Source organism: Lactuca virosa, chromosome 2, assembly GCF_052849685.1.
Source record: "Lactuca virosa cultivar CGN04683 chromosome 2, Lactuca_virosa_CGN04683_v6, whole genome shotgun sequence".
In the NCBI taxonomy this organism is placed as follows: Eukaryota; Viridiplantae; Streptophyta; class Magnoliopsida; order Asterales; family Asteraceae; genus Lactuca; species Lactuca virosa.
Window position 1 is genome coordinate 313,177,837 of NC_136427.1, and position 72,089 is coordinate 313,249,925.

Consider the following 72,089-nt stretch of genomic DNA (forward strand, 5'->3'; position numbering starts at 1 on the left):
CAAGAGATTTAAGAGTTGGAATGTTTGCTTTGTATTCAATCGAAATTGGCAACAGGGAGCAGCTGGGTTCCATGCCTCCTCAGCAAACTCAGATACCAAGGCCCGATCTTGATAAGTATCTCAAGAAAAAAGTCTGCTTCATGATTCATCCTACTTAGGTTCTCACCCATTTGCATATTTCAATAATCGAAATCAACAACCTATTTCATTGTTTAGCTTTTGCTCAACAAGCGTCCTGCTTTACAGGTCTCCCCCAATAAAACCCTAATCTTGGGATTAATAAAGAATCTAGAAATCAAGAAAAAAGAAATACAAACAAAATCTTTCTTGCTGATTAAGTCTCTTTAGACTTTAAGGCCCATTAAAACCTGGTTTCTTTTTCATGGGTGTCACATCACAATGTTGATGATGTCGAAATGACAGTGATTTCCTTCATTATTTCAACTCCATTCGGACCCAATCTAAGAAGCATTTATTATGAAAACCCCATTCTTTACAGATGAACTATGCTTCTTTTTTAATCTTGCTTTTCAATAATTGCATCATGTGGTTGTTCATAAATCGTCTTTTTCAATAACAAGATTAAGTTTTACAAGTAAACCCTGGTTGTATAATCAGAACCCATTTCCCCAAATTGCTTCTTTTGTAAAGAAATAGTCAGCATGGTGTTGAGTGTGGACAAAGAGACACATCAAGTAGGCCACACATTAATTCTATATGGGTCTTTCTGTTATAATACCTAAAGCTCGACACACATAAGTGAATTTCCATTTTTCCAAAGATGGCGTAAGTGCATTATATACTCATACAAATATATGTACGCTTTTTCTTTCTTATTATTTTTTTCTTTTTGGTAAATAATATGGACAAAAAAACAACTAGGATTTTAAAGCTTTTGCCTCCTGTTGGCATAACTTGTGCCCCATTTAAGCGAAAAGTTAGGAAAAGTGGGGTTCCATGTTTCTGCCTTTACTGAAACCAAGGGAACAAATTATTTGTTCTTTTTCCCCATACTGACCACTTACAAACTTGCATTATGAATGATCTTTTTAACTGAATTGAAGTCATCCACATGTTTTAAGTCTTTAGCATCTGCTTTTGCTGATTAATATATATCAGAGTTCTGAAACTCAACCACATCATCAAGATCTTGCTGTTTTGATCTTCACTAGTTCATGTTCCAATTCAACACAGACTTCTTCATCTTTGATTCTTGTAAGTTTTGAAACTTCATCTTTGATTCTAGTAACTTTGTACAGAGACCTAACATTTAGTTTTTTTACAGGAGTAACCAAATCATTGCAATGAATGAAAAGGGGATCACAGGATCATGTATGATTATAGGTTTGCTTATGTGGAGAATTCAGCGAGAAGAACAAGTGAAAACCGATAAGTTTGAACTTCTAAATAAGCTCAAGAATGCAGAAACAGAGATCAAAGAGTTAAAAAGAAGGCGAGTTGAAGATGCAAAAGCCAATGAGAAAGTTGTCAGCATGTTTGCAGCACATGAGCAGCGCTGGTTAATGGAAAGAAAGAAACTTACACAGCAAATTCGAGCTCTTTTGCATGAATTAAGAGTTATCAATACGAAAAGTAAAGAAAATGTATCCAGATTATGTGGTCAGCTTGAAGAAAAAGAAAAGTTGTTGGAGGAAGAAAAGGATAAGAGGAGAGAGCAAGAGGAAAGCGTAAAAAAGGCTGAGAAAATAAACGAGGAGTTGAGAGAAACATTGAAACGTGAAGCTCAAGAGCATTCGAAAGAGATTTGGAAGCATAAAAGTGCGTTTATTGAGCTTGTATCAACACAAAGACAGCTTGAAGCAGAGATGGGTAGAGCTGTTAGACAGATGGAAGCAGAAAAACAAGAAGTTAATGGAGTTTTAGAGCAAAAGGAACAGTATGTGTTGATGACACAAAAGCTGTCAATGGAACTTATCAAAACCCGCAAAGATTTGGAGCAAAAAGACAAGATTTTGTCGGCTATGCTGAGGAAATTCAAACTGGATACAGCTGAGAAGAAAATGTTACTGAAAGAAGTCAAAATGTCAAAGTCAAAGACAGTGCCTGAGTCAAGACACGAGAGATATTCACTGAGAAGTATGCTTTCTAGACACCACAAATCCAAACCGGAGCAATTAGAGTTGAAGGAAGAGCAATGCACTGCTTCTCCATTTTCTCAACAATCCATCATCACAGAGGGAAGCCAAGAATTCGGTAACACCACCTTTTATCAACATATATTTTGTTTATAGTATCATGTATTTGACTTGTGAATCTTTGTTGAAGATCTTGCAGCAAATATTGGAGAATTGGAAGGATGGGTTCAATGTGAAACTGAGAAATATATAAGTGTTGTTGAGCAAAGGCATGAGGTCGAGGTAAATGCTTTTGCAGAACAATTGAGATTGAAAGATGAGAAATTAGAAGCTTTTCGTTGGCATTCAATGAGCATGGATATCGAGATGAAACGACTTCATTCCCATATTGAAGGGCTTGATCATGATCTAACAAACCTTAAACAACAAAACCATAAACTTGAATCTTTATTGTTCAACCGTGAATCAGAATTGCATGCCTTGAAATCAGAATTACAACTCAACACTCCAAAATCCCAGAAAGAAAAAGATGAAGAACAAGAAGTTCCTTCAAAAGCAATGGTGCTGGCAGTTCAATCTCCAGATAAGGATTTTGAAGATAAGAAAGATGTAGTTTCTGTTGGAGAAGAATGTTCAAGGAAAAAAGATATTGTCAGTGGTGAAAACATATCATCATCATCATCATGGAAGATGGATCTTCATGCTCTCGGGGTGTTCTACAAGATCAAGAGGCTAAAACAACAGCTACTCATGTTTGAGAGATTGACTGGAAAGCAAGAAAGTTGTGAAAATAGGGAATATGATGATAAAAGGAAGCTGTATAGCCTGGTGTCTTTAGTCAATAAACAAGTTAGCAGATATCAGTCTCTCCAAGAGAAGGCTAACGATATCTGCAAGCGAATGGTGGGGTTTTTTTTTTTTTTAAAAAAAAAAATCAAGTTAATTTTGTTTTAAAGTTTGTGATGAGTTTTGGGTGAAAATTTGTTTTACAGTATGAGAATGATGGGGATGCAGGCAGTGGAGTGAAGACGAAGAAATTGGAGCATTTTCTTGAAGAGACATTTCAGCTGCAGAGATACATAGTGGCAACAGGACAGAAATTGATTGAGATACAGTCCAAGATTGCTTCTGGTTTTGTTGGAGGTGTGAATGATGGATTTGACATGAAGAAATTTGGTGATTGTGTACGAAGCCTTTTCAGAGAAGTCCAAAGAGGTCTTGAAGTTAGAATATCAAGAATCATAGGAGACCTTGAAGCTCCTCTTGCTTGGGATGGAATGATACATCATCCTACAACTTAACTTAACTCAACTTATATACCTCTTTCTTTCATTCATTATAATCTGTTGTATAGGAACATAGCCAAATGTGTATAGGAAAATAAACAAACTTTTGTCCCTTTTATTACATAAAGATTCTAATTTTTGACATTATATGTTACTTGTATGGCTGTATGGATTCAGAATATTCCTAAAACTAAAATCATTAATTCCATTTGGAATATTATTTTGACCATGGTATTGTTTGTAAGCAAAGATTTGAGAATTGCAGGCTTCCTGTGCTGCTTTCTGTGCCTCCATTGCTCCGACACACCGCTTCCAGCAGCATGTAGCTCACCCTTGCTGAGTTGGCAATTAGGTGTCTGTGTCTGGATCCATATTTTTGGACTCATCAGTCATCACATTGGCCCTTCTCTTTCTCACATACCTACCATGCATTTCTTTGTTTTAATGGTATCAGGAAGTGAAGGATCACAGTTGTCAAAATGTTGGGACTGATTTAGGTTAAAACCAAGTCATTCAAGTTAGATTAATTTGACCATGGTTCGTTCTTCTTGAGAAAATCTTGTTGGGTTCATCAAATTCCTAATGCATTGTGTGTTCCAGAAAGAAGCAGCATTATTGGCATTATGTTGCTGGTAGGACCACCATTTGATGTCTGGTGATGAATCATTATATCTTCATTCTTTCCTTCGATTCTGATTTAGAGGAGGAAGATATGGGATAACACAGATAAAGCTAGCTAGAAGCACGCCTTCTACTTTGATGATTCAACAAGTAACCAAAAATTGTACAATGTACCAAGAATTGGTTATAGAATTGCAAATCATAAAAAAATAAAGCTACGTTAACTAATGATTCGAATTAAAGTTCTCTACCACCAACACGCCCCTTTCAAAATCCCATTCCTGCATCCTTTTAATCTTCCATTCCATTCAACACCCATGCTATAGATAAGAAAAAAAAAACCTAATCGACCTGAATCTGACAACTTCTCACAAATGTAAATAAGAGTTTAAGCACTCGTTTTTTGGGAGGAGAAACAAAAACGCCATTTTCTATACATCTCAAAAAAAATTCACTCATTCCAGAGGTGTTTTCTTCGTTTTCTATTCTGGTGGTGTTCTCTTGATATCAAATGTTATGCCGATAGTGGAGCTTTACCTCGTAGGCTGTTTGGTGAACAATTTGAATGGTATCAGATGGAGAAAGGTCTCGATGGTGCAGATGTGAAGTTTTGGTCGGGGTTTAAAAAGTTTGAGATGAAGGTTAAGATGGTGGGCCGCTTTGATGAGGGTTAAGATGTTGGGTCTTGTTCAACGTGAGGAGGATAAATGGAGTAAAGATAGGTCAATTTTTTAAAAACATATTATATAGATTCCAACAACAGTAAATTAACAATAATGAATAAATAGAACATATATTTTTTTTTGGAACGGCATTAATATATTAAAAAACAGCGCGAAGTACAACAAAAGACCATAAGACAAACATAAAAACAAGAAGAAGAAAAGAGAAATCGAGCTACTCATATCATCTATACTATAAATTATGCCAGAAGTGAAAGAAACCAACTCGCCAAACCATCACTAGAGCTAGCACCAAATTAATAGAAACCGAAAAACAGTATCAACAAAAGAGATTCCACCCCCTGAAAACGAACCATAACCAAGGGCTTGTCACAACAGTCAACCTGGAATGCAGAGGTAAAATCGTCAAAACCAGCCTTTAGGGAGTTGACTCCAAGCTTTAGTAGAATCACACTTCCTGCATCTAAATCACCATTAATTCTTTAAAACTGCAGGCAATGGAATATCCAGCAGACCCATTGGAGGCATGTAAAACGCCTGCTGTAATTAAATATACATCACAATGCACTGAATTTTGGGAAGCCATGACACTCCGAACCCATAAGTGAGATAAGCCCATTTGTAGAAAATAGCAGGGGAAAACTGAATGTCGATCAAATAGGATAACCTTTACATGCAAAGAAAAGTATATAGGAGAAAAAAAAACACCACACACACCAATAGACACCCCCCCCGCCCCAGCTTACACTAGGAGACTCAATCACACCGCACAACAAAGAAACCCGAAAGGAGTGCTACAACAAGCAGCCAAAGCCTAAAATTCAAACTACCCGAATTAAAAGAAAACACCCACCAAACACACACTAGGCTGCATCTGGCACGCACCAAGACACCAAGATACACACTACGTTATACCCCTCCCCAACCCCCTCCCCCACTCCCCTAGCTTAGATAAGGAAACTTGTGCTAACAGGGTCGAAACACCAATCCCTCCATCCAATAGACTTGTTCCTCAATCTGGAGTTAATCTAGAGGTGGGAGAGAGTTTGTATGTTGTTTGCCAAACCTTTATGAGAGGCTTGACTGTCCGGATGAGCTTTAAGGTTTCTGTGGCTCCAAACTACCCAAATATATACAAGTATAATGGCTGATTGAAATTGGGATAAAGTACTAGACGCCATTTCACTCTTCCAGAATAACAGGTCAGACAGTGATACCAGTTGGTCCGGGAGAAGGCGCCACCAAGCTTTGAGGTCATTCCAGACCTCAACATATATTTTACACCTAAGGAAAAGGTGTTCTTCTGTTTCTGTTTCTTGGTTACACAAAACACATAATTGATTGCTACCAATGCCTCTTTTAAGCAAGTTCACTCTAGTTGGGATTCTGCCGTGAGCAACTCTCCAAGCTAAGATGTTAACTTTTTTAGGGACAAGATTATTCCAATCCCACTCCATAGTAGTTCTAGGTAAGATGTAGCTGTCAATGAGATTCCTTAGGGATGAGACCGAGAATATCCCTGAAGACTCTAAATTCCAGGACCATTTGATATGCCAAGCTGATCTAGACTCTGAGAAAAGACCCTTGAAATCTATTTTTTCCTTTGAGAGGATTGTTGATAGGTTTGCAATGTTTCCCCAGCATCAACTTTTCCTTTTTGCCCTCGAAGGCGTATTTAAACCCCCATCCCTTCCGTATATTGCAATGATTGTGCTCTTCCAAAGATCCTCTCTGTTTTCTTTAAAGCGCCACCACCATTTACCAAGTAATGCAAGGTTGTGGGCTTTAAGACTTCCAATATTCAGTCCTCCATATGTTTGTTTCGAAAGGACTTTCTCCCACGCTATCCATGGAATTTTTGATTTTTCTACCGAACCGCCCCAGAAAAATCACCTTCTCAGTTTCTCAAGGGTGTTAATTCCTTTGACTGGAGCCTTGTAGATTGAGAACAAAAAAGTACCAAGACTCCCTAAGACTGATTTGCATAGGGTTAGTCTTCCTCCAAATGAGAGTGTTGAGGCCTTCCATTTGAAAGTTTGGATTGAAATTTACATATAAGGCGGCTCCAATAAGTTGCCCGAGAGATCGCGGCACCCACCGGGATTCCTAAGTAGATAAATGGTAGATGAGCCATAGAACACTAGACATTTCTTGCTAACAATTCAAGCTCCAAATTATTTATTCCCGGACCAAAAAGGTTGCTTTTTGATAGAACATATAACTTGAGATGGTGGTCATTTTTTTTTATTTAGTATTTATATTTACAACATCAATGTTCTTAATTAGGTGCTCTTCTAATTTTGGTGTTGATTGATTTTTTTATATAGTATTTATTTTCAAATTATTTATACCACTTTAATACAAATTTACTATTCGTATTCTTAGTTAATTATAAACATATGTTAGTTATTTTGGTTATTTCATATTATTTGGTACTAAGGACAAATTGGTAATTTTAGTATCTTGTTCTAGTCTTGCCAAACACTACGTCAAAAAATTATTCAGTTCAGTCCTGTTCCGTCTAATTCATGCACCAAACGCCACCTTAGGGTACACGAGTGTTATCAAGAAGTGCATTTTTCTCAAATTTCGCTCAATTCATCTATTAAATATACCAAATACAATATTTTCATATGTTTGATAATTACTAATGACATGCATTGAAAAGGGGTTATTTATCGCAAGCACATTATCTAGCATGGTTAGAATCACATATAAGATTTTAACGACAAACTGATGTGTACCTTGGCGCTCACAAAACCTGCAACTCTTCCATACCATATAATCATAGCTCCCTAACCAAAACTATGCATATTATTTCAACAGGAAAATCAAGCCTGTATTTGTGTTAATCGCAATCTACACCCCCAATGATTTCGCTAAATGCTTAACAATCACATGTCGGGTCTAGTTATATCCAAAAGCCTTGAACGTTAGCCAACAAACATCTAACTGACATGTCTACTAAAATTGTGTCAACGTGATTTGAAAAACAAAAATAAATTGTTTGTTTGATAAAATATATTGCTAGGATTGATGAATAATGAAAGTGAAAAAAATATAGGATAGTGTAATAAAAAAAATGGAGAGAAGTTTTTATTTGTGATTAACCCATGAATATTCGTCGATTGATGAGTTAGGAAAGAACATGGCTTTTGCTATTTTATGTGTTGTAAATCATAATAGATAGACACAAGAAATCAACAATTAATATTGAAAATTATATGTCGATTACTTGCGAATAATAAATCCAATTATTATTATTAGTTACCAAGTTTCGTCAGAAACTAGATCGATCTTTAACGATTATATATGATTATAAGAAAGGTAGAATGAAGGTTGTTCTGTTATCGAACAAAATTAAAAGATGGAATAGTAATATAAACCAACCTCAAGTTGTTGATCTTCGACTAGTAAAACGACTGGACAGTCCTGTCCTTAATGGTTTTTACTTTGCTCTATGTGACAACCCGAAATATTAGGATTAAAGCAGGGTCTAAATTGTAACCCTATTACAATGAGAACCTTGAAAACCATGAGAGCATAAGTGCATGTAGATGGAAGTATACACTTTGGAAACCACATACAAGGCAACCTATTGAAAGTAAACAAGTTTATCAAAGCAAAACTAGACGAATGGATTTGATTAAGAATCACAGAAAATAGATATAAGAACTTGTATTATGTTGCAACCTTGAACGCTTGAACCTTAGGGTCATCATTTTTAGCTTTCTAAGCACAAGAAACATATTCCTATTTATAGAAATCATCCAAGACGTATAGGTACTGAAGAATATCATCTAAAACCATAAATCCTTTTCATTAAGCCATGTGTGGCCGTGAACTACCCTAGAACCTAAGAAATGGCCGTGAACACCATCCTAGGGAGCTTTTGGCCGTGAACCACCATGGTGGACCTTCATTTGGCCGTAAAATCTAAAGGAAAGCTCATTTGGGGCGTAAACACTTCCCTAGGAAGTATATTGAGAGTAAACACTTCCCTAGGAAGCACCTAGGGCGTAAACACTATAAGGACTCCAAAACTTGGCCATGAACACTTCCCTAGGAAGCATATTGGGTGTAAACTCAATTCTAGAAGGCATTATGACCGTGAACTCAAATATAGGAGGCTTTTAGGCCGTAAACAACTCCATTCCATGGGGTTTACGACCATAAGATGTGAATAAGACAAATACATTTGACTTTATGATGCAACATTTCAACCATTTTCAAGGCTTTCACGGGTAAACACATATTATCTACCAGATAACTAAGCAAACATCATCTCAACCTCCACCTGTAACATCCGGATTTTCAGGGATATTATCGTGTAGTTTGATCTTGTGATTAAAGAAGAGACTCGACGAGTTGAGGGTCCAACTCGCCGAGTCGAGCCAGGATTTTCCCGTGGGCTTAATGAGTGGACTCGACAAGTCAGAGGAGGGACTCGCCGAGTAGGCGCTGATTAGAGAAACCCTAATTTCCGGGGCTTGGGACCTATTTAAAGGCACTTATAGCCTCATTTGCAGCCACCCTTTCCCTGGAAGCAAACCGTAAAGGTCATTTGAGCTAGAAAGTGAGAGAGAAGCTATCTTGGGATTTTTAGTGCGTCATTTGAGAAGAAGAGAAGGAGATCAAGCAAGGATCAAGAGGGGGAAAGTTGGATCCAGTGATAGATCGTCCAGAGCTTCTGAGGAAGGTAAAAGTCTGCACCTTTCTCATTATTTTGGTTAGATCTCATGTGTTTGGAGTTCTAGGGCTTTTACCACCTTTGGTTTGGGACTTTGAGTAAAATGGATTAGCTAGAAGCCTAGTCCTCAGATCTGGACCTTGTGAGGTCCCTAGAGTCCAAAGGTCCCAACTTTATTAATCCAAATGAGGGTTGTTGTGCTTAACACCTTAAGAAGGGCTTGTTTTGGCATTTTGAGGCATTTATGCCATGCATGAACGTAAAGGTCGAGACTTTATGTGTCTCTGGTGTCTTAAAGGGCTAGATCTAGGGTTTGGAATGAGAGATCTGACTTTGGACGTCTAAATGAGGAATCAGACCGAGGGGACTCGTCGAGTCCATGAGTTGACTCGACGAGTCAGTGAGGGTTTGTCCCGATGAGCTTGAGCATGCGATAGCTCGACGAGTTGGGGGTCAACTCAACGAGTTGAGCTAGACCTTCACGAGACTTCTGAGGATGTGAGTGGACTCGACGAGTTGCATGAGTGCACTCGACGAGTCGGGTCAGACATGGACTGTTGACTCGAGTTTGACTTATGTTGACTCTGGGGTTTGGTCAACATGAGTAATGGAGACCATGAAGGGGTAAAATAGTCTTTTACCCAATTCAAGAGTTAGAGAGAGAAGAATAGCCCTCATTTATTAGGGTCGTGTAAAGAGTATTGATTAGAGATATTCATCTTTTGTGCTAGGCGGAGGCTAGTTCGAGTTTCGGGTGTGAGGGTATTTACTTGCTGCTTGTCAGGTGAGTCTTCTCACTATACTTTACCTTGAGTGGTAAGTAGGGTTATGTGATAGAGTATCTTGTATGCTATGTATGTGATGTGTTGCACTGCATTATTTCTATGTGATTTATGTTGTATGTATTCCAGAGTTTACAGAGTTAGGACCGGAAGGTCCACAGAGTTAGGACCAGAGGGTCCACAAAGTTAGGGCCAGTGGGCCCACAGAGTTATAGCCTCGACTGGCTAACATGTGTTATATGTGGTATTTGGGGGAAACTCACTAAGCTTCGTGCTTACCGTGTTATGTGTTATGTGTTTCAGGTTGTTCTCAGGAATCGCGGGAAGGCACCGACTTGATTGTACACACAAGAGAAGGAATTAGGTTTTTTTGAAGATCCTGGGTTTTTACTAAACAAATTATGGAGTATGAATTGTAAACTTAAATGAGATTTTTGTGAAATGCATTACGACATTCATGTGATTTTTAATGAAATTTTTTTTGAAAATTTATGGTGTTACACCACCTCCTTACTAGAAGCGTAAACCCCATTTCTAAATTCACAAACTCATTTCAGTTTCTATGAACTCCTAAATCACTCTCAAACATATTCCAGATTCAAGTCTTAATTCTTCAAAGCATTCCCTAGTTCCTAGTAAGTATTTCAAGTTTTGGTTAGTGATTCTACATATTATCTTGTTTATTTCATCATATTTACACATAAAGTTATGTGTTAATATTCTTAGGATGTTCCAAGGTTCAAAGAGTTTATCAAACTCTTCAAGTGTTAGGACTTGAACTTCTCATCATATTTCCAAATCATCCACCAAATCAAACCAAGGTGAGCTTCATACCCTTATTTTTAAGTTTTCTTAGTTTTGGGGGAGAATACAAGTCAAAGTCTTGTGAATCATGATATATTTTCTTGTTGTGTATGCATGCTATGTTATATGTTCTTAAGGCTATGAAATTCCATATGAATGGTTCAAGAACTCGAGATTTTGGAGCAAGTCTCAAGAGTTTGAACCATATATCATAAATTTTGTGTTAGAAACAAAAACTAGTATGTTTATGAAATATAATTCATAAATTGTTATGTCAAGAATCATAAGGATATGCTTCAAAATTTGCTTAAACAAAGTTGTTGGCTTAAAATTTTGGGAAGATGTAAAACTATGGAAATTATATTATTTTGGACCATTTTTGGCCAAAACTAACATATAAGGTCATTTTTGAAATGTTGGCTAAATTTGGGTTCTATAGAACTTTTCAATTTAAAAGGGGCCAAAAAGTGGAATTATTTAATAAACAAGGGCCATTTTGGACATTTTCTTAAATATGAGCCTAAAATGTGTATTTTAGCTATTTTCAACAATCCTAGTATTTTTGGATCACTCATGACACTTTTTGACAATTATGAGTATTATTTGATAATTTATAAAAGGAAGGGCCACTTTTGACACGTTGATAATATTGAGTCAATTTTGACAAATATGTTTCAAAGTGAATTCTTTCAATAAACAAAACGAAAACGAAACACCTAGTCAACGAGCATAACTAATGTTATGAAACGAAACGAAACACCTAGTCAACGAGCACAACTAATTTTATGAAACGAAACGAAACACCTAGTCAACGAGCACAACTAGTTTTATGAAACGAAACGAAACACCTAGTCAATGGGCACAACTAATTTTATGAAACGAAACGAAACATCTAGTCAACAAGTACAACTATTGTTATTTATTAAATAAATAACGGATTTCAACTATTTGCGTAAATATCTATTAGTATTCCTGTAACAACGTAAATTTTCAAACAATTTTTCATTTTTAAATCATCAAAAACAATATAAACAAACTGTATCCAATGTCATCATAACAAACAAATCCCAGAATCTCAAAACATAATCTCTATGAGTGTGTACGGATCATGCCGGCGCCTTCCCGCGATCCTCGCTAGTACCTGAAACACATAACACAACAACTGTAAGCATAAATGCTTAGTGAGTTCCCCAAAATACCACATACAACACATACGCCACTCGAGGCTACAGTACGACCCTCCGGTCGATGTGTCTCAGCGGGACCCTCCAGTCCCGTAGCTCGTTGGGCCCTCTGGTCCGATCATAGCTCGTCGGACCCTTCGGTCCAGTCTGTGTCGTTGGACCCTTCGGTCCGGTCTATATCGTTGGACCCTTCGGTCCGATCTATATCGTTGGACCCTCCGGTCCGGTCTATACAACACATAGAATACATATAACACAATGCACATAATCTCATATATACACATAGCATACAAGACCCTCTGGTCTACACATAAATACCACTCTAGGTAATGTATAGTGAGAAGACTCACCTCGGGTATCTCGGATGATCTCGCACACGAATATACTGATCTAGCCCCCGCCTAATCACATACACAATATCCTCAAATAAATAATGGCTCTCAAAGGCTAGATTAAATCCCCTTCTACGATCCCTCATAAGGGTAAAAGGCCATTTTACCCCTCCTTGACCCAAAAGTCCAAATGTTGACCAAAACCCTAAAAGTCAACGGTCAAACTTTGACCCGACTCGTCGAGTGCACATGGGCGACTCGACGAGTCCATGCGGGTCCTCTGAATCCTTCTAGCCTCTCTTGGCTCGTCGAGTCATCCCTCCACTCGACGAGTTACACCTGTCACGAATCGCGGGGCAACCCCGACTCGACTCGTCGAGTACACTAATGGACTCGGCGAGTCCCTTCCATGGCAACACTGAAATGACCTTCTGAGGTCAGATCTGCTCCTCTATCCTATAGATCTGACCTTCCCAAACACGATAATCACGTAAAGGTTCGAACTTTAGGACCATGCATCACACTATCACCTCTATATGCCAAAATAACCCTTAATATGATATCCTAAGCCCCAAACTCATAAAGGACTGCATAAAGCTGGAGAATAGGGACTCTCTGGACCCCTTAAGGTCCAGATCTAATAACCATTTCACCTTGGGACCTCACACTCTCCAGATTTAAACTAAATAAGGCATAAAGAAACCCTAGGTTCAACCAAATCAACAAAATACGAGGAATAGCATAGATTGATACCTCCAACAACTTCCTCTGATCAAATGGAAGTAGATTCAAGCTCCCCAACTCGCCTAGCTTGACCTTCCTCCTTCCTTCTTGCTAAAATCCACAAGAAATGGTGAATAATGACCTCCTTTCTCACTCAGAAGGCTCACAGATGCTCTGGTACTCTCAAGGACGAAGGTAGCCGCAATTAAGGGCCATAAGGTCCTTTAAATAGGGCACATGCCTAGGGATTTAGGGTTTCAACCCACAGCGTGGACTCGTCGAGTCCGTTCATTAATCCAGTCAGCATTCGCGGTCCTACTCGACGAGTCCACGACCCAACTCGTCGAGTTCCTCTCTTTTACTCAAAATAAATGATCAAACATAATACCTGGAAATCCGGATGTTACAATTCCAGTCAGACGCATCTTCACCGTACCTATATAATAATGTACATCTAAAGTCCTGTAAGAGTTATAACCAGAGTCTCCTGGAGGGAGAGCAGGAATTTATGTATAGATCTATACGGGGCTGACAGCCCACACCTTCGCTGTTCGCTACAGCTAGACCGACCAGTCTACAAATGTATTCAACGAATCACTTCGTCATATTAGTATGGTTATAACGAATCACTTAGAATATAACAATGTTATTTAAGAAATTTACGCGAGGAAAACCTTACAAACAAATTGGCACATTGTGTTGACCGCCCCCATGCATGGTAATGATTGTCCACATTCGTTGTGTTGATCGTCCACTTTCATTGTGCGGATTGTCCACAATCGCCTGTTGATTTCTCACACCACTCCAGTCTTAGGGTTTTTAAGACCACAAACGATTACACACATACAGAAAATATAGGATTTTCTGGGGAAAACAATTTTTATACGATTTCGAAAGTTAATCAACTAGACACACACGCAACTATACTTGATAAGAAAACAAAGCTTACAACTATATATTTTTAGAAAATATGGGATTTTTTGGAAATTAATCATTATTAAGATACCAGGGAACTATTTTTGAGATCACAACTTACTTTTAAGAAAACATGGGATTTTCTGGAAACTACTGGTTATTATGACTCAAAGGAACTATTCTCAGAAACAACCTGCCTTTATAAATTATAGGACTTTCCAAAAATCCCTCTTTATAAAGATGAATAAAAGGTAATGACATAAATGCATATATCCATGGTTTCAGAATAAGACTCCAAACGATTTTATAGAAAATATCGGATTTTCTGAAAGTACAACGAGAACAATTCTAAACAAGTGTAAAACTATTTTTATACAAAAATGCTTATGAACTCACCAACTTTTTAGTTGATTCTTTTCAAAACGACTTGTATTCTCAGGGATCTAGTAGACAGATAATCACCACGATCGAGGACTGGCGTCGCTGCATTATGTTATTTCTACTTTGTTATTTTATGTTTAACTTTGGAACAGAACCAGTATTGTAAACAATGTAAGCTTATGTGACAACCCGGAATTTCTATTCTGTACAACATTTCAATTCAATAGAAGTCAGAACAGTTTCTGCTAACTTTCAAGCTTTTTGGAATAGGTTCGAGTCTTTTTAAGTTAGTACTTCAGGAGATACTAGGAGAGAGGATGCTCTAGGGTTTATTGTGCAACAATAAAGTCCCAAAACTCCAAGAGTTTGGAGTTTACGGCCTAAACAAAGGTGTTTACGGCCTAAACAAAGGTGTTTACGGCCGTAAACCCTAAATTGGGGGTATATATATGACACTTAGTCATTATTTACCATTTTTCACAAATTCAAGATCCAAACTCAATTCTCTCTCAAGTATCATCCAAAAATTCTTCAAGATCTTCAACTTGTAAGTGTTTCTAGCCCTTTTAAGTTGATATATTACTTAATCTAGTGATTTAACACACTTCCATCCGTGAAATCATTCCAAAAGGTTAGATCTTCAAGTTTCACCAAGAACACACACTAGTGTTCTTGGACTTTTAGCACCTTTTCAAGCCTCTATCTTGTAAGTACTTCTATCCTAGAGTATAATAAGGCTTGTTACACTTCTATACATCAAGAAAACACCAAGGAAACCAAGGATCAAAGGTGTTTACGGTCCAAGAACACCTTGGACCGTAAACCCTAAAAAGGGTGCCAAAGTGTGCCCTAGTCCCTTCTAAGCCTTGGAAACTTGCATAGATCCCTTCCTTAATGAGTTTAATACAGGAAAACATCAAAAGACCATAAACCATTTGGGTTTACGGCCATAAACCCAAAGGCAAATGGTCCAAGGACCGTAAACTCCATTTAGGAGTGAAATGGTGCCCTAATCACTTCCATAGGCTTATACTTCACGTGGAAATGCTTCTAAGGACTTGTAGAGCTTCAAAACAACGCATGGTCAAAGAAGCATGAGTTTACGGCCGTAAACTCATGGGTTTATGACCGTAAACTCATATAAAGGGTTCCCTTGAACCCTAAACTCAATAGCAATTTCCTACAGCATTTAGATGCAATCCTTAGCACTTATAACACTTATATAAGGTGTTTTTCATGCCCTAGGATGTCTTAACTTTGTTAATTAGTTGTTTAAAGACTAATTGGATATATATATATATATATATATATATATATATATATATATATATATATATATATATATGTGTGTGTGTGTGTTATTATATGTTAACTAGGATCATTGTGTGTGTACAAGTCTTCACTTGACACCTAGCAATCCTATATCATCAGTTCATCCAAACCACTCACTACATGTGAGTTCATACCCCTTGACTAACCTTTTAAATGTTTTTAAATGCTTTTATAGGGGGGAATACAAGTTGAATTATTATAGTTATTATATCAATCACATGTGATTAATAACTACCAAACAAGTGGATTTCTTACTTTTCAAACTGTGTTACCAAAATGTTTTACTTCAAACTGTTTTACAAACTCCTTTTCATGTCAAATACTTTTACTTAAACTCTTTTAAACTTATATTCTGTTAAATGTGTATCTATATAGATATAGTTATATAAGTAGGATTGAAAGGACTTAGGACTCATAGCTCACCTTACTTCCTGTTCCTTGTTTGGTTGTGGACTTAGGGTATTAGGGTTATCTGTCCGAAGGTCGTTTGAATCCTAGTTATATATTATGTATAAGTATATAGATACAAAGGTTCCTTCTTTCATTCAGCTCCATACCTTTGGGTAGCAAGGGTATACAAACATGTTCATACATTACTAGTAAGCTACTATAGGAGTAGTTTAGGAAGATACTAAATCTATTACTAGAACAATGAAACATACAAAGAGTCAGTTCATACATGAAACAATACCATACAGAGTAGATAACAAACAATATCATATAGAGAAAGAGATAACAAACAATACCATACAGAGAAAGAGATAACAAACAATACCATACAGAGAAAGAGATAACAAACAATACCATACAGAGAGAACATACAGGCTAGACAGAGATAGAACATACAATACAGCTAGCACATTCATTACATATACATTATTACAGTTATGCGAGCCACCTAACGGGGCATGGCACTACCTGCCATGACCGTTTTTGTATCCAGAATCTCCTTAAATGGGGAGCGTATGAGTTTATGTATAGATCTATACTGGATTGACTATCCTACACCTTGTTGCTCGCTACAGTGGGACTTGCAAGTCTACGGGTGCCAAACGTCATTTCTTACGACGTCTTACATCGTCGTTTTTCTATTGAGTCGGTAGCAGGATACAGGCCGATCACATGGTACTTTAAATAACAATTGGTTTAAAATAGTTAGTACAACAGTAGTTACTTAATACAACACTACAGTACTATATCATTTTCCCATTACATTTACTTTGTGATATTTACACAATAAACAATAATGTAAAAACTATATTTTTGGTTAATGATAGTCGGATTTGGGAAAATACACACTCTTACAAGAGACACACACACAGATACTAGATGCCTTGGTAGAAGGCTACTTTTAGTAGGAAACATAGGGTTTTCTAGGAGAGTTCAAACAATTACAAACATATACAATTACAACTTACAAAACACTTTCATACAACTACAGACAATAATATACTTATGATCTCACCAGCTTTAAAGCTAATAAACTCTTTCAAAATAACTTGTATTCTCAGGTCGCCAGTAGACAGGTACCAGAGCCAGGTTTTTGCGAAGATGGAGCTCGTTCAAGACTCATATTTATTTTGATGTATATTATTTTTGGTGTCTATATAACTTGACAGAACACACTTGTATGAAATTATATTATTAATGCAATGGATGATGTTGTTGCTTGTTTACTACTTTGCATTGTTGTGATACTGAACATGACGTCCTCCACCCCCGAACGTTTCCGCCGTTCCGGTTTTGGGGTGTGACAGATTGGTATCAGAGCATTGTTTATAGTGAATCGAGTGTATCAACCCATAAAAGATATACGAACTATAAACACAAGCGGGATTAAAATACTCTGATAAAGAGTTTATACTTTTAAATAATAAAATATTTAACCAAGTATACATACCTGCATTCATACTAAAATCAGTGTCACCAGGACAGAACAAAAGTATTACGATTGTTGGACAGCACCAGTAGACTTAGAGACATATGGTCAACCCTGGGAAGATGTAGCCTGATCAACTATATTGTCCGAGGAGTGATTAGCATGTGCCTAAGTGTGATTGTGAGGTTGCAACAAGTCTAAAAACTTACCAACACTTCTACAACGAGAACAGTAGAACAGAACATAAACTTAAAATACTATAGGAGTATTTTGTGTTACTATTAATTTCTTACCTGAGAACTAAAGGTCTTTATTAAGTATGTCAATAGTTGCGGAGTGGATACGCTAAGGTTATATGTGTCTAGGATATCATAGACTTAGAATCTGTGATCTTTGCTTTACTTCCTGTTCCTTGTTTGGTTGTGGGCTTAGAGTTAGGATCACTTATTCGAAGGTCTATCCTGTCTAGGTTACCTATGACTGGTATGCACTACACAAATGTTGGAGTAACTGATAAAGATCATCTTATAATTATCTAGTTAGTTCGTCTATTGATTATTTCCTTATCCCTTTTCTCGCGTAGATATAATGGTTGGATTCCATTTTCCCGGAGACCCGTACTATCCCAACAACGGCAATGCTGGATGGCTTGGAGAAGAGCCAGATGATGATCACCCAATCCCTTTGGATGATCACGAAGTTGAAGGCTTTTCTGATGGTTCTGACTCAGAGCCTGAAGTCAACAACCTACCCCCAGCTACTCAAGACCCAAACCTGAACCCTCGTCCAGCATTTCAAGGACCCACACCTCTGTGGGCCACAAACTTGAATAGGTGGAGTCAGGAACAGGGGCAGCCCATGCCCTACCATGGAGACAGAAGCTTCTACAACCTCACTGAAGGAGGTTCAGCTGACAAGGTCCTACCCATAATGGTCCGTAGGATTGCTCGGAACACTGAGCAAGGTCGAGCAGCTATTGATCGAGTAGTGGAGATTGACGCCAACTCTGGCGTTAACACAGTCCGCATTCGCCAACTAGAGTCTGCTCATGAAAGGACTCAGGTCCGCAATGCAGTTCTACAGAGGGAACTTGCTGAAACCCAAGCTGAAGTCAGGGAACTTCGAGCTCAGCAAGCAAGATCTGATAGGCGCGTGAGAGACATAGAACATCTACTGTCGGAGTCAAGGACTCACTCTAGTAGTTCTCGTCGCCGTTAGAGTCTCATCGACTTCTCTTTTGGATGTAACCTAGTTAGTGTAAAAACTCTAGTCTAATTTCCTATCTTTGTAAATCTTAGACCCGTTAGGTCTTGATTTGCTAGTAGTTTGTCAAAATTTTCCATCTTGGTTGATGTAAGACCTACTTCTAGGTCATTTTTCCCGAACTCATTACATCTGTAATCCCAGTATAATTGACAGATATCTAATCTTATGGAAATCAATATCCAATTGCTATCATCTGTTAGTACTAGATCTTCATTCAATCATACTATTCAATCGTGCTATTCACTTGTGCTGTTGGGCTATGGAGAGTTAGTCCATGAGTCATTCTTATCTACTTCCTATTAAATTCTTATCAATGTCTTCATCTTTCTAAACTTATAGTTAAAAGATTCCCCCACGTAAATCAACAAGACGCGATCCTCCCGCACCGACACCACCTGCTCCTCAATTCGATACAGCAGCTCTAAATGCTGCTGTAGCTGCGGCTGTGGCTACAGCCATGGCTCAATATCATTCCTCAGGTTCCATTGGAGGAGGAACCCCTGTCCTATCTACTCATGGTGAAATCCCGGTGCGCTTGAGAGAGTGCTCCTATAAGGACTTCACCAACTGCAAGCCCAAGTCTTTCAGAGGGACTGGCGGAGTCATTGCCCTCTTGCAATGGTTCGAGAAAACCGAATCGGTTTTCGAGATCTGCTCCTGCCCAGAAGGGAGCAAGGTCAAGTTCGCTGCTTGCACCTTCGAAGACAAAGCCCTGACATGGTGGAATAGCCATGTCAAGTCACTATCTCTAATAGTGGCTAATGCTATGGGATGGGAAACTCTGAGAGATCTAATGATTGAAGAGTACTGCCCGAGGGGTGAGATCCAAAAGCTGGAGGAGGAACTGTGGAGCCTAACCATGAAGGGCTCCGACGTAGTCTCTTATACCGCCAGGTTCTGTGAACTGGTGGCCCTCTGTCCCAACATGGTTCATACTGAGGGAAAGAAAATCGAGAGATATATATGGGGGCTGATGCCACCATACCAGGGAAATGTTTTGGCATCACACCCCACTACGTTTGATAGTGCCAAGCGATTGGCACAACGGCTCATAGACCATGGGGTTCGTACCCCGGCCGCAACAACAACCCTGGCCAACTCAGAACCCGCCAGAACCGCTGATTCTAAGCGGAAGTTTTGGGATGACAAGAAAAAGAAGAAGGCTGCCAAAAAGCAGCAGATCGTGGCAGTACATGCTGCAATAGCACCTGCCGCTGCTGCTCCAGTAAGGCAATACGCCGGAAGTTTGCCCAAGTGCAACAAGTACAACTTCCACCACACAGGAGCCTGCCGGGAAATGCAATGCTCGAACTGCAACAGGAAGCGGCACACCGCCCGTTTCTGTAAAGCTCCGGCGAGACCACTCAACCAAGTCCCCGGTGCTGGTGTGGGCCAGGCTTGCTACAATTGTGGCGACGTGGGCCACTACAAGAGGGACTGCCCAAAGGCAGGGAATTCTGGTAGAGTTGGAAGAGTTCTGGCCATAGGCCACGAGGAAGCGGTTGCCGACCCCACAGTGGTCACTGGTACGTTTCTCCTCGATAACTCATATGCATGTATACTATTTGATAGTGGAGCGGAGAGGAGCTTCGTGAACCAAATATTTGCTCATTTACTTAAGCAAAAATCACGAGCACTCAAAGAACCGTTCACTGTAGAAATGGCTAATGGAAAGACAGAGAGCACTAACAGTATATTCATAGGGTGTACCCTAACTTTAGATAGCCATTCATTTTCGATCGACCTCATGCCGGTACCTATTAAAAGTTTCGACGTCATCATCGGCATGGATTGGTTGAGTCTTCATCGTGCCGACATCATGTGTTATGAAAAGGTTGTCCGACTTAATCTGTCGTCTGGCGAAACTCTAGTAGTATATGGCGACAAACCCGACACGAACCTCCATATCATCTCGAGCATTCAAGCTCAGAAATTCTTGCGAAAGGAATGTCGCGCATTCCTTGCTCATGTGGTCGATGTGAGCCAAGAAACGAAAGACATTTAGAACATTCCAGTGGTACGCGACTTTCCCGACATCTTTCCAGAAGAACTCCCAGGATTACCTCCACAACGACAAGTCGAGTTCAGAATCGACTTAGTTCCAGGGGCTACCCCCGTAGCCAAATCGCCCTATCGTCTAGAACCTGCAGAGATGCAAGAACTGTCCTCTCAACTTAACGAACTGCTCAGCAAGGGCTTTATAAGACCAAGCTTCTCACCTTGGGGAGCTCCAGTCTTGTTCGTCAAGAAGAAAGACGGATCGTTTCGTATGTGCATCGACTACAAGGAGCTCAACAAACTGACCGTCAAAAATCATTATCCCTTGCCTCGTATCGACGATTTATTTGACCAACTTCAAGGGGCAAATTTCTTTTCAAAAATCGACTTAAGATCCGGATATCACCAACTACGAGTGCTAGGGGAGGATGTTCCGAAGACAGCCTTCCGAACTCGTTATGGGCACTAAGAATTCGTAGTGATGCCGTTCGGATTAACAAACGCGCCCGCAGTAATCATGGATTTAATGAATAGGGTGTGTCGTCCTTACTTGGATCAGTTCGTCATCGTCTTCATCGATGACATACTTATCTACTCTCGTAGTAAGGAGGAACATAGTCAACATCTGCGACAAGTCTTAGAAACTCTATGTTCGGAGAAGCTCTATGCGAAGTTCTGGAAATGCTAATTTTGGATCCGACGAGTCGAATTCTTAGGGCACGTGGTTAGCGAAGAGGGAATACACGTGGACCCTTCCAAAATTAAAGCCATTGAGAGCTGGTCAGCACCAAAGACGCCTACATAAATTCGTCAATTTCTAGGCCTCGCTGGCTACTACCGCAGGTTCATTCAGAACTTCTCCCGCATAGAGAAACCTCTTACAACACTGACCCAGAAAGGCGTGGCCTTTGACTGGGAAGAGAAGCAGGAGAGAGCGTTCCAAACGCTCAATCGAGCCTTGTGCACCGCACCAATACTATCCCTCCCCGAAGGGATAGAAGACTTCGTCGTCTATTGCGATGCGTCAAATCAAGGACTCGGATGTGTTTTGATGCAGCGAGGTAAGGTCATTGCCTATGCCTCGAGATAGCTGAAGACACACGAGGTCAACTACACTACCCACGATCTGGAACTAGGAGCAGTTGTGTTTGCTCTGAAGATCTGGAGACACTACCTGTATGGTACAAAAAGCACAATCTTTACAGATCACAAAAGCCTACAACATATATAAAACCAGAAGGAGCTCAACATGAGACAACGACGGTGGGTCGAGCTACTCAGTGATTACGAATGCGAAATTTGTTATCATCCGGGTAAAGCCAATGTAGTAGCTGACGCCCTAAGTCGGAAAGAAAATTCTGGTCGTAGAGTCAAGTCATTGACTATAACTATCCATTCACACTTGTCCACACAAATTAAGGAGGCTCAGCTCGACGCTTTGAAACCTGAAAATGTGGCAGGTGAATCCCTGAGAGGAATGGATAAGAACTTGGAGGTTAAGGGTGGCGGAGCTTATTTTCTCATGGATCGGATCTGGACCCTGAAACTTGGTGGTTTCAGAGACTTGGTCATGAACGAGGCGCACAACACTCGTTATTCCATCCACCCAGGTTCAGATAAGATGTATCTGGATCTTAAAAAGTTATACTGGTGGCCTAACATGAAAGCAGAGATTGCTACCTTCGTAAGTAGATGCCTTACTTGTGCTAAGGTCAAGGTCGAATACCAGAAACCCTCCGGTCTACTACAACAGCCAGAGATACCGGAATGGAAGTGGGAGCGGATCACTATGGATTTCATAACCAAGTTGTCCAAGACAACGGGTGGACTTGATACCATATGGGTCATCGTCGACAGATTGACCAAGTCCGCACACTTCCTGACTATCAAAGAAAACAGACAAGATGGAGAAGCTTACAAGAACTTGGTGTTCCGATATCCATTATCTCGGACAGAGATAGTATATTCACTTCGAGGTTCTGGCAGTCGTTACAGAGTTCCCTAGGAACTAGGCTGGACATGAGTACAGCCTACCATCCGCAGACAGACGGGCAAAGTGAGAGGACTATCCAAACCTTGGAAGATATGTTGCGAGCCTGTGTGATCGACTTTGGGAAAGCATGGGATACTCATTTACCCCTTGTCGAATTTTCCTACAACAACAGTTATCACACAAGCATAAAGGCTGCTCCATTCGAGGTCCTCTATGGCCGCAAGTGCAGATCCCCTCTGTGCTGGGCTGAGGTGGGTGATACCCAGTTAGCTAAAGGACGAGTTCCTGAAAGCACTCTCACAGGTCCGGAGATCATTCGGGAAACGACAGAGAAGATCGTTCAAATTCGTGAACGATTGAAAGCCTCTAGAGACCGACAGAAAAGCTACGCTGATAAACGAAGGAAACCGTTAGAATTCCAGGTGGGCGACCGCGTTCTATTGAAGGTCTCACCCTGGAAGGGCTTGATACGCTTCGGAAAGCGTGGAAAGCTAAATCCAATGTACATAGGGCCTTTTGAGATTCTCGCAAGAATCGGCCCTGTAGCTTACAAACTTAACTTACTGCGCGAGCTCAGTAACGTACATTCTACTTTCCACGTCTCGAACTTGAAAAAGTGTCTGTCCGACGAGACTCTTGTAATCCCACTAGACGAGATCGAGATCAACGAGAGCCTCAACTTCGTGGAAGAACCAGTAGAGATCATGGACCGGGAGGTCAAGCAAACGAAGCAAAGCCGTATCCCGATAGTGAAGGTTCGCTGGAACGCCAAGCGAGGACCTGAATTCACTTGGGAGCGAGAGGATCAGATGAAACTGAAATATCCTCTTCTTTTTACTTAGTTATTTGTAACTACTTATTTGCTTAAACTCTAATTTCGGGACGAAATTCCTTCTAAGGGGGGGATGATGTGACAACCCGAAATTTCTATTATGTACAACATTTCAATTCAATAGAAGTCAGAACAGTTTCTGCTAACTTTCAAGCTTTTTGGAATAGGTTCGAGACTTTTTAAGTTAGTACTTCAGGAGAGAGGATACTCTAGGGTTTATTGTGCAACAATAAAGTCCCAAAGCTCCAAGAGTTTGGAGTTTACGGCCTAAACAAAGGTGTTTACGGCCGTAAACCCTAAATTGGGGGTATATATATGACACTTAATCATTATTTACCATTTTTCACAAATTCAAGATCCAAACTCAATTCTCTCTCAAGTATCATCCAAAAATTCTTCAAGATCTTCAACTTGTAAGTATTTCTAGCCCTTTTAAGTTGATATATTGCTTAATCTAGTGATTTAACACACTTCCATCCGTGAAATCATTCCAAAAGGTTAGATCTTCAAGTTTCACCAAGAACACCAAGAACACACACTAGTGTTCTTGGACTTTTAGCACCTTTTCAAGCCTCTATCTTGTAAGTACTTCTATCCTAGAGTATAATAAGGCTTGTTACACTTCTATACATCAAGAAAACACCAAGGAAACCAAGGATCAAAGGTGTTTACGGTCCAAGAACACCTTGGACCGTAAACCCTAAAAAAGGTGCCAAAGTGTGCCCTAGTCCCTTCTAAGCCTTGGAAACTTGCACAGATCCCTTCCTTAATGAGTTTAATACAGGAAAACATCAAACGACCATAAACCATTTGGGTTTACGGCCGTAAACCCAAAGGCAAATGGTCCAAGGACCGTAAACTCCATTTAGGAGTGAAATGGTGCCCTAATCACTTCCATAGGCTTATACTTCAAGTGGAAATGCTTCGAAGGACTTGTAGAGCTTCAAAACAACACATGGTCAAAGAAGCATGAGTTTACGGCCGTAAACTCATGGGTTTACGACCGTAAACTCAATGAGTTATGGTCACAAAACCGTAAACTCATATAAAGGGTTCCCTTGAACCCTAAACTCAATAGCAATGTCCTACAACATTTAGATGCAATCCTTAGCACTTATAACACTTATATAAGGTGTTTTTCATGCCCTAGGATGTCTTAACTTTGTTAATTAGTTGTTTAAAGACTAATTGGATATATATATATATATATATATATATATATATATATATATGTGTGTGTGTTATTATATGTTAACTAGGATCATTGTGTGTGTACAAGTCTTCACTTGACACCTAGCAATCCTATATCATCAGTTCATCCAAACCACTCACTACATGTGAGTTCATACCCCTTGATTAACCTTTTAAATGTTTTTAAATGCTTTTATAGGGTGGAATACAAGTTGAATTATTATAGTTATTATATCAATCACATGTGATTAATAACTACCAAACAAGTGGATTTCTTACTTTTCAAACTGTGTTACCAAAATGTTTTACTTCAAACTGTTTTACAAACTCCTTTTCATGTCAAATACTTTTACTTAAACTCTTTTAAACTTATATTCTGTTAAATGTGTATCTATATAGATATAGTTATATAAGTAGGATTGAAAGGACTTAGGACTCATAGCTCACCTTACTTCCTGTTCCTTGTTTGGTTGTGGACTTAGGGTATTAGGGTTATCTGTCCGAAGGTCGTTTGAATCCTAGTTATATATTATGTATAAGTATATAGATACAAAGGTTCCTTCTTTCATTCAGCTCCATACCTTTGGGTAGCAAGGGTATACAAACATGTTCATACATTACTAGTAAGCTACTATAGGAGTAGTTTAGGAAGATACTAAATCTATTACTAGAACAATGAAACATACAAAGAGTCAGTTCATACATGAAACAATACCATACAGAGTAGATAACAAACAATATCATATAGAGAAAGAGATAACAAACAATACCATACAGAGAAAGAGATAACAAACAATACCATACAGAGAAAGAGATAACAAACAATACCATACAGAGAGAACATACAGGCTAGACAGAGATAGAACATACAATACAGCTAGCACATTCATTACATATACATTATTACAGTTATGCGAGCCACCTAACGGGGCATGGCACTACCTGCCATGACCGTTTTTGTATCCAGAATCTCCTTAAATGGGGAGCGTATGAGTTTGTGTATATATCTATACTGGATTGACTATCCTACACCTTGTTGCTCGCTACAGTGGGACTTGCAAGTCTACGGGTGCCAAACGTCATTTCTTGCGACGTCTTACATCGTCGTTTTTCTATTGAGTCGGTAGCAGGATATAGGCCGATCACATGGTACTTTAAATAACAATTGGTTTAAAATAGTTAGTACAACAGTAGTTACTTAATACAACACTACAATACTATATCATTTTCCCATTACATTTACTTTGTGATATTTACACAATAAACAATAATGTAAAAACTATATTTTTGGTTAATGATAGTCGGATTTGGGAAAATACACACTCTTACAAGAGACACACACACAGATACTAGATGCCTTGGTAGAAGGCTACTTTTAGTAGGAAACATAGGGTTTTCTAGGAGAGTTCAAACAATTACAAACATATACAATTACAACTTACAAAACACTTTCATACAACTACAGACAATAATATACTTATGATCTCACCAGCTTTAAAGCTAATAAACTCTTTCAAAATAACTTGTATTCTCAGGTCGCCAGTAGACAGGTACCAGAGCCAGGTTTTTGCGAAGATGGAGCTCGTTCAAGACTCATATTTATTTTGATGTATATTATTTTTGGTGTCTATATAACTTGACAGAACACACTTGTATGAAATTATATTATTAATGCAATGGATGATGTTGTTGCTTGTTTACTACTTTGCATTGTTGTGATACTGAACATGACGTCCTCCACCCCCGAACGTTTCCGCCGTTCCGGTTTTGGGGTGTGACAGCTTAGTATTAATGTATGAATGTTTGCGTTGCTATGTTTCATTTATATACAATTGTTATGATACTGTACAAGGACGTCCTCCGCCCCGGACGTTTCCACCGTTCCGGTTCGGGGGTGTGACACTCTAAAGCTGTAAGCTTCTGTAACATCCAATTTCAGGATGTTTCGGATTTTGCTGTTTACAAAAAACGCAAATAGGGGAGAATAGAAGGCGATTTTGAGGTGTGGAATAAATGGGATCTGAGAGATCCTATTTATAATGAATACGGAAAACCAAATCCCCCAAAAAGCAGATATGATGAGGACGAACAATTACTCATATGCTGCCATGTGGCAATTTGAATTTCAAATCCGATGACGTCGTTATTTGGTATCTCATCTGATGCGACATTGATTTTATCTAGTATTTTATGGAGGCTTTTGGAATATTCCATTTGCTTATTCGCGAAGTCAACGTTGACCGAGTTGGTCAAACCGACCCGACCTGAACTTACCAAAAATTAAGCTCCTTAGCCCACAACGACCGATGTGTCGTGTCATTGCCATGTTTAACTAAATCACCCCATTTTGCATACTTACGCTACGACTAGGCTCTGTGTGTGTGTGTGATTGGCCCATCTCTTGATCCCTAAAGCCTTTGAAGACCTATCAAGAGAAAAGACATATAAACCCACACAAGCCCCCCCCCCCCCCAAATATGGGATAAAGGTTAATTAGCCAAACTTGCTATTATACCTTTATAATTTCCAACAGTCCCCCACCGAAGTTGGAAAGTTTCCTTTCATTATGAAAAATGATGTCATTTGGGTGTCACAAAGATTAAACCCTTGCTTATGTGGACAAACAAGAGGACACTGATTCAATTTTATCCTTATAGGTTTAAACCAAGAACATTGTGACCTCCTCGGTTTACCCCTACACATCCCTTTCCATCTATACGTTGTCACTGAGCGCTAATATGACCATGTGTTTAAGTCCTTTTCATGACCATTTAGAAGATAAACCATTAATCTTCATTTGAGGTCGCACCACCTCTAGATCATATAGGTAAAGTTTTACAACATCTTTGTTGCTTAGATGTATCCCAAACTTTGTTAGAACCCTTAACTCAACCTTGTTTTGGGTAATGACGTACTATCCTACCTCACATGGATCTATCATTAATGATAGTACTTCTTATCGTTTGTGACTTCATTCTTACCTTTTAATTGAGATTTAGGAACACTAATGTCAAGTTAGGTTTCCATCACTAAATGATTCTACTTTAATTTTCATGATGAATCTAGGAAGATGAACAACAACCAACGAGATATGAACCCTTGATGTGTCTGTTGGCGGAGCAAAGAGATAGAGCAGGGAACGACGAGGAGTGGTGTGAGGGTGGCCGAATTTTCAATGGAGTGATGGTATGGTGTCTTAGTTCACGCAGGGGGTAGGGTTCTCAAATAAAGATAAAATTGAGGAAAATGGAGCTTAGAGAGAATAGAAAAAGAGAAGGAAGGAAGTGAATGAAATGTACAATCGTCGACATCGATGGCGAGGGCAATTGAAAGAAAGGAACGAGATGTGAGTGTACCTAATATGACTTTTTAAAATCATACAATGATATCTACACGGAAAAATACAATACATCATTTTAGCCACGTTAGACCAATTGGTGTACCAAGGAACTGCACCCTGCGGTGGGTCACATGGCAGCGCGGTGGTGCGGTAAACACCACACCGCTAATGATGCGGTGGGTTGGCCAAGCCACCATGTTAGAACTTCTTGCATGTTGTGTTGGTATTTCTTGTTGCTTCTTGTGCATAGGAGCAGTGGCAGAGCCATGATCAAAGTAAATGAGTATCTCAAAAAAATTCTCGAAAAAAATTACACTACTGAAAAAAAAAATCGAAAAAAATCAAAACTGAAAATATTATTAACAGAAACGGTAAAGAAACTAAAAAAATCAAAGTTTTTTTTTTTTTAAAAAAGAATCAAGTTATAAAAAATTATGGAAACTATAAAAAGAAATTGTATCAAATCCGTCAATCAAAGTTAAAAAAAAAAAATCAAAGTTAAAAAAAAAAAGTTATACAAAAAAAAATCATTGGAAAAAATGAAAGCTGAAGAGGTTTGAAGAGACAAGTCAAATGTTGCATTGCGCAGAACACGCACAGAAGTTTGTAGTCAGAAGCTTTAAAAAAAACTGCTACGAGAAAGAAAATATTGCACGTGTGTCGGCAAAAAATGATCTGAAAAAGATTTTTTTTTGGAAAAAGACAAACTTCACCTAAATCCTAAATGACCTTATAAAACCAACCAATGACAAAAAATAGTTACCTTATATCATCGTTAACCCTAAAAAAATGGTGTAAAAACTAAAAAGAGTGGAGGAAAGTTTTTCTGATTAAACCCTTGAATATTCGTCGATATGATAGCAGGGGTTTTGCCATTTCCAGAGCTATAAAAACGAAACCCATGAAGATAAGAGTTTGAGCTCCAACATTTAGACATGGCAATGGCAGTAGCGACGAAGTCCTTTGGATTCACTGACCTCCACTCACTATATTCATCTGTAAATAATCCATGGTCTTATCTTAACTTATTCAAGATCTGCCATTATTCATCATCATAACTTTTACAAAATCCTCAATAATATCTTTCTGCAGAAACTCGAGTTGAGTCAAGCTCATACACGGCGTTCCAACCTTTCTATCCAATCCAAGGTCATAGATAGACGGACGTAGTTATCAATTGTTTCCTTGTTTATATGTGTATTTCAGTATCTAATTTGATATTTCGTTTTCTAGGGCGCACCGGACGTCGGCGGTGGGCGTCGGCGGATATGGAGGAGAAGAAAATTGGTACCAACTCTCTTAACTTATGGCTCTAGATTGTATGTATTTTAGGATTTGGGATTCCGGGAGGTTCATTGTTATCTGTTGATGTGAAAGTTGTCCAACCTTGAATATATCATAAATCACACAATTATCACCATAAGATATTGTTTTGGATATTATTTAGGTATTTTCATGATTTTTCCTGAGATCTATCCAGGATCGATAAGTTCTTCCCTCGGTTCCCAAAAAAAAAAAAAAAGATTACTAGATCTGTTGTACATTATTTAAGCATTTCTGATACAGTTTTTACTTAATTTATAGTTGTGGTGAGTTTTGAGTTTAGGATGAAGCATGGATGAACATAAAATGTGAAGTTTCAAGTGTTTGATGGGTGGGTTGGGTATGTATGTGAGTTGAGGATGAACAAGTTACTTTTTGTTTGTGTATTCATGGTCTAAAACTGTTTGAGTGAAGTCTGGTTTTATTGATGATATTATGATTAAATGTTATGAGTAATTTTAAAAATGCAGACGAAAAAAGATGAAATGATTGGATACGCACAGGAAAGAACCCCGTTTGTGGAAGAGCAGGTGAGGGACATATGGGAGACTGGGAAGCTGGTGGGGTATGACATAGAGAGGCTGAAGCTGTGGGAGGATAATGTGTTTGTTTTTGTGAGGAATTTGGCTGCTGAGGCGAATGAGTTGGTGGAAAACAACAAAGATGAATATGGAGGGAAAAAGAAAGCAATACTTCATGCAATCAGCAATAGAATGAATGAGATGGGGTTTTATAGACCAGAAGCCTATATGCGAACCGACCCCTTCAAGCATATCACAAAAGCAGATACCGATACCCATCAACAAGATGACTAGTTAGTCTAGTTGGATTTGGATTTGGATTTGTTGTAGCTGTAATATTTTTATGTTTTAGTTCTGGGAGGATGGATAACCACTAAACTAAAAAATAGCATATCATTATCCCCACCCACCCATCTTGTAAAATGGATTTTGCCAAGTTACTTTATGAATGTATCGTAGGTTTTTTTTTTTTTTTTTTTTTTTTTTTTTTTTTTTTTTTTTTAATAATAAAATAATTTAGGGTAACTTGTTATCTTGTATCCTGCTTCCATTGTCACTTTGTCATTGTCTTCTTATAGGTCAGGTCTTCTACATAACTCCATGCCTCCTACAGAAACACCAGGAAAAGCAGCCAGCCAATTAGCTTCAGCTCATTTATGGTTTCATATTTGATTTAGTTATGTTATGTTATTGGCACCACCTCTGCTGAATGCTGATTGGTCAGTTTTGGCGGGGGGGGGGGGCACAACAATAGTAGTAGTATGATTTGTGGTCCAATTTCATTAGTTTTTGGTAGCTAAGAATTATTTTGTAACCAAGTTTGTCGAAATCAAATGAATGGACTTAGTTTGATGTTCAGTTGATTACCAGTCCAGTCCTTGTTCAGTTGCAAAGATACATACATCTTTCATATTTTTCAGTCTTTTGGCATATTGTTGTGCTTAATCTGTATAGGAAAAATGAGCAGCAAAATCCCTTTATATATTAATTAGATACAACTTTTACATTGTATGGCTGAAAGTACATCACATAGGTGATATGGATTCAGAATATTCCAATGGCATATTTGCTAAAACTGTTCCATTTGGAATATTATGTTACAGGTAAGGTAATATTCTCTCTTGAGTTCATAAATCAACTTAAGGAGATGTTTTGTGGTGGGCATATACATATTATGCAGATTCAGCCTCCAGTTCAGACGAGTCTCTTACGCAGCAGGTATCAATCTCCATGCTTGTTTCTTGTAATCTCAATTAGGTTTCATTCCGAGTTTCAAGTGTCAATATATTTTCCATCAAATCAAATCATGTGACGGCTGAGGCTGAGCCTACCCTGATTGGCTTTAGACATCCCAAAACTCTTGCTCTTTTTATGTACTCAAATACCACCAAAAATAAGCCCAATATATACAAAATCATAATTCTCATCTTTTCTGCAATCCCAGAATTGCTGCTTTCTGTCTCTGAATTTAATCTGCTGCTAGATGATGATGTCCAACAGTCTGAGAATAAAAACAACAGTCTATTCTTCATATTCATTAATTAATTATCTTTTCAAAGACTGTTGTAGTAATATACTTACTAGAGGTAGATGTGTTTGGCTTTGGGGATAAATTAGTCCAGTCAAATGGGGTTGTCTTGGTTTCTGATGCTTTGATCAAATCCAGTAGAGCTTCATTCACCTCTTTACTCCTCTCATGACTCACAAGATGACCTCCTGGAAGCTCTACCATTTTTGCAAGTGGATAAAGTTTGTGTGCAAGCCTTTTTGCATGAGATATTTGAGCAATCACATCACACCTCCCATGAATGACTGATATCAACAAACCATTCTTGCCAATCACTTCAACTTCTTTTTTAGAAATTCTGTGTGTCCAGCAGGCGTTGACCTGCCCATCAAACCCATGATTTGACTGCATACCGGTTGCTGATATCCCTTCCACATATCCTTGATATAATACCTGTCTTCTTGTTTTAACTCCAATGTGTTGTTCAAGATATTCCTGCATAGATACGTGGGGTGAGGTTCAAACTGTATGTAGGATAATGGATAATGGATAATATAAACATCATCATCATATGGAGAAATGGTATAAAAGAATGAAACCTAACCTGTGTGTAATGAGTGTCCAGATCAACAGCTGCCCTTTGCTCTGGAGTTTTGGCCATCAAGAAACGCATTGCAATGGATAAGGTTTGACGATCAAACTGCATCAAACATTTTCACCATATTAGTAGATGATGATATCAATGATCAATTAAATTATTTTATAAAAAGAGAAGAAAAGGTGATCTAGGAAGGAGTGGCATCAATCAATCTACTAGTAGTGTAGTGTGTGTGTGTGTGTGTGTGTGTGTACCTTGGGGAAACATTCATAGCCTCCACCGGTTACATTTAGCAAAGCCAAGGACAGAACCCTATCTGGGAAAACAGCAGCCACTTTGCAAGCTATCATACCACCTTATTGTATTTGTATGTATCAATGTATCAATTATAATTAAATAAATATACTGAAACAAAATATAAGTATAAGAAATTTATGACTCACCCATTGAATGCCCAAATACATGAGCTTTCTTCCAACCTAAATGCTCCATTACAGATATTGCATCTGCAGCCATGATTTTAGTTCTGCGCTCAACATTCAACATTCAACATTATCCATATGCTGTTTGGTTGGAACTTGACTTTAAGTTGTAATTTGTTTGGAAAATATTCATTATTGAAAAAGATAATAGATGATGAAATATATACCACGAGACGAGTACAAGTTACAATTTTTTTAATTTCTTTGACTGAAACTTCATTCATTATTCCAAAATTTGATTGTTTATTATTTACTCTTAAAATAATTAATATCGCCTGGAACGATTAAGTGTAAAAGTTTTTTTTTCTTCAGTGAGTTCAATTACGCTATGAACACCCGGAATCCAATGTTATGCACCAAAAATTCACACAAATAAGACATAAAATTCTGATGATTTTTTACTGAAATGACAACAGGCTTACGTACGTGTATTCGGATTTGTTTTTAGGTATAGAGCTTCGACCCATTCCTCGATTATCAAAAACACAAATTTCTATCCCATTCCCATTCCCATTGCACACACCGTCTTCGGAGCTCCAAATATCATCAATATCATTCGCCTGCGTCGTCCCAACCAGCCCCTCGATTTGTGGCTTCCATGAATCGTGTGTCCCAGCCAATCCTGACACGAAATTCAACCACGTAAATCGAAGATCATAATTTATTTAGGGAAGGGTACACTAACAGTAATAGATAGATACCTATGATCATGAGAACTTTAACTGGTCCGCCGCCGTAGGTTCTGTAGAAAATCTTGATACCATTGTTGGTAGTTCCGACGTTGCAGTACGGCATCGTTTCTCACCAGAATTTTCAGAGAGGAGAGGGAAGGTGGGTGTTGTCTGAGCTGTAGTTTATTTTTGTAGAAAATAACGAAAATAAATAAATAAATAGATATGTTCATTTTAAAGAAATGGGAAGGAGGGAGGAATTTCCCTTTCAAAATGAGGATAAAATAGCGGACAGGACGACACGTAACCAGGTAAGATGGTCAGCAGTGGCAGCTTGGTCAAAATACACAGTCAACCCGCGTGTCAAACCTTTGTATCACATTTCAATTTCTATTTTTTATTTCTAAATTAAGAAAATATAAGTTATATTATTTTATTTTTAAAAAATGCATTTATATAAATCTTTTTAAAAGAATAAAAAAGAAGTCAAACGACCACTTGATTGTTTTTTTATTATTTTATTTTAGCACCTTTTGTAGTCAAATACACCCATCTCAAAACAAACAAATAAAGACACCTACATATATTAGTATTAATTAATTGAATATATAAAATATTCATCAACAATGAATGAGCAAATAGATATAAGTTGTAGATAAAATAGTATTACCGTATGAAAATTCTACATAAATTGAGTTGAAATTTGTATAAGAAATAATCTAAAAGGGCCAAGTTGAAAATAATTAGATTTTATGTTGGAGTCATAAAGTAAGATATGGATATTAAAATTGTGGCCAAGATTCATCACTATCACATAAGATAAATGCACTACAAGCACATGCGATTCTGGCCTCACGAGTTAAAGCTTGCATATGCGAACTGCAGAACCGGAAGAGTTTTTGGAGTCATAGTTGATAGCGACCTTTATGAATCGGCCAAGTTAAAAAATAATGGACAAGTGTTCAAATAAGAGTCGACGACCTTTAGCTATATTCTTGCCGTTGTGACACGTGTGTCACCCCGATGTGTAGCATAAGTGTCATTGCATAACTAACATATATATTAATAATCCAGTTCAGACGTTTTACTAAGTTTATGGTCGAAAGGAATGACTCGCTAGTCAAGCTCGTCTCCAGCTCGGTATTTACCCCATCATCACCCTGTAGGACGTAACCCTCGCTAGATGACTCGTTAGAATAACCTCGCTACCTGGTTAGCGAGAGGTTAAAGAGAGGAAGGCTCGTATTGGTCAATTTCCTTTTGTTTTGTTTTTTTTAAATCAAAGGATTATGATTGGTTGTTTTTCATTTGTTTTTTTTTTAATTTTTTTTCCAGAATTCAAGTGTATATGAAACTAGGTGGCAGGTAAAAATATGATGTGACAATATGCTAAACATGTTACCACTCCCTATAGCCTAATACTCCTCCTTAATTAAACTAGACTTGGATTACGCCCAATCTAGCCTTCATCTTTACAAATCTCCAACCTAGCTTTAGAACTTTAGTGAACAATTTGATCACTTGATTTGCAAAAGTTGACTTCAACTTCTTCACATGGTATGTACTAACTCCCAAATGAAGTGATATTTGATCCTTATATGCTTGCTTTTCCAGTGTATAATGAGTTCTTAGTGCTATCTCTGATTTATTGTCATAACAACTTATTGTTGGTTCATTTTGAGGGAACTTTAATTCTTCAGCTACCATTTTTTGTTTCTTAGATTGCCATGAAATCACACCTAAACCCAAACTAAAGACATAACCAGAAAGCACTTTTGCTATCGTTGATATCCCCCCACCCCACCATAGGCACTGTCACAATACACCATTAACTTCGGATTTGCAACCTTCTAATATGTAATACCAGGGGCAGACGCAAGATTTTGTAGTAGGTGTTGCCGGTGACACATTTTTTTTACGTAGTGGCACAATAGTAGAAAAAACGAGAAATTAAAAAAAGTTTACACCGCGTCCGAAAAAATATGGGTTGTCGGTGCCACTATAGGCACCATAGTGGAACCGCCTTTGTGTAATACCATGATCAAATGTTCCTTTAATATATCGCCAAGAACCTTTTTCTAGTCGATCTCCTAATGACTTTGCTTGGGTGATTCCATGAATCTGCTCACTATAAACATGATGTCCAACCTTGTAATAGTAAGTCCATATATAATAGACAAAATTTCAGAAATGATCCTTAAGCTTTTCATTTTGTCCCTAAAATAGTTCTTATGAAACAATTTTCGCATGGATGGTCCTTACGAAGCAAACCGTGCACACAAATGGCCCTTAGTGTGGATGCCCGTTTGAATGCACCGTTAACATACTCCACGTGCCTTGCACATGAGGGGATTTTCTTCATTTCACATAGGGTTTATAACATTTACTTATATATTGACCTCTTTTTCATCATATTCCTCTAAGACTTCATCTGTGAAGTGTACGAAGCTTAAGAACGCGAAGAAGAATGGTGATTTTCCACCGTGGAAGCTGACATCTTGTTATTGTCACTTCATAGTCTAATCGTAACCCTAGAAGGTGATTTTGGTCTTGTGCTCTTAGTGAGAGCAGGTGCAGTTGGGCTGGGTGGTATAATGACCACACGTGTCATAGATCAATGGAAGTGATACCTGGGTTACTTAGGTCTATGAACAAACTCCAACTATCCATTCAAGAAGCTACAATGCAAGCAAGGATGTATAGGTTAATCCATTTTTTAATTGGATTTTTTGCGGTAATTCGTTACTTAAAACATGGTTGAGTAGATTTTCAGGTTAATGTCTTTTTTGGCTTGAACGTATGAAAGTGTAGACTTGGTTGTAGGTTTAATGTATTGATGGTATTATTTTGAGTCTGATGTGATGTCTAAATGCAAGAAGGTATAGTCTTGGTGTCACACCCCCAACTAGCGGCGGAAGCGTCGGGTTAGCTTCATATAGTCTTGGTGTCATAATTTGTTACTTAGGTCCTTTAAAAAAAATAGTTTTGGATGTTTAACTCATGCTTTTAAAATAAAATTTTTGTTTGAAATTTGGGACGTTACAAAAATATGTATGACTTTTGGTAGGCATATTCATGTTAGTTATCCAAGTTTGTTACCAACCAATTAGTCGATGTCTTATAAAACACAAGTTATACCCACATACAAAACAAATGAGTATTCCAACTTTTTATTTTTGTGATTTCGTTAATTATTTTTAATGGGACATGTATTTTCTTTTCGTTAAAATGAATTTCAAATACATTCAACAACTATTTTTCAAAAGTCTCCGGTCGGTACATACACACCCAACTACAAAATCCAAAAGTACACAAACCACTTCCTGTAACACCCCGTTTTGATATATGTATATATTTGTTTTGTGATTTCGTTAATTATTTTTAATGGGACATGTATTCCAACTTTTTATTTTCGTGATTTCGTTAATTATTTTTAATGGGACATGTATTTTATTTCGATATATGTATATATTTAAATAAAGAGTTTAGTGAAATAGTGTGTAATTGGCGTTATAATTTGTTTTGGAGGTTTAAAGAGTGCTTTTGGGGTTCATAGTGGAATGAATAATTGAGCATATGGCTAAAGGATAATCAATTGTGCTCGTTTTGTAGTTCGTGGACTTATATTGAAAATATTTTGTAGAGGAGGGGCTATTTGGGTAAATTTGGAATGAATTTGAAAGAAAAAGAGAAGGAAGGGCTGAATATGTCATAATTAAGATTTTGGGGGTTAAAAAGGTAATTTCTGGATTAGTTTTGCAAAAGATTCTCAAAGCGGAGGGCTGTTTGGTAAGTATTGGACCTAAATTGAAATGAATTCGGAATGTTGAGGGCTAAAAGGGTAAATTACAAACTTTATTTGAAAGGAATTAGGATGAAAGGGGATGGAAATGTAAATATGGGGAAGATGATCATAACCGGGTATATAAACCCGTCACCATGCCATGAACCCTAACCCTAATGCTATACATCAGCCGCCACCTTATAACCCCTAACCACCGGCCACTACCCTCCTTCCTATGACTTTCGGCGCAACCTCTTTACCTGTTAAACCGGAGCACCCGTCGTCAACCACCGAGAAGTCACCGGCGCCGTTTTGCTGCCGATCGAAGACGCATCCATCGTCGGACGCCGTGACTATCCCTGCCGGATAAGCGAACCTATGGATGAGCCGCCACTATCGGTTGAAGATGCACCACCGTTCCACTGTTGCATTGTTGCGCACATCTCCATTCTTGCAGCTGCCTTTCCTTCCGGCGAGGTCGAGTGGCCACCGTGAGAACCGCTGCCACCATCTATCTTCTCTTCCTTTCGTTAGACGCCGCTGTTGCCGCTAGTGCTGCTGTTGCCATCGCCATACGCCACCAGGTGGGTGGCTGGGTTTATTTTCCGAGCAAACGTGTGGGTGTGCTTCTGCCACTAGAGAGTATGCCGTATAGGTGGTTGTTTGGCCGAAATTCGCGAGAAAAGCCACCACCACCACCGTGAGGTGGTGGCTGCCACTCTCTACCACCGCCTGCTGCCATAAGGGTGGTTGAGGGTACATGTGTATCCTATTGTGTGTGGTTATTTTGGGATATTGTGTTGTATAATTGTAATTAGTGACTAGAATAATCAAGGAAATTCATAACCACCACCATAGGGTGGTGGCTGCCGCCATCAGCCACCACCAGGCACCGTGTTGGGTGGCGGTGTGCTTTGCATGTGTTTAGATTGCTTTTGGGATGCTTAGACATGATTGGACTAGAACCATTACCACCACCGTGAGGTGGTGGCTGCCGCCGGGTGCCGCAGTCGACCACCACCGCCTGAGGTGACTAGGGGTGTTCATAACCGGATATCCGAAATTTCGGATAGTTGATTTTTGGTATCCGATTCCGTATCCGAAATTTCGGATATCCGAAATTCGGATATCCGAAATTTCGGATACGGAATCGGATACCGAAATCGGATATCCGAATATTTGAAATTTTGTTAAAATTTGAAAGACATATGAAGTTTTTAAATTAAAAAGACATATTTTTAAATTAGAAATGCATATGAAGTAATATAGATATTTAATTAAGGGTATTATAAACATGTTTTAGTTACTAACATTCATATCATAAGACATATGTGACTAAAATAATAAATAATGTATAAACTAAAATCAAATTTTTCGGATATCGGATATCTGAATTATCCGAAAATTCTGAAAAACACTATCCAATTCCGATTCCGAAAAATCAGATATCCGAAAATTCGGATATCTAATTTTTCGGATAATTCGGATTCGGAATTTCGGAATTTCGGATACGAATATTTTTGAACACCCCTAGAGGTGGCAGTGGGTGGTGCTCGACCTAATGAAACCAAAATTGACCTAAGGAAACCCTAGTTGACCTAATGAAACATTAATTGACCTAAAAACCTAACCATTTGACTAATGGGCACACGATTAGGTTGGAAACCCTAATTAGGGTTTAGAAAACCCTAATTTTGGATTTGTTGGTTTGGACTTATCGGGACCCGCGTTTTGGGCCATTGGAATTGAATTATGAATTACACCCGATCTCACCATATGATTTACCTAGTAAGATGATGGACTTAATGGATTAAGTAGGAACACTTAACCCTAATCGTCATTTTATGTGAAAACCCTAATTTCCTTTGGGCCTTGAGTTGGGCCTCTCTATATTGGGTTTTGGTGATTGGGCTATTGATGGGCTATCCAAGAACATGTATATGGACTAGAATATTTGGATGGGCTTTAGGGTAAGGCCCATGTGAGGGTGTGGGCCCAATTTGGAAAATTGGACCATAGATGGGCCATAACTGGGCCTTGATGATTATGAGATTTTGGACCATTGGAATGCCATATTTTTGGACTGGAATAAATGGATGGGCCTTAGGGTAAGACCATGTAGAGGTTTGGGCCTAATTTGGAAAATTGGGCCATATGTTGGGCTTTGGTTCATTGTTCGACTTTTGGGCCTTTGGATTGGTCCTTGGGTGAATCAAGCTAAGTTAGGGGTAAAGTAGTCCTTTACTCCAAGCATGGACTTATGGTTATGTGTTGGAACCCAATTATTAATTGGGTGTTATTTTGATGTTGACAGTTCGGGAATCTGTCATCTAACAACTAGAGTTTTGTCCGCAGGACTTCAGCAGTGTGAAGTGAGTTGCCTTCCAGTAGAAGTGGGTCTAAGGCACCAATGTCGGCCCACTAGTAGGTGATTATAGTTGAGATGGTTGTCTTTGTGATAATTGTCTGGTATGCCACTATCTGTTATGTAACGACCCAAAAATCAAGGGTAAAAATTTCATTTTTAATATAACTAAAACATTGATACCATTTATTTCAAACATTTCAAATCATAGTCAAGTAAATCATTTATAAGAGCTTGTCCCAAAATCATTCATTGCGGAAATCATAGGTGTGTGCACTACGATCAATCCGAGCCCATCCTTCCCGAAATGATGATACCTGAAACCATAAACAAACCTGTAAGCACGAAGCTTAGTGAGTTTCCCAGAGCATACCACACAAACAATCCACATATCACATATCCTGTTAGCTATAAAAGCTACCTATATCACATAAGCCAGGCATACATAAACATGTAAGGATGCCGTGGGCTCCCCTAAGGTCTTACATGTGTCATGGGCTACCCCACATGGTCTTCACCTAGGAATGCCATGGGCTACCCCACATGGTCTTACATCCAACGTGCCATGGGCTACCCCACATAGTCTTTACCTAGGAATGTCATGGGCTACCCCACATGGTCTTACGTCCAATTGCCACGGGCTCCCCCCGGGGTCTTCCATGCAATAACATACATAATCACATAACATATCATATATCATATAAATATCTACACATAACACAAACATAAACCTGTAAGGATGCCATAGGCTACCCCACATGGTATTAACCCAGGAATGCCATGGGTTACCCCACATGGTCTTACATCCAATTGTCACGGGCTCCCCCGGGGTCTTCCATGCAAGTATCACAAAGACAACTAGCATATCACATATCATATAATCACTAGCATACCACTTAGCATAAAGCTAACTACCATACCACAAATCTCTACTACAGCTAGTGTACCACATAACATAACATGGGCTGGCCTTGATGCCTTAGACCCATTGGTATGGTGAGAAGACTCACCTGGCACCGCTGAACTGACAAGCTAGAATCAGATTTGTCCCACATGCTGCTCCAACTCAACTGCTTATAAGCATCATGTGATTAACTTGTCATAATCCCATAATTGCCCTTAAAGTCAACCTTGGTCAATCCTGGTCAAAGTCAAGGTCACCGGTTAAGGTCAACAGTCCATGTTGACCTCAACTCGTCGAGTGCATCCAGTAACTCGTCGCGTTTCAGAGTAATTCATCTACTCGACGAGTTACCTGTGTAACTCACCGAGTCCCTCCTTGCCCACAACCGAAAACTCATGACAACCGTAAACTCATGACAATCGTAAACTCATGACTTATGGACTTATGGTTATGTCTTGGAACCCAACTATTAATTGGGTGTTATTTTGATGTTGACAGTTCGGGAATCTGTCATCCAGCAACTAGAGTTTTGTCTGTAGTACTTCAGCAGTGTGAAGTGAGTGTCCTTCCAGTAGAAGTGGGTCTAAGGCACCAATATCGGCCCACTAGTAGGTGATTATAGTTGAGATGGTTGTCTTTGTGATAATTGTCTGGTATGCCACTATCTGTTATGTAACGACCCAAAAATCAAGGGTAAAAATTTCATTTTTAATATAACTAAAACATTGATACCATTTATTTCAAACATTTCAAATCATAGTCAAGTAAATCATTTATAAGAGCTTGTCCCAAAATCATTCATTGCGGAAATCATAGGTGTGTGCACTACGATCAATCCGAGCCCATCCTTCCCGAAACAATGATACCTGAAACCTTGGTTTAAAAATGCGCCGACTAGGCGCGCTTAAAGTGCTAGGCGCCAATGCGATCAGCATAAGCGCTTCAGACCTAGTAATGCGATGCGATTCCTTAAGGCGCTCGACTCGGACCGCTTTGAGCGCTTTTTTGTGACACGGTAAGCGGCGCTTAAGCGCGCCTTAATGAGTAACGGGCTTTTAATTAGATGGTGGGCCATTAGGTTTAAATAAATGAATAAAAAACTCTTGGAAACCAAAAGTCGCACATCGCACAACAAAAATTCAGAGGCGGCAACAAAAAAAAAATCTTCATCCATCTTTTCCAACCGTTTTCTCCAAGAATTCCAAATCTTCATCCATCTTCTTCAACGCAACTGTACTTCCAGACTTCCAGTGTTCCAGTCTTCCACTAAACATCAAGGTACTATACTTTCTGTCATTCTACTCTAGTTCTACTCTTATATCAACTCTTAACTTTTCATTATGCATTCATGAATCATGAATCATGATCACGTATGTAACAGAGTAACAGTAACTATATAGTATTATATATTATATAATATATTATTTACTGATGCAGAAAGTGTTATATACATCTCTTTTGATCTTTCTTTCTTCATAATATCATATATGATATATTATATATAATATATGTACTCTGTATTCCGTAACATTCTTTTTCCCCTGTAAATTTATTAATGATTATGATGTAATCTGTAAATGTATTAATGATGTAAATATGTAATCTGTATGACTGTATATGTGCTGTTAAATTGTTATTTGTTAAATAAAGTGTCAATTAAGTGTTTTAATTGTTATGAAATTATGTTGTGATCTGTGAATTTGTAATGTTGTTAAAGTGTTAACTGGTAAACTGTTAATGCAGTGTTACTTAACTTGTTAACTTTGGTTTTGTTACTATTTACAGAATGGTTTCGGATGACCCAGGTAGGAGATATGGTGTTCAAGATCCAAATAATAAAAACAATTTTACGTGCTCTTTTTGTGGACAAGTTACGAAAGGAGGAGTATACCGCCTCAAAATACACCTAATTGGTGGTCATAAAGACGCAAAGAAATGCCCAAATTGTCCGGAGCATGTTCGAGAAGAACTTAGGGCATACATGCAAAAGAAGGGTGAAATAAAGGCACAACAACATATGGAAGCAAATTTTCGGATGCAACAACAAGCTTATGGATATGAGGGCATTGAAAATGAGGAGGAAGATGTTATTGAAGTAGGCGGTAGTAGCAAGATGCCCCCTCCCAAAAAACCAAGAACAAAAGGCCAAATTGACATGTACTATACTCCTAACCCACAAGACGCGATGAAAGGTAAGAAGAAGGATGGGAAACAACAAACCATCAATGAAGTTTGTCGAAAGGACCTTAGAGATAAAGTTTGTCGTCACATTGGGAGATGGTTTTTCGATGCGGGCATTCCTTTCAATGCCGATACGTATGATAGCTTCAAAATTATGATTGAAGCTATTGGACAATTTGGTCCTGGGTTGAAACCGCTATCTATGTATGAGTTAAGAGTGCCTATACTGAATAACGAAGTAAAAGATGTTCAAAAACAGCTTTTGGAACATGAAGAAGAATGGGCTGAAAAAGGTTGTTCTATATTATCCGATGGATGACGCGATTCTGTAGTGCAAAAAGACATCATCAACTTCATGGTGAACTCCCCAAAGGGTTCGGTATTCAAGAGGTCACTTGATGTTTCCGATGTTTCAAAAGATGCAGATTTGTTGTTCCGTGTTCTTGATAAAATGGTGGAGGAAATTGGTGAAAAGAATGTGGTACAAGTGGTGACCGATAATGCCTCAGCTTATGTGAAGGCGGGTAAAATTTTTAACTTTCAAACTTAATCTCTTATCTTTTATGAATGCTAATATCTTGTCTAATTTCTTCTACTTTTTATGTGTGGACTTTGTAGGGAAGTTGTTGGAAGCTAAAAGACCAAATCTATATTGGACACCATGTGCCGCACATTGCCTAGATTTGATGTTGGAAGATATTGGCAAACAAGTTCCAAAGGTGAAAAGTGCATTAAAGAAGTCGATTTTAGCAATTGGGTATATATATAGCCATGTGCCTCTTGTGAACATGATGAGAAAGTTCACAAACCAAAGAAACTTACATAGGCCGGCTATCACAAGATTTGCAACATCTTTCATCACTCTTGCCCAAATCCACAAACAGAGAGCCAATTTGAGGAATATGGTGCTTTCTAAAGAGTGGGAAGCATCTAAGTGGTCTTCAGACGGGAGGGGGACAAAAGTAAAAACCTACTTTATGCAAGACATGTTTTGGAGAAATGTGCATTATGCTCTTAAGTTGACGGGTCCCCTAGTTACGGTTCTTAGGATTGTTGATGGAGAAAAATATCCGGCCATGGGCTTCATTTATGAGGCCATGGATAGGGCTAAGGAGGCCATTCGTGATAGCTTTTCGAGACCGGATGACTACAAGACAACTTTTGAAATTATAGATCGCAGGTGGGAATGTCAATTACATAGACCTTTGCATGCGGCGGGACACTTCTTGAACCCGGGAATCTTTTATAAAGATGTTAGTGGGATAGCTTGTGAAGAAGTGGAAAAAGGTTTGTATGATTGCATTATGAGGCTTGTTCCCGAGCAACAAGTTCAAGACAAGATTTCAGAAGAGTTGGACAAATATCGGAATGCACAAGGACTGTTTGGTAATCCTATGGCTGTTACACATAGGGAGACAAAATCACCAGGTAAATTCCAACTTATTTTTTTCTTCTAAATTCTAATTTATAATCTGACTATATGTTTTTTTTTTGTTTTTTATAGTTGATTGGTGGGGAGCATATGGATCTTCAACTCCTAATCTAAAAAAATTTGCTGTAAAGGTTCTTAGTCTCGCTTGTAGTGCTACAAGTTGTGAAAGAAATTGGAGTGTTTTTCAACATGTAAGTCTTTTCTTACTATTTTACAGAAAAACTGTTTTTTTTTTCAGAAAATCTGTTTTTTTTTTTTGCTGGAATTTGTTTATTATTGCTGAAAAATTTGTTTTTTTTATAGAAATTCTGCTTTGTGTTCTTACTTTCTTTGATTCTCTTACTTGCAACTTCATACAAAGAAACGAAATAGATTGGCACAATAGAGATTGAATGACATGGTGTTTGTCAAATTCAATCGGTCCTTGGAGCGACGGGCAAAAGACAAAGAGAACGATCACCTTATCCTACAAGAGATTGATTAAAGCAACGAGTGGTTGATGGGAAGAATGGAAGATGGGAGTGATGATGAGGCGGTATTTGTTGGTGAAGATTTAACTTGGAGAGATGTAGCTCATGCCTCCGGTGCTTATGAGCCTAGTTATCAAACTAGAGCATCAAGAGTACAAAATGATGGAACCGGAACATCGGGCGTTAATAAGGGAAAAACAACCGTTCAACCATCTCATAGACATTTGGTAGATGAAGATGTGGAAGAAGATATCGGTGTCTATAGTGATGATGGAGGAGGAGATGGTGTCGTCCAAGTTGACGACGAAGATGATGATAGTTTAGACGATCTCTAGTTATAACTTATTAGTATTTAGGATCTAATATGATACTACTATGAAACTATGATTTTTGGATATTTTAAGTATTTAAAACTATTTTTAGGTATTTATATATCTTTTTATATTTTTTTTAAATTCTTGGCGCATCGTGTGCTCTAGGCGAGCGCTTTCGCTTAGCGCTTAGCGCATCGGCCCCCAAAGGCTTTAGCGCATTAGGGCGCATTACGCTTTTTAAAACCAAGCCTGAAACCATAAACAAACCTGTAAGCACGAAGCTTAGTGAGTTTCCCAGAGCATACCACACAAACAATCCACATATCACATATCCTGTTAGCTATAAAAGCTACCTATATCACATAAGCCACGCATACATAAACATGTAAGGATGCCGTGGGCTCCCCCAAGGTCTTACATGTGCCATGGGCTACCCCACATGGTCTTCACCTAGGAATGCCATGGGCTACCCCACATGGTCTTACATCCAACGTGCCATGGGCTACCCCACATAGTCTTTACCTAGGAATGCCATGGGCTACCCCACATGGTCTTACGTCCAATTGCCACGGGCTCCCCCCGGGGTCTTCCATGCAATAACATACATAATCACATAACATATCATATATCATATAAATATCTACACATAACACAAACATAAACCTGTAAGGATGCCATGGGCTACCCCACATGGTATTAACCCAGGAATGCCATGGGTTACCCCACATGGTCTTACATCCAATTGTCACGGGCTCCCCCGGGGTCTTCCATGCAAGTATCACAAAGACAACTAGCATATCACATATCATATAATCACTAGCATACCACTTAGCATAAAGCTAACTACCATACCACAAATCTCTACTACAGCTAGTGTACCACATAACATAACATGGGCTGGCCTTGATGCCTTAGACCCATTGGTATGGTGAGAAGACTCACCTGGCACCGCTGAACTGACAAGCTAGAATCAGATTTGTCCCACGTGCTGCTCCAACTCAACTGCTTATAAGCATCATGTGATTAACTTGTCATAATCCCATAATTGCCCTTAAAGTCAACCTTGGTCAATCCTGGTCAAAGTCAAGGTCACCGGTTAAGGTCAACAGTCCATGTTGACCTCAACTCGTCGAGTGCATCCAGTAACTCGTCGCGTTTCAGAGTAATTCATCTACTCGACGAGTTACCTGTGTAACTCACCGAGTCCCTCCTTGCCCACAACCGAAAACTCATGACAACCGTAAACTCATGACAACCATAAACTCATGACAACCGTAAACTCATGACAACCGGAAACTCTTTACAATCGAAAACGGGTAAACCCTATTCGACTCGTCGAGTGAGCTAAGGGACTCGACGAGTTCCTTCAGTCTTCTTCAAGTTCAGCCCTTTTTAGTGGGATCTAGGGTCCCAAACTCTAGATCTAAGTTCTCCTAATGCAGATACCACGTAAATTTGCAAACTTTACGTGCATGCAAGGTCCTTTAAGGCTATAACTTCAAAATTAGGCTTCTTACAAGGTTTTTGTGCATGGGAAGAGGCTAAACTGCATAAAGGAAGCAACTTTATGGTATTTGGGACCTAAAGAGGTCCAGATCTGGAACCCTATCCTTCTGATAAGTTCAGATCCAAGCTTGACTCCATTTTGCCCCAAAAATGGCCATTTACTCCCAAGAAAGAGATCTAAGTAACTAGGGGTCAAGATCAAGACTTTATACCTTAGGATGCTGGAAAAAATGATGTAGATGTTGGATTTATTGTCCCTCTCCAATCTCCTTCTTCTTTAAGGTCTAAAGTTCTTCACAATCACTTCAAGGTTGTTCACAAATGGCTATTTCTCTCACCCAAAAGGGGTTTACGTCCGTAAACTCCCTTCTCTGGGTAAAAAGGTGCTAAGGGAGGCCACAAGACGCAGAATATGTTCTTTAAATAGGGTGCAAACCCTAAAAATTAGGGTTTCTCTCTACAGCTCCTACCCGTCGAGTCGGGCCTTCCGACTCGTTGAGTAGGTCTCGATCCCGCGTCCACCAATGTGACAACCCGAAATTTCTATTCTGTACAACATGTCAATTCAATAGAAGTCAAATCAGTTAGAGTTAAATTTTCAGACTTTTTGGATTAAGTTTGTTTATTTTAGGATTTACACTTTAGGAGATACCAGGAGAGAGGATGCCCTAGGGTTATAGTGCATCACTGTTATTCCTAAAACTTCAAGAAATTGGAGTTACTACCGGGAATAAAATATTTTCAGCCAAAAACCCAGAAATTTGGGGTATATATATGACACTTGTCATTTATTATCATTTTTCCAAATTTCTCAAGAACAAAAGCAAATCCTCTCAAGTATCATCACGGGATTTATTCCAGAGCTCGATCTAGTAAGTGTTTTCAACCATTTCAAGTTAGTAGATCACTTAATCTAGTGTTTTAACACCTTTCTAACCGTGAAATCATTCCAAAAGGTTGATTCTTCCATTTACACCAAGAACACCAAGAACACACACTAGTGTTCTTGGCATTTTGGCTCATTTCAAGTTTCCATATAGTAAGTACTTCTATCCTAGAGTGTGTTTAAGCTTGCTATACCTCATTATAACATGAAATCGTCCAAGAATCACCAAGAAAATGGTGTTTACGGTCCAAGAACATTCTTGAACCGTAAACCCATTTTAAGGGATCGAAATGTCCCTAGTCCCTTCCTAAGCCTAGGTAACTAACTTGGATCCTTACCTTGATGTGTTAAGGACTTGAAATCATCGAAATACCAACATCCATAAGAGTTTACGACCGTAAACTCTAGGGTTTACGACCGTAAACCCAAAGGGATGTGGTCTTTGGGCCGTAAACTCCAAATAGGAGTGAAATGGTGCCCTAGCTTCTTCCTTAGGCTTATACTTCAAGAGGAAACACTTCAATGGACTTAGAAACGTTCAAATCAACAAATGGTCAAAAGAGGGGGAGTTTACGGCCGTAAACTCTAGAGTTTATGACCGTAAACCCATTGGGTTGAGGTCACAAAACCGTAAACTCAAGTTAGGGTTTCTTTTGAACCCTAAACCCTATAGCATTGTTCGACAACACTTAGATGCATTCCTTGAGACTTATAACACTTATATAAGGTGTTTAACTTGTCTTAGGATGTCTTAACTTTGCTAATTAGTTGTTTAAAGTCTAATTAGATACATATATGTTGTATTTATATGTTAAATAGGATCATTGTGTGTGTACAAGTCTTCACTTGACACCTAGCAATCCTATTTCTTCAGTTCATCCAAACCACCAACTACAGGTGAGTTCATACCCCTTAATTAACCTTTTAAATGTTTTTAAATGCTTTTATGGGGGGGAATACAAGTTGAACAATTATAGTTATTATATCAATCACATGTGATTAATAACTACCAAACAAATGGTTTTCTTACTTTTCAAACTGGTTATCAAACTGTTTTACCTCAAACTGTTTTACAAACTCTTTTATTGTCAATACATTTATCAAACTCTTTTAACTTATATTATGTGTATCTATATAAATATAGTTATATAAGTAGGATTGGAAGGACTTAGGACTGCTAGTCTACCCTGCTTCCTGTTCTTGTTTGATTGTGGTCTTGGGGTATCAAGGTTAGTTGTCCGAGGGTCGTTTGAATCCTAGTTATATATTATGTATACGTATATGGATATAAAAGGTTTGTTATCAACCTCTTTTAACTTATATTATGTGTATCTATATAAATATAGTTATATAAGTAGGATTAAGAAGGACTTAGGACTGCTAGTCTACCCTGCTTCCTGTTCTTGTTTGATTGTGGTCTTGGGGTATCAAGGTTAGTTGTCCGAGGGTCGTTTGAATCCTAGTTATATATTATGTATATGTATATAGATACAAAAGGTTTTCCTACATTCAAGTCCATACCCTTGGGTAGCAAGGGTATACAAACATGTTCATACGTTGCTAGTAAGCTACCATAGGGGTAGTTTAGGAAGATACTATTACTAGAACGATGAAACATACAATGAGTCAGTTCATACATGAGTCAGTACATACTATAATGAGAAACAAACATGAAACAGAGTGATGAGAAACAAACATACAGGCTAGACAGAGAAAGAACATACAATACAGCTAGCACACAATTCACATAACATTTACATTAATACATTTATGTGAGCCATTAAACAGGGCATGGCACTACCTGCCATGACTGTTTTTGTATCAGAATCTCCTTAATTGGGGAGCGCATGAGTTTGTGTATAGATCTATACTGGATTGACTATCCTACACCTTTCTGTTCGCTACAGTGGGACTTGCAAGTCTACGGGTGCCAAACGTCATTTTTGTGGCATCTTACATTGTCACTTTACTATTAAGTCGGTAGCAAGATACAGGCCGATCACATGTTACCTTAAAATATACAATTAACTTAAGGTAGTTAGTACAGCAGTAGTTTCATAATACTACATTAAAGTACTATAACATTTTCCCTTTACATTTTACTTTGTGATTTCACACAATAAACAATAATGTAAAAACTATATTTTTGGTTAATGATAGTCGGATTTGGGAAAATACTCACTTTTACAAAGGATACACACACAGACACTAGATGCCTTGGTAGAAGGCTACTTTTAGTAGGAAACATAGGGTTTTCTAGGATAGTTCAAACAAATACAAAACTTTTACAAACACACAGTACATCTTACAAAACATCTTACAAATGCTTTCATACAAACACAGACACTAATATACTTATGAACTCACCAGCTCTAAAGCTGATAAACTCTTTCAAAATAACTTGTATTCTCAGGTCACCAGTAGACAGGTACCGGAGCCAGGTTTTGAGAAGATGGAGCTCGTTCAAGACTCATCTTATATTTTGATGTATATTGTTTTGGTGTCTTTAAAACTTAACGGAACACACTTGTATGAAATTATATTATTAATGCAATGGATGATGTTGTTGCTTGTTTACTACTTGCATTGTTGTGATACTGTACATGACGTCCTCCACCCCAGAACGTTTCCGCCGTTCATTTGGTTTTGAGGGTGTGACAGATTGGTATCAGAGCATTGTTTATAGTGAATCGAGTGTATCAACCCATAAAAGATATACGAACTATAAACACAAGCGGGATTTAAAATACTCTGATGAAGAGTTTATACTTTAAATAATAAAATATTTAATAAAGTATACATACCTGTATTCATACTAAAATCAGTGTCACTAGGACAGAACAAAAGTATTACGATTGGTGGACAGCATAAGCATACTTAGAGACATATGGTCAACCCTGGGAAGATGTAGCCTGATCAACTACATTATCCGAGGAGTGATTAGTGTGTGCCTAAGTGTGGTTGTGAGGTTGCACCAAGTCTAAAAACTTACCAACACTTCTACAACAAGAACAGTAGAACAAAACATTAAACTTAAAATACTATAGGAGTATTTTGTGTCACTATAATTACTTATTTGAGAACTAAAGGTCTTTATTAGTATAACAATGGTTGTTTAGTGGATACACTAAAGTTATATGTACTAGGATGTCATAGACTTAGAATCAGTGATCTTTGCCTTACTTCCTGTTCCTTGTTTGGTTGTGGGCTTAGGGTTAGGGTTACTTATTCGAAGGTCTATCCCGTCTGCATGACATATAACTGGTATGCTTTAAACAAGTATTGGGGCAACTGATAAAGATCATCTTATAATTATTTAGTTAGTTAGTTAAATTTAGTTATCTCTTATATCCCTTTTCTCGCGTAGATTTAATGGCTGGATTCTATCTTCCCGGAGACCCATACTTTCCCAACCACGACAACGCAGAATGGCTGGAAGACGAACCAGAAGATAATCACCCAATTCCTTTAGATGATTATGAAGCTGAAGGTTTTTCTGAGGGTTCCGACTCGGAGCCAGAAGTTATCAACCAACTCCCAGCTGTTCAAAACCCAAACCCTTGTCCTACATTTCAAGGACCCACACCTTTGTGGGCCACAAACTTGAATAGGTGGAGTCAGGAACAAGGTCAACCTTTTCCCTACGATGGAGACAGAAGTTTCTACAACCTTACTGAGGGAGGTTCAGCTGATAGGGTCCTACCTATCATGGTTCGTAGGATTGCTCGGAACACCGAGCAGGGTCGAGCATCTATCGACCGGGTAGTAGAAGTGGATGCCAATTCTGGTATTAACACTGTTCGCATTCGCCAGCTGGAGTCCGCTCACGAAAGGGCTCAAGTTAGCAATGCAATGCTTCAGAGGGAACTTGCTGAAACCCGAGCCGAAGTCAGGGAACTTCGAGCTCAGCAAGCAAGGTCTGATAGATATGTGAGGGACATAGAGCGTCTCCTTTCGGATTCAAGGACGCACTCAAACAGTTCTCGTTGTCGTTAGAATCGTACCAACTTCTCTTTTGGATATAACTTAGTTATGTAAAAACTTAAGTCTAATTTCCTATCCTTATAAATCTTACACCTGCTGGGTTTTGATTAGGTAGTATGCTGTCAAAATTTTCCCATCTTGGATGATGTAAGACCTACTTCTAGGTCATTTTTCCCCAAACTCATTACATCTGTAATTCCAATATCTTTGACAGATATAAAAATCTAATGGAAATTATTATCTAAATACTTTCATCTTCATTCAAGTATTCCATTTAATTATGCTGTTGGGCTATGGAGAGTTAGTCCATGAGTCATTCTCATCAATGTTCATGTCAAATTCTTATCAATATCTTATTCATTCTAAACTTTCAGCAAAAAGATGCCTCCACGAAAGTCAACAAGACGTAATCCTCCACCACCTACTCCTCAATTTGATACAGCAGCCCTCAATGCTGCTGTAGCTGCGGCTGTGGCAACAGCCATGGCTGAATATCATTCTTCAAGTTCCACTGGAGGAGGGACTCCTATTCCAACAATACAGGTTGAAACCCCTGTGCGCTCGAGAGAGTGCTCCTACAAAGACTTTACAAACTGCAAGCCATTATCCTTCAGAGGAACTGGCGGAGTCATTGTACTCTCGCAATGGTTTGAGAAAACCGAATCGGTTTTCGCAATCTGCTCCTGTCCAGAAGGGAGCAAGGTGAAGTTCGCTGCTTGCACCTTTGAAACCAGAGCCCTAACATGGTGGAATAGCCATGTTAAGTCACTATCTCTTTCAGTGGCAAATGATATGGGCTGGGATACTTTAAAAGACCTCATGATTGAGGAGTATTGCCCGAGGGGCGAGATCCAAAAACTGGAGGAAGAACTTTGGCGCCTAACCATGAAAGGCACCGACATCGTAGCATATACCGCCAGGTTCTGTGAACTGGTGGCCCTCTGTCCCAACATGATTCATACAGAAGGAAAGAAGGTCGAGAGGTATATATGGGGGCTGGTGCCACCATACCAGGGAAATGTATTGTCATCACGCCCTACTACATTTGATAGTGCCAAGCGACTGGCACAGCAGCTAGTTGACCACGGGGTCCGTACCCCGGCTGCAACAACCACCCTGGCCATCTCAGAAACCGCCAGAACTGCAGAGTCCAAGCGGAAATTCTGGGAGGACAAGAAAAAGAAGAAGGCTGCGAAGAAACAGCAGACAGTGGCAATTCATAGTGCGACAGCACCTGCCACTGCTGCTATTCCAATAAAGCAGTATTCTGGAAGTTTGCCTTTATGCAACAAGTGCAACTACCATCATATGGGAGCCTGTCGGGACATGCAGTGTGTAAACTGCAACAGGAAGGGGCATACAACCCGTTTCTGTAAATCTCCGGCAAGGCCAATCACCCAAGTCCCCGGCGCTGGAGTGGGCCAATCTTGCTACAACTGTGGCGATGTGGGCCACTACAAGAGGAACTGCCCCAAGGCAGGGAATGTCGGTGGAGTAGGAAGAGTTTTGGCTATAGGCCATGAGGAGGCGGTTGCCGACCCCACAGTGGTCACTGGTACGTTTCTCCTCGACAACTCTTATGCTTGTATACTATTTGATAGTGGAGCGGAGAGAAGCTTCGTGAATCAAAAATTTGCTCATTTACTTAAGCAAAAATCACGAGCACTCAAAGAACCGTTCACAGTAGAAATGGCTAATGGGAAGACAGAGAGCACTAGCTGCATTTACATAGGGTGTACCTTAACTTTAGATAGCCATTCATTCTCGATCGATCTCATGCCAGTCTCAATTAAAAGTTTCGACGTCATCATTGGCATGGATTGGTTGAGTCTTCAGCGTGCCGACATCATGTGTTACGAAAAGGCAGTTCGCCTTAATCTTTCGTCTGGCGAAACCCTAGTAGTTTATGGCGACAAACCCGGCACAAACCTTCGTATCATCTCGAGCATTCAAGCTCAGAAATTCTTGCGTAAGGAATGTCACGCATTCCTTGCTCATGTTGTCGATGTGAGCCAAGAAGCGAAAGACATCAAGAACATTCCAGTAGTACACGACTTTCCCGACGTCTTTCCAGAAGAGCTACCAGGATTACCTCCGCAACGACAAGTCGAGTTCAGAATCGACTTAGTTCCAGGGGCTACCCCCGTTGCCAAATCGCCTTATCGTCTAGCACCTGCAGAGATGCAAGAACTATCCTGTCAACTTAACGAACTGCTCGGCAAGGGCTTTATAAGACCAAGCTTCTCACCTTGGGGAGCTCCAGTCTTGTTCGTCAAAAAGAAAGACGGATCGTTTCGTATGTGCATCGACTACAGGGAGCTCAACAAACTGACCGTCAAAAATCGTTATCCTTTGCCTCGGATAGACGATTTATTCGATCAACTTCAAGGGGCGAATTTCTTTTCAAAAATCGACTTAAGATCCGGATATCACCAGTTACGAGTGCTAGGGGAGGATGTTCCAAAGACAGCCTTCCGAACTCGTTATGGACACTACGAATTCGTAGTGATGCCGTTCGGATTAACAAACGCGCCCGCTGTATTCATGGACTTGATGAATAGGGTGTGTCGTCCTTACTTGGATCAGTTCGTCATCGTCTTCATCGATGACATACTTATCTACTCTCGTAGTAAGGAAGAACATAGTCAACATCTGCGACAAGTCTTAGAAACCCTGCACGCGGAGAAGCTTTATGCGAAGTTCTCGAAATGCGAATTTTGGATCCGACGAGTCGAATTCTTAGGGCACGTGGTTAGCGAAGAGGGAATCCACGTAGACCCATCCAAAATCAAAGCCATTGAGAGCTGGTCAGCACCGAAGACGCCTACAGAAATTCGTCAATTTCTAGGCCTTGCTGGCTACTATCGCCGATTCATTCAGAACTTCTCCCGCATTGCGAAGCCTCTTACAACACTTACCCAGAAGGGCGTATCCTTTGACTGGGAAGAAAAGCAGGAGAGAGCGTTCCAAACGCTCAAACGAGCCTTATGCACTGCACCAATACTATCCCTTCCCGAAGGAATAGAAGACTTCGTTGTCTATTGCGATGCATCGAACCAAGGTCTCGGATGTGTTCTGATGCAGCGAGGTAAGGTCATCGCCTATGCCTCGAGGCAGCTGAAAACACATGAGGTCAACTATACGACGCACGATCTTGAACTAGGAGCAGTGGTATTTGCTCTAAAGATCTGGAGACACTACCTGTACGGTACGAAGAGCACAATCTTTACAGACCACAAGAGCTTACAACACATATTCGATCAGAAGGAGCTCAACATGAGACAACGACGGTGGGTCGAGCTACTCAGTGACTACGAATGCGAAATTCGTTATCATCCCGGCAAGGCCAACGTAGTAGCTGACGCCCTAAGTCGGAAAGAATATTCTGGTCGTAGAGTCAAGTCATTGACTATGACTATCCATTCGCATTTATCCACACAAATACAGGTGGCTCAGCTCGACGCTTTGAAGCCTGAAAATGTGACCAATGAATCCCTGCGGGGGATGGATAAGAACTTGGAAGTCAAAGGTGGCGGAGCTTATTATCTCATGAACCGGATCTGGACCCCGAAACTTGGTGGTTTCAGACATTTGGTCATGAAGGAGGCGCATAACACTCGTTATTCCGTTCACCCAGGTTCAGATAAGATGTATCTGGATCTTAAAAAGTTATACTGGTGGCCTAACATGAAAGCAGAGATTGCTACCTTCGTAAGTAAATGCCTTACTTGCGCAAAGGTCAAGGTCGAGTACCAGAAACCCTCAGGTCTTCTTCAACAGCCTGAGATCCCAGAATGGAAGTGGGAGCGGATCACCATGGATTTCATAACCAAGTTGCCCAAGACAACGGGTGGACTTGATACCATATGGGTCATCGTCGACAGATTGACCAAGTCCGCGCACTTTCTGCCTATCAAAGAGACAGACAAGATGGAGAAACTTACAAGAACTTATATAAGGGAAATTGTACGATTGCACGGTGTCCCTATATCCATTATCTCGGACAGAGATAGTAGGTTCACTTCTAGGTTCTGGCAATCACTACAAGGTTCCTTAGGAACTAGGCTGGACATGAGTACAGCCTACCATCCGCAGACAGACGGGCAAAGTGAGAGGACTATCCAAACCTTGGAGGACATGTTGCGAGCCTGTGTGATTGACTTTGGGAAAACATGGGATACTCATTTACCCCTTGTAGAATTTTCCTACAACAACAGTTATCACACAAGCATAAAGGCTGCTCCATTCGAGGCCCTCTACGGCCGAAAGTGCAGATCCCCTCTATGCTGGGCTGAGGTGGGTGATACCCAGTTAGCTAAGGGACTAGTTCCTGAAAGCACTCTCACAGGTCCGGAGATCATACGGGAAACGACGGAGAAGATCGTTCAGATCCGTGAACGACTGAAAGCCTCCAGAGACCGACAGAAAAGCTACGCTGATAAACGAAGGAAACCGTTGGAATTCCAGGTGGGCGACCATGTTCTATTGAAGGTCTCACCCTGGAAGGGCTTGATACGCTTCAGAAAGCGTGGAAAGCTAAATCCAAGGTACATTGGGCCTTTCGAGATTCTTGCCAGAATCGGCCCTGTAGCTTACAAACTTAACTTACCGAGCGAACTCAGTAACGTACATTCTACCTTCCACGTCTCGAACTTGAAAAAGTGTCTGTCCGACTAGACTCTTGTAATCCCACTCGACGAGATCGAGATCAACGAGAGCCTCAACTTCGTGGAAGAACCAGTAGAGATCATGGACCGGGAGGTCAAGCAAACGAAACAAAGCCGCATCCCGATAGTGAAGGTTCGCTGGAACGCCAAGCGAGGACCTGAATTCACTTGGGAGCGAGAGGATCAGATGAAGCTGAAATATCCTCGTCTTTTTAATTAGTTCCTTGTAACTACTTAATTGCTTGAATTCTAATTTCGGGACGAAATTCCTTCTAAGGAGGGGATGATGTGACAACCCGAAATTTCTATTCTGTACAACATGTCAATTCAATAGAAGTCAAATCAGTTACAGTTAAATTTTCAGACTTTTTGGATTAAGTTTGTTTATTTTAGGATTTACACTTTAGGAGATACCAGGAGAGAGGATGCCCTAGGGTTATAGTGCATCACTGTTATTCCTAAAACTTCAAGAAATTGGAGTTACTACCGGGAATAAAATATTTTCAGCCAAAAACCCAGAAATTTGGGGTATATATATGACACTTGTCATTTATTATCATTTTTCCAAATTTCTCAAGAACAAAAGCAAATCCTCTCAAGTATCATCACAAGATTTATTCCAGATCTCGATCTAGTAAGTGTTTTCAACCATTTCAAGTTAGTAGATCACTTAATCTAGTGTTTTAACACCTTTCTAACCGTGAAATCATTCCAAAAGGTTGATTCTTCCATTTACACCAAGAACACCAAGAACACACACTAGTGTTCTTGGCATTTTGGCTCATTTCAAGTTTCCATATAGTAAGTACTTCTATCCTAGAGTGTGTTTAAGCTTGCTATACCTCATTATAACATGAAATCATCCAAGAATCACCAAGAAAATGGTGTTTACGGTCCAAGAACATTCTTGAACCGTAAACCCATTTTAAGGGATCGAAATGTCCCTAGTCCCTTCCTAAGCCTAGGTAACTAACTTGGATCCTTACCTTGATGTGTTAAGGACTTGAAATCATCGAAATACCAACATCCATAAGAGTTTACGGCCGTAAACTCTAGGGTTTACGACCGTAAACCCAAAGGGATGTGGTCTTTGGGCCGTAAACTCCAAATAGGAGTGAAATGGTGCCCTAGCTTCTTCCTTAGGCTTATACTTCAAGAGGAAACACTTCAATGGACTTAGAAACGTTCAAATCAACAAATGGTCAAAAGAGGGGGAGTTTACGGCCATAAACTCTAGAGTTTATGACCGTAAACCCATTGGGTTGAGGTCACAAAACCGTAAACTCAAGTTAGGGTTTCTTTTGAACCCTAAACCCTATAACATTGTTCGACAACACTTAGATGCATTCCTTGAGACTTATAACACTTATATAAGGTGTTTAACTTGTCTTAGGATGTCTTAACTTTGCTAATTAGTTGTTTAAAGTCTAATTAGATACATATATGTTGTATTTATATGTTAAATAGGATCATTGTGTGTGTACAAGTCTTCACTTGACACCTAGCAATCCTATTTCTTCAGTTCATCCAAACCACCAACTACAGGTGAGTTCATACCTCTTAATTAACCTTTTAAATGTTTTTAAATGCTTTTATGGGGGGGAATACAAGTTGAACAATTATAGTTATTATATCAATCACATGTGATTAATAACTACCAAACAAATGGTTTTCTTACTTTTCAAACTGGTTATCAAACTGTTTTACCTCAAACTGTTTTACCTCAAACTGTTTTACAAACTCTTTTATTGTCAATACATTTATCAAACTCTTTTAACTTATATTATGTGTATCTATATAAATATAGTTATATAAGTAGGATTGGAAGGACTTAGGACTGCTAGTCTACCCTGCTTCCTGTTCTTGTTTGATTGTGGTCTTGGGGTATCAAGGTTAGTTGTCCGAGGGTCGTTTGAATCCTAGTTATATATTATGTATACGTATATGGATATAAAAGGTTTGTTATCAACCTCTTTTAACTTATATTATGTGTATCTATATAAATATAGTTATATAAGTAGGATTAAGAAGGACTTAGGACTGCTAGTCTACCCTGCTTCCTGTTCTTGTTTGATTGTGGTCTTGGGGTATCAAGGTTAGTTGTCCGAGGGTCGTTTGAATCCTAGTTATATATTATGTATATGTATATAGATACAAAAGGTTTTCCTACATTCAAGTCCATACCCTTGGGTAGCAAGGGTATACAAACATGTTCATACGTTGCTAGTAAGCTACCATAGGGGTAGTTTAGGAAGATACTATTACTAGAACGATGAAACATACAATGAGTCAGTTCATACATGAGTCAGTACATACTATAATGAGAAACAAACATGAAACAGAGTGATGAGAAACAAACATACAGGCTAGACAGAGAAAGAACATACAATACAGCTAGCACACAATTCACATAACATTTACATTAATACATTTATGTGAGCCATTAAACAGGGCATGGCACTACCTGCCATGACTGTTTTTGTATCAGAATCTCCTTAATTGGGGAGCGCATGAGTTTGTGTATAGATCTATACTGGATTGACTATCCTACACCTTTCTGTTCGCTACAGTGGGACTTGCAAGTCTACGGGTGCCAAACGTCATTTTTGTGGCATCTTACATTGTCACTTTACTATTAAGTCGGTAGCAAGATACAGGCCGATCACATGTTACCTTAAAATATACAATTAACTTAAGGTAGTTAGTACAACAGTAGTTTCATAATACTACATTAAAGTACTATAACATTTTCCCTTTACATTTTACTTTGTGATTTCACACAATAAACAATAATGTAAAAACTATATTTTTGGTTAATGATAGTCGGATTTGGGAAAATACTCACTTTTACAAAGGATACACACACAGACACTAGATGCCTTGGTAGAAGGCTACTTTTAGTAGGAAACATAGGGTTTTCTAGGATAGTTCAAACAAATACAAAACTTTTACAAACACACAGTACATCTTACAAAACATCTTACAAATGCTTTCATACAAACACAGACACTAATATACTTATGAACTCACCAGCTCTAAAGCTGATAAACTCTTTCAAAATAACTTGTATTCTCAGGTCACCAGTAGACAGGTACCGGAGCCAGGTTTTGAGAAGATGGAGCTCGTTCAAGACTCATCTTATATTTTGATGTATATTGTTTTGGTGTCTTTAAAACTTAACGGAACACACTTGTATGAAATTATATTATTAATGCAATGGATGATGTTGTTGCTTGTTTACTACTTGCATTGTTGTGATACTGTACATGACGTCCTCCACCCCAGAACGTTTCCGCCGTTCATTTGGTTTTGAGGGTGTGACAACCAATAATGCCTCTACTCGACGAGTTGAACTCCTAACTCGCCGAGTCCACGCACCAAAACCTTACAACTTTAAATAAAAATCAGTAATACCTGGAACAGGTGTCACAAATCTCCCCCACTTGAACTAGACTTCGTCCTCGAAGTCTTCTGCGGTTACCCATCTCGGTTACTCCCCACGCGTCATGCCCTCGGCTTCCTCTATCTATCACCTACCATGCATACATCTCACAACAGTTATATACGATGCATAACTCCGCGTGTTCGGTCTAATCCTCGAAAGACCGCTTCTATTGGCCTCCCGTCAGGTCTTCCTGAGCGAAAAGCTAACCCTTACAATTAAAAATCTTGAAGGTGCTCTAATCACTGTTAATCCTGGATACATCACTCTTACCCAACCAGCAATCCTTCTGGTACTCCCCGAGTACTTACACTTGACATCCATGGTGTTCACCCTTTACCCTGCGCAGTCCACGACCTTCCCAAGGCAACTAATCATACACAACAACCCTTCCTATCCATGTGAAGGATAGATCCTTCACCGAAACTAAATTTCCAGCCACTCCCAGTGCTGGTCGCCACGTTGCGACTTACTGACTGCTTCCACTTACTATGTGCCGGTGCTGAACACCCAACTCAACGTACAGATCAGATAATCCTTCGAGTAAAAGACTCATCCCTGCAACGGTTAGACTAAGACGAGAGTTGCGCAACAGGGTCAGATCACCACTCTAAGATTATTTAATCCAACTACAAACAACTTAGTGTATAACCCAAATATAAGCGACTCTTCATGCTACCACTTGCTGCTCTCTAAAGGCAGTCGTGACCTCCCTGATCTCACCTTATCTGTCAACTGCTCGAAACATCGGACACCTAATCGATTGTTGGGCCAGGACACACGTACAACATTCCCACATGACCTACGAAGGATACCTCGTCTGACAATAATTGCCCTATCTATACTGTCACTCATGGATCCTTCAATCCTTTGATCTATTTGATCATCATAGGCTGACAACCTGTCGCCACTGAATCCAACGCAATAGGGTGTATGCTACGAGAATAACTGTAGTCTTACATCATACCCGGTTTCCTTCGATCTACCGTTTCCTACTTCCAACATGTTGTGGTTCTATTACGGATAGAGCCACCCGAGACACATCACAATGGATTAAACTACCATCAAACCAACCCATTCATCACCCTGGGATTCTGCCCTCGATGCCCTTGGCATATAGACACCCCACATCCCATCTCACTGAAACAAAATCCTGCACCAAACATACGCGAATTCTGATTTGGTTTCCTATCCAAAACCGAATTGATACTCCGCTCCTATCCAGAGATCCTCGAATCGGCATTTGCATAATACACTACGACTTCCCGTCATCCTTTACTTGACCGATTAATAAATCTCCTTAGCCGATTCCCTGAGACTACCAGTCTCGCACCCGGTCCAACCACCAGGTTTCAAAGAGATCAAATATCAGGACTACTCAACCGTACCCCTACTGTGACAGGCACTACTTGAAGGGTTTTGAGCATTCTAACATTCCTAAGGTGTACATTCAACCCTAGAACCCTTGGATCTATGTTTTACTATGATACATGCAAAACTGATTTTCCAAGGTTCTTAACCTATCTAGCATAGCATGGGGAACTTTTAAACATAAATGCTAGAAGAAGAACATACCTTTTGTAGTTTGGATTCCTTGAGAACCTTGTGAGCCTAGCACCTCAAGTGTGATGCCTCAAATGTCTCACACAACACTACAACACTTGGAATAACCTTGAGAGAAGTTCCTTAAGCCTGAAAATCGGATTGCCCTCTAACTTGTACAAGTAGTGCATGATTTTGCTTGCATAGGGTTCTTTATATAGTTGTGGCACAAGTAGGGTTACACCATGTAAACCCTAATTGTCATGGCTTTCCATATTCCATGATCCATGGGTTTATAACCTCCATGGATTATCCATGGAGCACCTTATGGGTTTTAACCCAATCCATACAAACCATGGATCATTAGCCCACTATACAAGAATAGATTATTTACACAATCAACCCCATATATTTAACTAGTCTCTTTTTGATCACTTAATTAATTCTAAATTAATTCTTTGATCAATACTAATTAAATAATATTATTAATATATTAGAACTTATAATATATTAATAATCCTTAAGTGTCCTTTCTCTCATTTAGTCTATCCAAGTATTGCAATGCCATGCAACCCAAATAGACCATGCTAACCGGGTCAAGTACAAACCAGAAATAGTTATGGACTTAGACACCTTATCCAACAGTCTCCCACTTGGATAAGTCTAATAACTATAACTGCAAGTATGATTTCAGGAACCGATCAGCAATCGTAGCTCTTTCAAGGTCTCGCGGAACTGAGAGGATGATGATACGCCATTTAAGATAAGTGATCATATAATCCTCTGTTCTAGGTATCAGCCGAACAAATACATGGAACAATGTCTTACTTATTGTCCACCAGTTTGTTTTTCGATTTCCGATTTGTTTGACATAGAACTTAGTTAAACACATCAACTTAGTTCTGATCGGGCCTGGTACATGGGTCAACACAAAATCATCGAGGGGCCCAGATATCGCTTCTAATCCACGAAGGATCAGAGAAACTTCGACTCATATGCTAGTTCTACTACTTGTTGAATCATACACAAAGGCACGTTTTATAACATCGAGTTACCAATGCGTTTTCGTATAATCAATGTATAACCAACTCATAGGCAACAAGTCATATCTCTAGGTTTGAAGACTTATATGATATTACCGTCTCGCGATCACTCGAGGTAAATTCCATGAAGTGATACCAGCGAGCGTGGGTTGAATCCAATACTCAGAACTTATGAGCACTCATGAGTGTTGTAGAAACAATTTGCTATGTCCAGCACCTTGGACATCTACAAGCCAACTCATGACAGTCTTGATTCATATCTACTTCCTACATATGACCGACTGTGGAGAATTTGAATAATATGAAATAACATAACATAATTATTCTGGAAGTCAAAACATGCAAAATGAAATGATAGTAAACGATTGACAAAAGATAGCAATACTTTACTCATAAACAAACACACCTTTCAAATCTATCTAACTACTAAAACTAATATCATCCATCAGCCCTATGCGCCTTGCATGCTGGAGATGCTTAACCCTACCCAGTCCCTTCGTGAGGGGATCTGCCGGGTTCTCATCCGATGATACCCTCTTTGCCACGAGGAGTCCTTCTTTTATTCGATGTCTAATGAAATGGTATTTTCTGTCGATGTGTCTGGATCTCCCATGATCCCTTGGTTCCTTGGCTAAGGCAACTGCACTTTCACTATCATAGAAAATCTCGATAGGATCCTTTATAGTTGGTACAACTCCAAGGTCTCCAATGAAGTTCTTGTTGGATTAATGTCTAAGTCCATAACTATAATTGGTAAGACTTGACCCGACCCGACATGGTCCATTTGGGTTGCATGGCATCATGCATTTGGATAGACTATAATGAGAGAAATAACACTTAAGGTTGGTTAATATATTATAAGTTCTAATATATTAATAAGGTTATTTAATTAGTATTGATCAAGAATTAATTTGGAATTAATTAAGTGATCAAAAGGAGACTAATTAAATATATGGGTTGATTGTGTAAATCATTCATTCTTATATATGTGGGCTTGTGATCCAAGATTCCTTATGTTGGACTAAGTCCATGGGGTGACCCATGGATACTCCATGGAGGTTAAAATCCATGGAGCATAAGGAATGGGTAAAGTTATGAGTTACATGGTGTAACCCTAATAGCCACCATATAAAAGAATCCCATGGCTCAAGAAATCGTGCACTAATGTGTGAATATGAGGGCTAGACGATTTCAAGGAGTGTTCCATTTCTCTCAAGTCATTCCATGTGCATTTGGTGTTGTGTGAACCATTTGAGGTGTCACACTTGGGGCACTAGGCACTCAAGCTTCATGGAGACAAGCTACATCAAACAAAGGTATGTATTCTATCCATTTGACTACCCAAGTATCAAGTATTGTATGCTAGATAGGGTAATACCTTGGAAAGTTCATAATTGCATGTATAATAGAGAAAACATAGATCCAAGGTATTTAGGGTTGCATGTACACTTAGGAGTGTCAGAATGCGCAAAACCCATCAGTGGTATCAAAGCCAAGGCTTGTTTTCTTGTTATACTTGCAAAATTAGCTGAAAAATCGAATTGTATTAGTTTAAAAGTTATGCTAATTACTTGAAAAAAATTTGATGTGAATTATCTTTGTTCATATGAGTTTATTAGATTAATAGAAAAGTTAATTGATTATGTGTTTTCAATCCATTTTAATCTAAGAGTTGATTCTAAAATGTGTTTTTGTAACTTGTCCTCAAGTTATATGAAAAGTCACATTTAAGTTTCATAAAACTCATAAAAAGTTGGCAATGGTTACAAAAATGAAGAGTCTTGTCCTCATTAAATGGTTTTATGACTCCATAACTTGTCCTCAAGTTATGGAGGTTCAAGAGTCACTTCATTAAATGATAAAATGTGTAACCTTAATTAGTTCCATAAGTTACAAAAATAAAGAAAAGTTACATTCTTTTATTAGTTTAAAGTCTTCCATAACTTGTCCTCAAGTTATGGAACTTGAAGAGTTTTTTTTTAATTAAAACTACTTTAAACACATAAGTTATGGAATTAATTAGTTTTGAATATTTTCAAAACTTGCCCTCAAGTTTTGGAATTTGTAAAGTTTTCCCCATCAAATTAGGCAGACAGATAAAAGTTTCTCAAATCTGAAAAGATGGGAGAGTACTTTAGTATCATGTTTTGTGATCATCTTAATGATTAAAGAACCACATCACAATTGGTCTTCTAAGGACATCTTAGTGCATTCTTATGACTAAGAAGAGGAGTCACAATTGTTGAAATGGTTAAATCAAGAAGATGAGTCATACTTCGTTTCAAAACAAGTCTTAGAGTCATACTCCAAGACTATAAGTTGAGTGACATATCTTAAAGAAAGGTTTATAACACTTGTAAAATGTAAGAGTAAAAGTGTCCTACTCTTGTACATTTGAAGTTGGTAAGTTGTGATGTTTTGGATTAAACAAAGACCAACTAAGGCCAATTGTGTGAAGTGTTTGTCTTGATAAAGAATCCGCACTATCTCTTGAATATTTGGCAAGATAGTCTTATATGTCAAGAGGACAGTGGGAGTCTTAAAGATCCTAAAAAGAATTTCAAGAACTAATCAAGAATAAAACCTGAGGTTCTTCACTAGCACACGAATTGAGGTTTATAACCTATCATGTTGACATATTCTATGCCCATTCCAGTTAAAGTTGGCTTTTCATAGGAGTTCTGAAAGTTCTCAATTGGTTGCATAACAACTTGGAAGCAATGGCAGGCCCTGTACTGCCAGGTGGCAAGAAGTTAAGATTGCATAAGTTCAGTCCATATGAGTTTGGATTTGTCATTATCCTTGTCTTGTGACTATGGTTTTGACGATTCACATGGATAAGAACACATACACCATAAAATCTAAGGGTCATAAGGTTTCTCTCCGATTCATGAAACTGATGGTGAGGAAACACTTCCACCAAGTAGATTTGAAGCAGATGGCAAAAGGTCTAAACAATTGAGACTATGATTACGACATCCCTTTTCATAGTTCTGAAATTGTTTAGACACACATGCATGCTATCTAAGGAAATGTGTATGATTTTGATAAAGTTTTATCAAAGCATCTCGTATCAGAAATCTGAACTTTGGTAAGGAAGTCAATAAAGTATTGATTTCTAGAAGTCGAGCTGATTTCTGAGTACATGTCAAAGCTAGTGGGAGCATAAGTGTTATGCTAATAATCATCATGTTAGTGGGAGCATGATAATTATTGTTAGTTTTGAAAGTTAGCAATGTTAATTATAGAAAACAAAAGTTTCAATTCGTGAGGCTACAGGGATTGAAAAAGTTGTTTTGCTATAATTAAGGGAGATGATATACTTCATTTCAGTTCTAAAGGCTTAGATTGAGACCTTAATCATCTTTAGTCAAGAATATATATATGAATTTCATGTTGGATTGGTTCAACTTAAGGAAATTCTATATATTGCGTTCTCAAAATTCGATTATGATTACGGCATCCCTCTTCATAGTCAAATTTTGAAAACATGGCAAATAAAGATATTGTAGCAAAAGACTGGTCTAGAATCATGTCTTTATGTGAGACATCATGAATCGTGTACCATTTGCTTTGGGTACAGGATCGATTGCATGTGCTATAATATTTGTCATTTCTAAATTTTTCCAAATGCCCAGAGGCATTAAGAAGGGAAAAGGTCTAGAATTGGATATGACTAAAATGATTAAGCAATTGTCGAGGACAATCTGAGGTTTACCAAAGATTGGTTGCTCAGGGACAGTTGGAAGTATAGTGCTGATTTTGGAAGGACCATATTGACATATTCTGAAAAGAGGCATCTCTTATTCAGAAGTGATAGTCAAAATGAGAATATGGAGTTGTCTCCATAGGTGGAAGTTATCTGTGTAAGATTAGAAAACTTAATGCAAGAAGCATGTCCAAAGCAATGTACTTTGAATATGAGACTTAGTTTCCATGGAGTTGATCTCCATTGGAATACCTTATAATGACTGTTGACAAGTCTTTGTGACTTTGTACATATTCATTACAGGAGGGTCAGTGCATATAAGTTTAAAATCTAAACAGATTTCGATAAATGATAGGAATTTGAAATTCTCACATTTTTCGATAAGGATTTGGGAGTGTGAAATTAGAATCATTGAAATTATGTTCAATTGGTTTATTTCACAAAGTAAGGATCATAGACAAACATAGAGTGCATACTTGGTGTATGGCAAAGCTATTGTTTAAGAAAAACATAGTGTACATGCTTGGAGCATGGGACAACTAGTGTTTTTAATTCAAGTATAAACTTGATAAAACCGAAACAATGAATAATGAGTAATCAGTATGGTGATAAATAAAAGTGTTTATTTATATTCATAGGGTTTGATACCATATTTGATTCATTTATTCTTGTGTTTCACTTTGCATGTTTTGACTTCCAGAATAACTAAGTCGCTCTTCCTGAATGATTAAGTTATTCAAACCATCCACAGTCGGTCATATGTTGGAAGTAGATATGAATCAAGACTGTCATGGGTTGGTTTGTAGAGGTCCAAGTTGGTGGACAAAGGGGTGCTACAACACTCATGAGTGCTCATAAGTTCTGAGTATTGGATTCAACCCGCGCTCATTTGAATCACTTCATGGATTTTATCACGAGTGATCATGAGACGATAATATCTTATATTCTTCAAACCTAGAGATATGAGTTGTTACTATGAGTTGGTTGTACATTGATTGCACGAAAACGCATTCGGTAACTCGATGTTATAAAACGTGCCTTTGTGTATGATTCAACAAGTAGTAGAACAAGCCACATGAGTCGAAGTTTATCCATTCCTTTTACCTTCGGGATAAAAGCGATATATGTGGGCCCCTCGATGATTTAAAGATGATACATGTGAGTGCTTGGCCAAGCCAGGACTGATTTGATTTGTTCAATCAGTCAGTCATCATGAATCGGAAATCGGGAAACAACAAATGGACAGAGAGAATGATTGATAATCCATGTCTCAGTCCATCTGATATCTAGAATGGAGGAATATATGATCCCTTATCTAATGGACAAGTCATTGACAAAGGTCAGAGTTCATCGACAAGGTCAGAGTTCGACAGAAGCTTTTGAGAGCTACGATTGCTGATCGGTTCCTGAAGTCATACACAATAATAGTTTTAGACTTATCCAAGTGGGAGACTGTTGGATTAATGTCTAAGTCCATAACTATAATTGGTAAGACTTGACCCGACCCGGCATGGTCCATTTGGGTTGCATGGCGTCATGCATTTGGATAGACTATAATGAGAGAAATAACACTTAAGGTTGGTTAATATATTATAAGTTCTAATATATTAATAAGGTTATTTAATTAGTATTGATCAAGAATTAATTTGGAATTAATTAAGTGATCAAAAGGAGACTAATTAAATATATGGATTGATTGTGTAAATCATTCATTCTTATATATGTGGGCTTGTGATCCAAGATTCCTTATGTTGGACTAAGTCCATGGGGTGACCCATGGATACTCTATGGAGGTTAAAATCCATGGAGCATAAGGAATGGGTAAAGTTATGAGTTACATGGTGTAACCCTAATAGCCACCATATAAAAGAATCCCATGGCTCAAGAAATCGTGCACTAATGTGTGAATATGAGGGCTAGACGATTTCAAGGAGTGTTCCATTTCTCTCAAGTCATTCCATGTGCATTTGGTGTTGTGTGAACCATTTGAGGTGTCACACTTGGGGCACTAGGCACTCAAGATTCATGGAGACAAGCTACATCAAACAAAGGTATGTATTCTATCCATTTGATTACCCAAGTATCAAGTATTGTATGTTAGATAGGGTAATACCTTGGAAAGTTCATAATTGCATGTATAATTGAGAAAACATAGATCCAAGGTATTTTGGGTTGCATGTACACTTAGGAGTGTCAGAATGCGCAAAACCCATCAATTCTTTAGCCATATAGCCTCCTTCGCTGCCTCGCTTGCCGCTATATACTCTGATTCGCAAGTTGAATCAGCCACTGTCTCCTGCTTGGAACTTTTCCAAGAAATTGCTCCTCCGTTTAAGTTAAAGACCCAACCTGACTAAGAGCGGAAATTATCCCTATCAGTCTGAAAGCTAGCATCACTATACCTTAATACTCTCAAGTAATCACTCCCACCGAGGGTAAGGACCCAGACCTTAGTCCTCTGCAGGTACTTGAGAATGTTCTTTACCGCAGTGCAGTGAGCCTTGCCCGGGTTCCCCTGATATCTGCAGACCATGCTCAATGCAAAGGCCACATCAGGACGAGTACAAGTCATAGCATACATGATCGAGCCTATAGCGGAAACATAAGGTACTAGACTCATCTCAGCTATCTCAGCCTCTGTACTCGGACTCTGAGTCTTACTCAGTCTGGCATTACTCTGGATCGGTAACTCTCCTTTCTTGGAATTCTTCATGCTGAACCTATTCATCACCTTATCCAAGTAGGTACTCTGACTAAGTCAAATTAGTCTTTTAATCCTGTCTCTCAAAATCCTTATCCCTAGGATATAGGCAACTTCTCCAAGGTCCTTCATAGCGAAACACTTCCCAAGCCGGGAATTCACTACCTGCAGAGTTGGGATGTCATTTCCTATGAGTAGTATGTCATCCACATACAATACCAAAAAGCTAACTATACTCCCACTATCCTTGACATATACACATGACTCATCTTCTCTCCTCGAAAAGCCAAACTCTTTGACTTTCTCATCGAAACAAAGATTCCATCTGTGAGGTGCTTGCTTGAATCCATAGATGGATTTCTCAAGCTTACACACTCTATTAGGGTACTCTGTATTGACAAAACCCTCTGGCTGACTCATGTAAACAACCTCAGCCAGCTTTCCATTAAGGAAAGCGGTTTTGACATCCATTTGCCATATTTCATAGTCATGAAATGCAGCAATGGATAACATAACCCTAATAGACTTAATCTTTGCTACTGGTGAAAAGGTCTCATCATAATCAACTCCCGGAGTTTGAGAAAAGCCCTTTGCAACCAGTCGCGCCTTATAAGTGTGTACATTACCATTCATGTCGGTCTTCTTCTTGAAGATCCATTTGCACCCGACTGTCTTACGACCTGGTACATTGTCAACCAAGTTCCAAACTTGATTGTCATACATGGACTGTATCTCGCTGTCCATAGCCTCTTTCCATTTAGCAGCCTCATGGCCTGCCATGGCTTCCGTGTAGCTGTTAGGTTCATCCAGACTCACCAGTGTGCTATCACTGATAAGTGTATCACCTTCCGCAGAAATATGGAAACCATAGTAATGCTCAGGTGCATTACTAACTCTCGTGGAACGCCTCAGAGGTACAGACTCTTCTGTCGGATCAACAGGAGTTTCCTCCTCAGGTTGATTGTTAGGGTTGGAGGTTCCTTCACCACTTGACTCTTGAATTTCTTCAAGATCAATTTGCCTCCCACTGTTTCCTTGGCTTATGAATTCTCTCTCTCGAAAGACTCCTCTTCTTGCTACAAAGACCACATTATCACTGGGTTTGTAGAAGAGGTAACCAAAGGATCTCTGTGGGTAGCCGATGAAAATACTCCTCTCACTTCGAGGTTTGAGCTTATCGTGAGACTCATGCCTCACAAAAGCCTCGCAACCCCAAATCTTGATGTGGTCTAGATTGGGAACTTTTCCAGTCCACATCTCATGAGGTGTTTTGGCAAGCTTCTTTGTAGGGACTAGATTAAGGATATGGGTGATAGTATATAAGGCATACCCCCAGAATGAGATTGGTAGAGAAGCTCGACTCATCATGTAACGAACCATATCCAACAAGGTTCGATTGTGCCTCTCAGCCACACCATTAAGCTGTGGTGTCCTGGGAGGTGTCAATTGTGAGATAATCCCACATTCCTTAAGATAGTCAAGGAACTCTGTACTAAGATACTCACCACCTTGATCTGATCGAAGCATCTTAATGTTCCTGCCCAACTGATTCTCCACTTCCTGTTTAAACTCTTTGAATCTTTCAAAGGTCTCTGACTTATGCTTGATTAAGTAGACATATCCATATCTACTAAAATCATCAGTAAAGGTCACATAGAAGCGGTTAGCATCTCTTGTGGCGGTTCTAAAGGGTCCACACACATCAGTATATATGAGGTCCAACAAACCCTCACCCATAGCACAAGTACCAGTGAAGGGTGACTTTGTCATTTTCCCAAGCAAACAAAATTCACAACTATCATCTGATTTTAGGTCAAATGACTCCAAGACTCCATCCTTTTGGAGTTGGCCTATGCGTTTCTTGCTTACATGTCCAAGACGACAATGCCATAATGATGCTTTATCCAAACTAGTGGAAGAATCGATACACAACACATTATTTCCTAGGTTATCTACAACCGACACAGTTTCATACACACCATCACAAGGTAATGCTTTAAAATAAAGAACATTATTAAAGAAAGCATTAATACCACCACTATCATTATCAAATGAAAAGGTAAAACCTTGTTTGTACAAACCATGAAAGGAAATAATATTTCTTGCCATTTCAGGCGAGTAGAAACATTTATTCAAATCTAATGTTAACCCACCACTTAGCAACAAAGAATAAACCCCAATCTTGGTGACAGGTGTAACTTTCCTATTCCCCATGATCAAGTTTATCTTCCCATGCTCCACATTCTCACTTCTTCTTAGTCCCTGCAAATCACCATACCACAACTTGCATCAAGGACCCAAGAATTAGAATAAGGTGAGTTATTAGACAATATAGTGTAAATACCTGCATGGTTGGTTTTTACTTTCCCATCCTTAACATCTTGCTGGTGCTTTGGGCAGTTTCGCTTCCAGTGCGACTTTTCATGGCAATAGAAGCATTAAGCCTCTTTAGGATTAGCAGAAGGAGTGACGAAACCTTTCTTGGTTCCACTTGAAGAGGAGCCATCAAGGGAATTTCCCTTGGTACCCTTCGAAGGGTTCTTCCTCTTCTTTCCTTTGCCTTGCCCGATTGCCAAGACAGGGGCCGCGGTAGGAGTAGGATTAGTAACAACCGACTTACCTTTAAGACCACTTTATGCGGTCTTCAGAAGTCCTTGAAGTTTACTGAGTGTAACTTCCTCCTTGTTCATGTGGTATGTCATGCGAAATTGATCATAACACGAAGGTAGAGAGTGCAAAATGATATCAATTGCTAACTCCTCTGGGAAGTTCACATTCAGTTTCATCAAACGGTCCACATACCTTTACATTTTCTGCATGTGGCCCGTGATGGGTTCACCATCCTTCATCCTGGTTGTTATCATGGAGGAGATGATTTCATACCGCTCTTGACGAGCACTCTGATGGTAGCGGTCCATCAAGTCCTGGTGCATCTCAAAAGGGTAGTAGTCCTCATAGGACTTTTGGAGCTCGGCTGTCATTGTGGCCAACATGATACATGCCATTTTGGTAGCATCTCTCTTATGTGCCTGGTATTCAGCGATCTCCTCAGGAGTAGCAGATGAATCATCAAGTTCCTTAAGCTCCTTGTCGAGGGCAAGTTCCTTAATGTGACTTTACATGTTCCAAAACTTGAGGGAAAGTTTTGTAACTTTCAAAACTTTTCATCTTTCATAACTTATGAGTTAATGGATTAATAAAATGAGAGACTTTTCATTTTATGTAACCTATGTGTTTAATAATGGACTTTAAAAGAGTGACTTTTGGTAATCCATAACTTGAGGACAAATTATGGATTCCATTAAAACACATAATGATCAAGAATTAAACTAACAAGCAAGTTACAAATAATTCCTATGATCTTCTAAACTTATAAGTTCATGAATGTTCATATCAACAATTTCAAGAATCATAAATAAACCATATAAAACTTGAAATTTTGTTAATAGCTATTGAAAATGGATTAGCATAACCATTACACCATCTAAAACAAGTTTTATAACACCAAAACAGTTTAGGGTAATGTTGCTAGTCCATTTCCAGCAGCAAAACTCGAAAATCTGCATTCAGGGGCTCCTACTCGTCGAGTGCACGAACCTACTCGATGAGTAGGATGAATTTGGTCATGGACTGGTCGAGTCCCCCCATGGACTCGGCGAGTTCATGCTGCAGAGTGCAGAAAAACTGAGTTTTTTTCACAATTTTGCATCAAGTATCAAACAAACAAGC

At 39.0% G+C, this 72,089-nt stretch overlaps 3 protein-coding genes and 1 pseudogene across 9 annotated transcripts in view; 3 read left to right on the forward strand and 1 right to left on the reverse strand.

The window, feature by feature from the left end:
* Window positions 1–3,529, forward strand: part of LOC145161706 (Ribonuclease P protein subunit P38-like protein) — a 3,610-nt gene extending 81 nt beyond the window's left edge. The window contains exons 1-5 of one of the 4 annotated variants that reach the window (XM_079081307.1): window positions 1–786; window positions 1,120–1,215; window positions 1,286–2,214; window positions 2,287–2,999; window positions 3,089–3,529. The exon at window positions 1–786 is cut by the window's left edge and continues 79 nt beyond it. In XM_079081307.1, the coding sequence (XP_078937433.1) occupies window positions 1,305–2,214; window positions 2,287–2,999; window positions 3,089–3,397 (1,932 nt within the window). In that variant the 5' untranslated portion in view covers window positions 1–786; window positions 1,120–1,215; window positions 1,286–1,304 and the 3' untranslated portion in view covers window positions 3,398–3,529. Of the gene's footprint in view, window positions 1,216–1,285; window positions 2,215–2,286; window positions 3,000–3,088 lie in introns of all 4 variants that reach the window. The other 3 variants (XM_079081309.1, XM_079081308.1, XM_079081305.1) reach the window with 3 other exon arrangements.
* A 25,610-nt stretch (window positions 3,530–29,139) lies between these two features.
* Window positions 29,140–30,642, forward strand: PTAC7 (plastid transcriptionally active7). Of its 2 annotated transcripts, none has more exons than XM_079081313.1 (4): window positions 29,140–29,326; window positions 29,421–29,477; window positions 29,562–29,615; window positions 30,122–30,642. In XM_079081313.1, exons 1-4 carry the CDS (start codon window positions 29,264–29,266, stop codon window positions 30,464–30,466), a joined length of 519 nt encoding a protein of 172 aa, XP_078937439.1. In that variant the 5' UTR covers window positions 29,140–29,263; the 3' UTR covers window positions 30,467–30,642. The 2 variants fall into 2 exon arrangements, with proteins under 2 accessions (XP_078937439.1, XP_078937440.1); XM_079081314.1 differs by having other exon boundaries at window positions 29,142–29,340.
* A 490-nt stretch (window positions 30,643–31,132) lies between these two features.
* LOC145161707 (uncharacterized) lies at window positions 31,133–33,635 on the reverse strand. Of its 3 annotated transcripts, none has more exons than XM_079081312.1 (7): window positions 33,461–33,635; window positions 33,186–33,381; window positions 32,721–32,803; window positions 32,532–32,593; window positions 32,284–32,379; window positions 31,754–32,174; window positions 31,133–31,673 (listed from the first exon to the last, which is right to left on the reverse strand). In XM_079081312.1, exons 1-7 carry the CDS (start codon window positions 33,552–33,554, stop codon window positions 31,477–31,479), a joined length of 1,149 nt encoding a protein of 382 aa, XP_078937438.1. In that variant the 5' UTR covers window positions 33,555–33,635; the 3' UTR covers window positions 31,133–31,476. The 3 variants fall into 3 exon arrangements, with proteins under 3 accessions (XP_078937438.1, XP_078937437.1, XP_078937436.1); XM_079081311.1 differs by having other exon boundaries at window positions 32,532–32,620; XM_079081310.1 differs by having other exon boundaries at window positions 32,532–32,632.
* Window positions 33,636–43,452: 9,817 nt separating this feature from the next.
* LOC145158795 (uncharacterized) lies at window positions 43,453–44,901 on the forward strand (annotated as a pseudogene).
* Window positions 44,902–72,089: the final 27,188 nt, after the last annotated feature.

Excerpts from the sequence above, each read along its gene's own strand:
- PTAC7 (XM_079081313.1), top strand. The coding sequence starts at position 29,264 with ATGGCAATGGCAGTAGCGACGAAGTCCTTTGGATTCACTGACCTCCAC. Across the intron at positions 29,478-29,561 it reads ACCTTTCTATCCAATCCAAG|GGCGCACCGGACGTCGGCGG; the intron begins GTCATAGATAGA and ends TTCGTTTTCTAG. Across the intron at positions 29,616-30,121 it reads TATGGAGGAGAAGAAAATTG|ACGAAAAAAGATGAAATGAT; the intron begins GTACCAACTCTC and ends TTAAAAATGCAG.
- LOC145161707 (XM_079081310.1), bottom strand. The coding sequence starts at position 33,554 with ATGCCGTACTGCAACGTCGGAACTACCAACAATGGTATCAAGATTTTC. Across the intron at positions 33,382-33,460 it reads TAAAGTTCTCATGATCATAG|GATTGGCTGGGACACACGAT; the intron begins GTATCTATCTAT and ends ATTTCGTGTCAG. Across the intron at positions 32,380-32,531 it reads GCTATGAATGTTTCCCCAAG|TTTGATCGTCAAACCTTATC; the intron begins GTACACACACAC and ends TGTTTGATGCAG.